General features: G+C 34.9%; 1 protein-coding gene, 3 long non-coding RNA genes and 1 pseudogene across 7 annotated transcripts in view; 1 reads left to right on the forward strand and 4 right to left on the reverse strand.

Moving 5' to 3' along the window:
- LOC147486883 (FtsJ-like methyltransferase family protein) overlaps nt 1–2,232 on the reverse strand; it is a 2,710-nt gene extending 478 nt beyond the window's left edge. The window contains exons 1-5 of the mRNA XM_086572549.1: nt 1,802–2,232; nt 1,662–1,724; nt 1,473–1,574; nt 148–406; nt 1–47 (exon numbers count right to left, since the gene is read on the reverse strand). The exon at nt 1–47 is cut by the window's left edge and continues 478 nt beyond it. Coding sequence (XP_086428675.1) covers nt 1–47; nt 148–406; nt 1,473–1,574; nt 1,662–1,724; nt 1,802–1,960 — 630 coding nt within the window. The 5' untranslated portion in view covers nt 1,961–2,232. The remainder of the gene's footprint in view (nt 48–147; nt 407–1,472; nt 1,575–1,661; nt 1,725–1,801) is intronic.
- A 14,168-nt stretch (nt 2,233–16,400) lies between these two features.
- On the forward strand, nt 16,401–25,848 carry LOC147486884 (uncharacterized). 4 transcript variants are annotated; one of them, XR_015202137.1, is made up of 3 exons: nt 16,401–20,314; nt 20,413–20,493; nt 21,157–25,848. It is a non-coding gene; the product is annotated as an uncharacterized LOC147486884 (long non-coding RNA). The 4 variants fall into 4 exon arrangements; XR_015202139.1 differs by having other exon boundaries at nt 25,262–25,848; XR_015202136.1 differs by having other exon boundaries at nt 16,401–20,493.
- Nucleotides 25,849–28,352: 2,504 nt separating this feature from the next.
- LOC147486885 (putative carboxylesterase 13) lies at nt 28,353–29,664 on the reverse strand (annotated as a pseudogene).
- Nucleotides 29,665–33,134: 3,470 nt separating this feature from the next.
- LOC147486886 (uncharacterized) lies at nt 33,135–40,595 on the reverse strand. The gene is made up of 3 exons (XR_015203164.1): nt 39,963–40,595; nt 38,720–38,810; nt 33,135–33,224 (listed from the first exon to the last, which is right to left on the reverse strand). It is a non-coding gene; the product is annotated as an uncharacterized LOC147486886 (long non-coding RNA).
- Nucleotides 40,596–56,128: 15,533 nt separating this feature from the next.
- On the reverse strand, nt 56,129–58,496 carry LOC147486887 (uncharacterized). Its single transcript, XR_015202140.1, has 2 exons — nt 58,161–58,496; nt 56,129–56,420 (listed from the first exon to the last, which is right to left on the reverse strand). It is a non-coding gene; the product is annotated as an uncharacterized LOC147486887 (long non-coding RNA).
- Between the last annotated feature and the right edge of the window lie 13,593 nt (nt 58,497–72,089).

A 72,089-nucleotide genomic window follows, 5' to 3' on the forward strand; every position in this document is an offset into this window, starting at 1 on the left:
TAACCACGAGGCCTTCCTGAAACGTGCTTTGCAGATTTGGCTGAATTCTGCAACAACACGCCCAAGAAATAAGAAAGGAATAATTAGAAAGAAAAAGAAACATCGTAATATATATATCATTGTTTCATTTGTGGAACACTTACAAACCTTGGATATCTTCGCTCTCAAGAAGCTTGATGACAAGGTTTCCTCCAGGTTGCAGAATACCTTTCTCATCTGCCCCAGAACGAGAACCATCTGATTGGTTCTCTTCATGGATGTCATCATCTGGAAGAGGTACGTCAGAGGCCCCAACAGCCAAATCAAGCGCCCGCATGCCTAGCTCAATAGATAAAGCAGCATCCTTAGTTGTGATTCCAGAAACAAGAGGACACATGTCTGACAGTATCACGGAAAATCCTTTGCCCTGCAACGAAATAATATAGGCTTGTATCAATTTTCTAAAATATACATGTGAAATGAAGGAGTAAGTATACGCCCAAACAAGATTAACCAAACTCCAGATATATCAGTATGATCTGCAATTACAGATATTTCACGGCAAAAAGGTAAAAGAAAGAAAGCATAAGAAAGTTACTTTTAAATTCGAATAACTTCTACACAAATTCATTATATCTAAAACAGACTTCAAAGCCACTTGAGAATGCAGTTTAGTCCAATAGCAAGCCTCCATAGATTAAAGTCAAAACTTATTACCACTTTGTTAGATGAGATTAAAAGTAGATAATGTGAGACTCATTATGAACTGGAATAAATTGGAGACAAACATCAATAAATCTAATTTAAATTTGTTCCATCGTAAAGTTCTGTGAAAAACAGTAAAAATATGGTCCACAGATAGCTTCAAGTGAATTTATTGCACGCATATAGTGCAAAAAAGGTATCCACAATTTCTATGTTGTAAAAGTAACAGCTTCACAATGAATATGAACAAAATTCTACTATGACAATTAAATGTGTACAATTAAGCCAACTTAACTAGTTAAGTTACTTATTAAGGATCCACTGTATACAACGCAAATCGTGATTGATTTTGATAACTAATGAGCTTTCAGAGGTTAGTGTCTGGTCATTTCCTGTTATAATGTCACACATACGTCATGCCATGGAAATCAAATACAATAATTTTTTTGTAAAAGCGTCAATAAAGTTCAGACTGAATCCTGTTCTTATAAAGTAACTAGTTTGACAGAGGATCACCCAACAGAACACAAAAAAAAACCCAAAAACCCTCGTTTTACTTCTCTTTGACCTACAAATTTTTGCTACATTTGCTTTCATAGCAAGCTAAGCCTGAACTGCAAACTATGGATTCTAGAAAGCATGGCCTCCAACAACTACTTCTACTTAACACATTTCAACATTCTAGTTATGCACACAAACTCAAGATATATACATTTGGCTGCACAACATAAAACTATCCGATCATCCAGTGCCATAACTTGGTCCTTGGGAAAATATCGATATAATACCTTAGGAGATAGTGCCATAACTTGGTCCTTGGGAAAATCCATAACATCAGCACAAAAAGTTTGCACTCTAGAGTCACAATGAACAGCTGGAACTTTCACCTTCTATTCTACAACCCAACATTACAAACAAAACCAAAGTTACTCCCCCATAAACAACACACACACAAAAACTACTCATAACTTTCTGACCTTTAAATCAATACCCACAACCATTCCACCTTTTTTAAGAGGACCCAAACTCTGACAAGCAACCTGAAACACCAAAATAAAAACAGTTAATGATAAAGAAAACAGGAAGTAGCAAATAAAGTGTTTGAACAAATGCTTACTTGAAGCCATGCACCAGGGGCACAACCAAGGTCTAAAACTGAAGCACCGGGTGTAATAAGTTGGTATTTGTTTTGCATTTGTAATAGCTTAAATGCTGATCGTGCTAAGTAACCAAGACGTTGTGCTTCTCTATAGTAAAAATCCGGTGCACAGCTCATTTTTCCGACTCACGTTTGTTTTGGTTTTTGTTTTTTATTATTAAAAGTTGCAGCTTTGTTTACGACCTGAAGTGGGCTGGGTCTTAATTTGGGTTTTAACATGTCTCAAAGAGTCTAGTCCAAGATACTCTACGTGTCCTATTTTTGCTTTTTAGATCAGCTGAACGTAGGTGACATTAGGATATTACACCCTCATTTCGCACCTTAATGTATAGATTGTAGGGTGAACTAGTATTACCCCTACTAGATGAGCCAATTAGGATTTTTCCCCCATTAGATGGGAAATTAGGGTCTCCCCCTAAATACACGCAAAAAAAATTCGGTCAACCCACTTTGACTTTTTTTTTTGTGTGTATTTAGGGAGGAGACCCTAATTTCTCATCTAGTGGGGGGAAAATCCTAATTGGCTCATCTAGGGGTAATACTAGTTAACCCTAGATTGTAAGTCTTGTAATGGGGATGCCCATGATTTAGCAAAATGGGCAAGTAACTTGTGTGACATGAATGCTCTGCCTAAATGCTGCAAAGACTATAACTGTAATCCTTTTATATGGCAGTAATGGAAATGGATGTTAGCGAGAAAAAAAAAATAGATTGTAAGTCTTTTCCAATGGGACTTTTTACTAATTGCGAAATGAGAAGACGTTATTTCAAATCACCTCCGCAAGGCCGTCACTCCATACACCGACCCAAATTTTACTTTAATTTAGGCATGAATTGCTCTTGGTGCTGCTGAGAATGAATTGAAGAAGAGATACAGAACATTTGATATCCACACCGATCCAAAAATTCGTTTCATCCAAAACAAAAGCATTGAATGAGTTTAAATAATTATCAATGCTCAAGTTTTTGAAACATCTCTCTTCCCAAATCTTCATTTTTACTAATTTTGTAATACTGTAACTCAGTCTTTTAATTGATTGAAAAATCATGTACCCAATAAAGATTTGGAACCTTGAAACTTTAATTACTCGGTGAAATTGAACAATATCAAATGAAGATAAAAAAAGATAGAGAGATTCACAAATGAAGAACAACATTAACAACCCAAACTTTTGATATTGTCATTCCTGATTTTTTTTTTGTGCTCCATTTTTGAGTTGTTTTGATATGTTTCAGTCGATTGTGTTGTGAAGGGAAGGGAAGGAGTAACGACGTTCTTGTGAAGAAGGGAAAAAGTAAATGAATTCAGAGATATGGTGGGATTCGGATAAAATGAATTCGGATATGGTTGGATGGTTGGATTCGGGTTGAAACCTGTATCATTTCCATACCATTCCCAGCCCTATGCATATCCAATTAATAAAGAGTCCTATTACTGATGGACTCCATATTGTGTTGGGCAGACCAAAAAAACAACAATTATTATAAGTGCGTCATTGGTCCCAAAAAAAAAAAAAAAAAAACAATTATTACAAATGTGTCATTGGTCCCAAAAAATTGAATTCGAAAATTCTGGCTAGCTTAGGTCGTTTATTGTGCAAACCCAACGATATACCCCACCGTTTCGACTAAGTCTCTAACGATATGGCCACATCGTTTGGACTAAGTCCCAAACGACTTGGCCACACCGTTTGGGACTTAGTCCAAACGATGTGCCTACACCAGTCAAGAGGCCAAAAAACATAACTTTATATTTTTTAGTCCAAGAGAATATTTCTAGTCGACTCGAAAAACACACATCGTCGTCATCGTCCGAGGTCGTACACATGAAAAGTGCCGATGATGGGAGTAGTGTTAGTAATGTTGTTGGTGAAGATATTGGTACTTGGGATGGTGGAGGTGGAGACTTGAGTAATGATGACTTTTTCTAACATATTTTTTTGGATGATTTCACGTTTGACGTTGATGACTTTGGGGATTTTAGGTATGATGTTGGTGAGTGTAGTTTGGTGAAGGAGAGCGAAAACGGACGTGTTACATGGATGAGGAGATTGCAGCACCTCTATACGATCTCCCTGGTCCTTCTTACTTGAATGATATTTGTGTTTTTAAGTCGGTTTTACTTTGGGATTTTTTTGCCCTGATTTTTCTGGTTTTAATTTTTTTTTTTTTTTTTTGGTACATCATATCCTTTAATATTTATAATTGTTACTGTAAAGGTATTTGAAATATTATTGACTTGTACTTATTGATTCATTCACTCTTACTGTTTTCAGTTCCATGTATAGTAGTACTATGGTTCACAGATAAAAAAAACAAAGAATTGAAGTAGTATTTATGTTTTGTGCATATCAATGTCAGGGTCCCCAAAAGTGGATATACTACACTGTGGTGAGAATGTGAGATGTCCCCCCTCCCCAAACTTGTCTTAATATCACTAAGGGGTGATATCGGTGCGTACGTTGATTTGTAAGCCACTTAAGCCCTAACAAACAGGGATGTGTTATGTGTGTGATAACATATTCGTGTTCTTAGGGCTCAAATATAATGGCAACGCAATGTTGTTAATAATCCCATTGGAGAAGACTAAAGAGGGTTTGGTGAATTGCCAATGTCTGTTACTCAAATCCTAAATGCACATGGACATGCAGAACAAAATATTTGTTTGTTTAGGACTGATATTACAATGTCTTTAATTTTACAATATGTGTGTGATCCAAAGGAATTTTTTTACTTTTCAACATTGAATTGTTCCTTAATGATTTTCTTCTCCCACGTCATATCTAAACTTGAACCAAAGTCCAAGAGCTTTCTGGGGAGAGCTGATTGGTATGTTAAGCAACAGAGACTATATAGAGAATGAAGCAAACATTCCATGTTGCCATCAACTAATTGCATAGACTCCAATTTTCTTATGCGACCCCTAATCGTCAACAATGTGTTATTTCATCCCTATAAAATCTGGTCCAGGACTAGGTGATTATTCATGCTCAAATATATAATAGGGAAATAGCTTGCACATGTATAAAAAAGACGATTCAATATCATCTGTGATAGAACTTGAGCAGGCCTGCAAATAGTTTCTCTTGTTTAAGACCCTTGATATAATTTCCTTTGTTTCTGGTTGTACTTGTTTTATATCATAGGTGGAATGGAACACTACGTCACCTTGCAATTATGGGCAATGCTAGTTATAATTAAGTTTTGATAGATGTAAAAAAAGTGTTTCTACAATACTAAATCATGGTAATCAAGTTATTATAATACTCTTTAAGCATGTTGATATACAGGAGTAATCGTTTTCGATCCACTCTTGCTTGTACGTACTTGACACGACTTTAGACTGAACAACTAATAACTAATGAGAAAGCAATGTGATTTATGAAAACAATAGAAATAAGTGCTAATATAGTAGATATAATGATGATAAAAAGGATTAGAGAGGGGAAATTCCACCACGCGATTCGATAAAATTCGATTGACTATTAGTTAGTTATCGAATCGCTTGTTTGATCCCTAGTGAACACCAAGGCGGCTCGGATCATGACTTCAATAACATGAGAATTTAGCTCCATCACAAATCTCTTTGATGGTGGCTCTAAACTCTAGATCTCCATTATGAGCTCTATCTCTAGACACTCACAACAAAAAACTATAAGTTCTTATGCAAAACAATAACTAAACTACTAACAAATCATCATCACGTGTCTTCATTAACCCCCTCTAATGGAGGTTTTAGCCTTGTATCATTGAATTAATTAAACTAAAACAATAATAAGAAGACATTAATAAGAAAGAACTTAAATTGAATTGAGGTTTGGAGGCTACAATTATAAACCCTAATTACTTAACTAAACCTAAGCTAAACTAAAGAGGGAGAGAGAGAGAGAACCCTAATTACAACTAAACTAAAGAGAGAGTAGCCAAGTTTTGTTTAGCCTTAACCCTCTTTATATAAGAAAAAGAGTTACGGTTATATTTTCGTGCATGGGCCCAAAAGGGGGACTTTGGGCTTCTAATGTAAGCCCAAAGTCCATTAGGTTAAGATGTTAAGTCTAAAGAGGTCACAGCTGCTGGCAATTACTTCAGTGCCCCTTTCATTTATTTTGACATCTTTGATTGGGGCAACGCTGAGTCTATTGGAAATCTTATTCCGAGCCGGTCGTTTTGACATAAATTAGGCCCAATTCCGAGTCCCGAGTCCAAAGATACGTCCATTTGAAGTTCTATTGACTTTTCTGTTCTTTTTCTACCCTAATTGACTTTGACATCCCAGCTTTGATTGGGCTTGAAAATACTTTTTCTTCTTGATTATTGAGATTTAAACATAGAACTCTTCTACCAATCATCTTGACTCGTTTTTCACGCAAATTGACATCTTTAAGCACATAAACAGTTTCAAGACCTGAAATACACAAAAACACATAAACATTACTAACTCTTATTTATTATAAACAAAATTGGGCTAAATGTAATACTATTAAAGATTTTAAACTACACTTTTGGGTGCTTATCAGCTAGTACAGAGAATTTTGTCCAGTAAAGAGAAGTGGAAGCACCTTAGTATAAAGATTATATCCCAGGAAATTAAGTAATTATACGTGGCATGGATCAATCGATCTTGCCATCCTCATCCCAAGTTCCCTGTCGTTGTTCAGCTACTAACCCAGTCCTCTAGAATGTCACCTTCATTGTATGGCTTCAGGAGGCCCATTGCACCCTAACCTACATCCTCCAGGCTTTTCTGATCCCCATGACACTATACTATAATACTACTATAGGTGGAGTATACTTTTAATACGACATTTCTGCCACCTTTAATTTTATAGTTGGATACCCTCGCCGAGTTGACTTGGAAACTTGGCCGAGTTTACCCGAGTTTGAACGAGTCTATTCTTGATATAACTCAGCAAGTAAATTCCCGAGTCGATTTTTGTGTTTTTGAACAATTCTCTCTCACTTGCGTCATCTTTTAATCCACTTTATTTACTCCTTCTCTCCTCTTTTAACTTTTAACCGACGTTTCTCTGCCTTCTCTTTCTTCCACATGGCACACGAACGCGGGCATGTGGTGTGCGCACACTCTATAATATATATATACTAGTTAGATTAAGATTTAAGGCCGGGTGATATATATTAAATTGGACTTACTCCAACTTACACTTATATTAATTACCTTACTCTCGAATCATGTTGAAATATAGTTCGAGTAAAGGAATCGTCTCATGCCTAACATTGAAGCACTTTTGGTTCACAAATTAGCTAGACTAATCGAGAGAAACCTTAAATGAGAGAAGGCTTTAGGTGGAAGTTTTTACACTGTACTACACTTTACTTCTTTTAATTATAAGTTACAAAAGTTACTATTAACAAATTTATTCTAAAATGACTAAAGAAGATAGAAGAGAAAGAAGTGTGGAGGATTGATTTACCGTGTGATTCAAACTACTATTAATGAAAGACATATTTCAATTGTTAGTTTTCATATTCACTTTGATTCATAGACAAATTAAAGTGAATAAATAAACTTGGATCCCTAGTAAAATTTCTAAATCTCTAAAAAGATTCTACTAGCATGAGAGATTAAATTAGCACCCTATCTCTAGATCACTTCTGCAACTTCTAGTTTGTTTTCCACTTCTAACTATTTTGTAATTGAAGTAAAAATCAAACTTGTTAAATTTTAAGAAATTGAGTTACATCTTCAGTAGTAGAGTTATCCTCACATGGGTTTACCTAACCCTCCACAAGGGATGAGTTAGCTCATGGTGAGATAACTACAACTAATGAAAATGAAAAAGAAAAAGAAGAAGAAGAGAGTGAAGGGCTATAAGGCTACAAATCACAAGTAAATTGGTAAGTTTATTTAGAGCACCACCCCTCCTATTTATACTTTCAAAGGAGTGAAATGGGTGGCCAAGATTACATCTTACATTTTAATTTCAATCCAAAGGTTACAAATTAATCTACTTTTATAATAAAATTTATTTTATCTAAGTGGAGAAAGTGGGTGAATAGTAATTCCCAATACAAGATAAATAATTATGAGTGGTTTGTGCACTTATTAAGTGGAGAAAGTGGGTGATTACATAAGTTTCCACTTAATAACATCATGATGAATAGTAATTAGATTTTTACTTTGTCTTAGTTTGGACCTATTTTAATTCCCAGTCTAGTAAATTGATATAACTTATATACCATTGTGTAAAGCTTGTTACGCTGATCGTTTTGACAGGTCACATGCCCAAAACGGAGTTCGGAATCAAAAGATATGATTTTCTGAAGTTTCGTTGACTTTTCTACAAGATTTGACTAGGGTTGATCCGGAATTGACTATTTTGACCAGGCTTCATGGGCTTGATTATAATCTTTTTCAGCTTCCAATAGGCTTCTTTTGGACTTGATAAAAAGGCTTTGTTTCCAATTAACATATTCACCTTGTTTCCATGCCAAAATGCCAGTTTTGTTTAAATTTCATCGTTTACGTGTCGAAACCTGCAAAAGCATGGAAATACAATTAATTTGCATTTATTACACACATAATTAACCAATATATAATGTCTTTATAGGGTTTATATTACAATTTTGGGTGCTTATCACACCCCAAAACGATTATTTTTACTTGTCCTCAAGCAAAGAAGAGACACTAAACAGATAAGTGGCCAAAAATGTGTAGTCTAAGCTAATTCTCGTTTCGCATAGTGCGATTACATTGACCATATGCAACAAGGCCTTAAACCACTAGAAATTCCCTAGTAGACGAGTTATAGCCTCGTGAGAGTTTTCCAGAGAAGATACTCACAAACTTCACCTATACTACAACGACTCAGTAACAAGGGCTTGTTCCCTTAGTTGATCTCAGATATCTATACATCTCATTAGCGGGGAGCAAGAACTAATTCCTATGAAACTTAAGTTAATAAATTCGTAATAATTAAAACATCTACATATGATCATGTATGCAGTGAATTTTTACAATGAACTATACAAGCAGGGCCGTTTCTGGATCCTTTGGAGAGCATCCTTAAGTAGGTTCTCGCAAGTATGATTCGAAACACAAATTCTCTCATAATTTTTATACTAAAGTTTTTCTAACTCCAGTGTGCAGTGCGCACACGTTTCCTCACATACTCAATGATATTTAGAAGAGTTGAGATCGATTGATCATAACTACTACTTATTATAACACTACTTTATTCCTAGTTGAGCTAGAGGTCTTTATTAGGTATTATAGGGATAAGGTAGTAGTGTAGAAGAAAATGGAATGAAAACTCAAAAATATGATAAGTATGAGAGAATAACACTAGAGAAATTTTTTGGTCTTTCTGCTTCTAACTTATGTTTCCATTCTCAGCCCTTTTTGGCTTGTGATTCATTTTGATTTGACTTGGAGGGTTCTAACTTTCTTTTTATTTTCTTTTTGGAAACTTATTTCTATTTTTCTTTTCTTTTCTGAAGCAAGTAACTGATTTTTGTTTAGACAAGTCTTTCTCTTCACTTTTCTGCATTCATCATATTTCTCATACTCATCAAATAGGCGGGTTTTTATTTAGGGTTAATATATGGCTAAGGAAATGTTGGTGAAAATGAAAATGGCTAAATGAAAGGTTCAATGGGGGCGACTAGCGGTAAAATTTGTACAGATATATGTATTTATGGCTATATCGATCCAAAGAAAGTCTAAATTCTCTTCTAAGATTCGGATGGTGATCAAGTAAATAAACGTGTGATTTCTCTACTCGAACTAACTACTTTTCTGTGTCATTACTCATAAATCACTCCTGTCGAGGCCTTTTAGGCTAGATTCTCACTGGATTTGAAATTAAGTAGTCTAACCGTGGGTCCCGAGAAACTTCTTGCTAAAATACAGATCAATGATACTCATTACATGAATGTTTATGAAAATATGTAAAAACTATTGCCTACGTATTAACCTAAGTTTCAAGGAACAAATTCTCATCCTAGTGCTAAGATGAGATTTCTAGACAATTTTCATCACAGAAAAGGAAACAAGACTTTATCACTAAATACCTTGAAAAGAAAAGAAAGTAATACTATAAACAAGCTAATAATACGCTAAATTTTTACAAAAAAGGTTCTAACCACCCCCAAACAGAAGGACACTTTGTCCTTAAAGTATAAGAGAGAGAAAGAAGATACCTGAGAAGCTTGAGCAAAGATTTAGTGAACAAACTGCAACAAAATGTTATTCGAGCACAATATACAATATACCAAAAGAAAACTGAAATTATCACATTAAGCAAAGAAAACAAACAACATACAAAGAAACAAACAAATATTACATAACAAAAAGGGAAGAGCACACCAAATACATATATATACAGCCCAACATGTAAATTTAGGGCGCATCCAATCTAGGATCATCATATGTTTTTGTCTGAATACTCTGACATGGCATTCACGTGAAAGTGAGTAGTTTTCAAAGTGGGTCTTTTAACATCAGATTCCCAAGATGAAGAACAAGTTGTGCAAAAATATTAGAAAAAATAGAGGAAGGTGTCACAATGAAGTTAGACCAACACGTATTTTCTACCTTGGATCTCAGAAAATAGGTTGTTTATTGTCAAATCCCTAAGACGGTGATTCAACGTGTGGGGGGTCTACACAACTTATCATATATCAACAACCAAAAAAGCTGTGGGTCTGTCCAACTAACACATTTTTCACCCCCAAACAGATTCAGACACCAATATTTATTGCCTCGAGATTTAGTAGACCGAGAACCTAAATGAGCGTGCACTTTTGTTTTTCTAAGCGAATGGGATCCATGTAGATGATGGTGAGAAAAAGGATGGTCGGAAAGAGCATTCAGAAGGTAGATATTTTTGATAAAGTGGAGACGAAAAGTATGAGAAAGTGGGTTTAGCACTAAACTCATTGAAGGAGTCAGTCTCTACTATTTCGCATTTAAAAATGAAATGCTCCCGTGGTTCGTTCTTGGGTAAAACGTTCTCACTAGAAAGATTGAAAAACTCGTGAAGTACGGGAGACGCGAGAAAGTCGAGTGCAAACGTAACGTTCTTTTTAAACGGCGGAGGATGGAAAACCTTGGTGGTAGAAAATCGGAGGGTTTTTAGAGATGGTAACATGCTGGAATGGCATTTAGCTAGTTCTTGGAGTTCCATATCAGTAGAAATTGACAGATACTCGATGCAGTTTTCAATTGGTGGATCAGAAGGATCAATTGGATAGAGGTTTAGAAATTCCTCCTCTGTCATGTCTTCATAAAAATTGTGATCCTTATTTTCTTCCACCATTGGTGTTGAAACCAATGAGGAAGGTATGACATCATTCGAACTGGTGATCATGTTGATCTCACCATCCATAGTTTGTGGCATCAATTTGAAAATATTTATTTCCACAGTGAGATTTCCAAAGGACATAGTCATGATAACCATCACGACAGTTGATGAGGGCGTTTGCAGTTGCAAGAAATGGACGCCCTAGGATGATAGGAATGGAGTTGTATGCAACTTCCATGTCCAGAATGATAAAATTAACGGGATAGTAAAAATCTTGGACCTTGACTAGGACATTTTCTACAATGCCCTTGGGATGCTTGATGGAACGATCAGCTAATTGCAACGTCATGGTTGTAGCTTTGAGTTCATGGATACCCAGTTGTTTGAAAAGGTAGTAGGGAAGTAAGTTGACACTTGCTCCCAAGTCTAACAGTGCAGTAGTTGTATACTTGTCTCCTAAGGTGCATGGAATTGTGGGACGGCCAGGGTCCTTATATTTTACTATTCTATTGAATTCGGCGATAGAAGGAAATTGTTCTGTGAGGAATGCTTGTTAAGGAACATGAATTCGCCTTTTGGTAGTGCACATGTTTTTAAGAAACTTAGCATGTCATGGCAAATGTTTGAGAGCATCGAGAAATAAAAGATTTATTGTCAAATTTTTGAAGGTTTCTCGAATTTCATTAAAATTTTCATTAGGTTTGTTCTTGGCCAATCGTGCTGGAAACGGTGCTTTTGGTCTGTATTTTTCAAACGGATTAACTTGCTCTTTGTCCTTAAGCTGGGATTGAGACTCAATGAGGTCTGTCGCTTCAGTTGTCGACTTATTGGCAGATGTAGGTACATGTTCTATGTCAGCTTCAAAAGGTTGAACTTCTGGCATACGGATTTGATTGTTAACAGTTCTGCCAGAACGAAGAGTGGTGATTGCATTCACCTCACCCTGATTTGGATTACTAGTACCTGGAGGATTGCTAACTTCAAAAGTTATGTTTGTGGGTTTCGGATTTGGAACCGCTTGTCCAGGAAACACGCCTTTTAGAGTTTTGTCTTAGGCTAACAGCTTAAGGGATTGTTGAATGGATGTCAGTATTTGAGATTGTTGTTGCATGTAAGCCAGAAAGGTCTTGCTTGTCTTATTTGTTGAAAGATGCACAGGTGGTGTTGCAGGAATGAGGTCACGATAGTTGTTGATGGGTTGTTGATCTGAGAAATTGGGATTTACAAGCATAAGGTTACGGTTGAAATTAGAGTTAGAAGAACTTGGAAACTGGGTTTGTCCTTGCTAGAATTGCTGATTATATCCTTGATGATATGAATTGAAGTTTGGAGATGGCTTAATGGGTTGATTGGTGAAACCTGGAGGTCCTTGCTGTTGTTGGTTGTTACGTCAAGAAAAATTTGGATTTCTGTCGCCACGGTGCGTTAGGAATGTTGAAGGCACAGACTTCTTCAGCCTAATATGACGTGGATTCATAGAGTAACGAACAAGAGAGTTCAGTATGGTTTAGGCTCTGCCAAAGATAACATGGGGAATTGCTGACGTTCATAACTTGTTGCGGTTTTTTATCATTCACTTGCACGGAAAGAGCATCTACCTTCTTGGTTAGGGACTCGATCAAAGTTTTTAATTCTGGATCAGGTTTGACTTCAAACATAGATGTGGCTTTTGGAGGAGTGACGTGCGATGAGTGGGAATCTATTCTTCCCCAAGAGGTACTTCTCGATGCTTGTTTTTCTAAAAATTGGAATGCTTCAGTAGCGCCTTTATCTAGGAAATACCCGCCATTCATGATGTCGAGCGTTTCTTGTTGATGTTCGAATAAACCATTAAAGAAATAACGGACGAGGACACCAGTGTCGAGTTGGTGATGAGGACATTCGAGAAGCAGATCATTGAATCTTTCCCAGGCTTCAGTAAAGGATTTCTGAAGATGCTGTCGAAAGAATTGAATCTTTTGAAGCATCTCTTTAGTTTTCTTTTGAGTGTAGAATTTTATCATGAATGATTGCACTAGTTTTTCCCATGTGTTGTAAGAATGAGGCGGTCGTAGAATTTTATCATGAATGATCCGACGAAGATGATGATATGGTTTCTCATGTTCCAAACCATGGTAAACGGGTAACAAATTGAAGACGTTTGGTGGGATTCAAAAATCCACATTAAGGTCTGCAAGTTTGATACAGGAAGAAGGTCCTTCCTTTAAAGCAGTGTAGAAGTCCGAAAGGGGCTTCTCGACTATAGTAGTTGTTGCAGCCATAACTAGAGGAGTTAATGGCAATGGATTCGCTTTTTGAGGTTTCATGTCAGAGGAGTAGCTTGTTTGAGGTGATAATTTACATAATTTCTTATCATATTTTCTTCTATGATATGTGTGTTCAAGTTCCTTATTAGTACTAAACCTTAATCTCATGCAAGCATAAAATTAGTTAAGGCATACAAGGAATGAATTTTTACTTGATTAATTCAATTACGTGAGGATGAAAATGGACGTCCAACGTAAGCTTGAGCCTCTGCTAATGATAACAGTTGAATAAGGATTACGTTGGCATAGACAAACATCTAGGTCACTTGACAGATTGAGAACCTCAATTTTTGCAAGCTTCTTAGACACTGTTTGAATATGAAATATTTTATGATTTTTATGATTTTTTTGATTTTTTTACAAATACTATAATACACATGATTATTATACGTATACAAGGTCTAAACAGGTTATATCATGCAATAAGTTACTCCTCTAGCAAGTAAGTCAAGGAGTGGTAGAAAACGGAACCTGAAATGCATCCCACAACTCCACCTTATAGATATAGAAATGATTTTGGAACTTCCTCGCAAGATATGGAAAACTAATATCCCCTCCAGGAACAGGTTTCACTGCCTCAGGTAGGCAGTGATATCATATGGATTTTGGAGGACTTGACGTTCAAACGTGGGAATCTAATTCCCCATAACAGTAGTAGGCATGACTTAAAAACAACAACCACTAGTCGCGTACCGACACTGTTAAACTGGGGGACTTGCACACGCCACCTTTTTACTCGAATCCCGCCACTGGAATCTAGTGCCAGATATGAGAACCTATGACAAAAAAAAAACAAAACAAAAGTTAAAAAATAATAGTAGACAAAAATAAATTAAAAAAATAAAGAGAAAAAAATGGAAAGGAGAAAAGAGGGGGGATTCCCCGTGATGTAGAAGAGCTCCGTTGTCGCGCTTCGATAGATGTTAGGATGGCAGCGACGCTATTTGACAAGAATTAAATTGGACGTTACTCCAACTCACACTTATATCAATTACCTTACTCTCGATTCATGTTGAAATATAGTTCGAGTAAAGGAATCGTCCCATGCTTAACATTGAAGCACTTCTGGTTCACAACTTAGCTAGACTACTCAAGAGAAACCTTAAATAAGATAAGGCTTTAGGTGGAAGTTTTTACACTACATTTTACTTCTTTTAATTATAAGTTACAAAAGTTATTAATAACAACTTTATTCTAAAATGACTAAAGAAGATAGAAGAGAGAGAAGTGTGGAGGGTTGATTTACCATGTGATTCAAACTACTATTAATTAAAAACATATTTCAATTGTTAGTTTTCATATTCACTTTGATTCATAGACAAATCAAAGTGAATAAATAAACTTTGATCCCTAGTAGAATTTTTAAACCTATAAAGAGATTCTACTAGCATGATAGATTAAATTAGCACCCTATCTGTAGAGCACTTCTTCAACCTCTAGTTTGTTTTTCACTTCTAACTATTTTGTAATTAAAGTAAAAATCAAACTTGTTAAATTTTAAACAATTGAGTTACATCTTCATTAGTAGAGTTATCCTCACATGGGTTTACCTAACCCTCCACAAGGGATGAGTTAGCTCATGGTGAGATAACTACAACTAATGAAAATGAAAAAGAAGAAGAAGAAGAGAGTGAAGGGCTACAAGGTTACAAATCACAAGGAAATTGGCAAATTTATTTAGAGTACCACCCCTCCTATTTATACTTTCAAAGGAGTGAAATGGGTGGCCAAGATTACATCTTACATTTTCAATCCAAAGGTTACAAATTAATCTACTTTTATAATGGAATTTATTTAATCTGAGTGGAGAAAATAGGTGAATAGTAATTCCCATTACATGATAAATAATTAGGAGTGGTTTGTGTGTTTATTAAGTAGAGAAAGTGGGTGATTATATAAGTTTTCGCTTAATGACATCATGATGAATAGTAATTAGATTTTTACTTTGTCTTAGTTCAGACCTATTTTAATTCCCAGTCTAGTAAATTGATAGAATCTATATACCATTGTGTAGATCTTGTTACGCTGATCGTTTTGACAAGTCACATGCCCAAAACGGAGTTCGAAGTCAAAAGATATGATTTTCTGAAGTTTCGTTGACTTTTCTACAAGATCTGACCAGGGTTGACCCAGAATTGACTATTTTGACCAGGCTTCATGGGCTTGATTATGATCTTTTTCAGCTTCCAATGAGCTTCTTTTGAACTTGATAAAAAGGCTTTGTTTCCAATTAACATATTCACCTCATTTCCATGCCAAAATGCCGATTTTATTGAAATTTCATCGTTTACGTATCAAAACCTGCAAAAACATGAAAATACAATTAATTTGCATTTATTACACACATAATTAACTAATATGTAATGTCTCTACAGAGTTTATATTACAGTTTTGGGTGCTTATCACCGGGTTAACAACTGTAAACAAAAACTACTATGGTGTAATAAGAGAATTAAGATATAAAATGGATAGAGGCTTATTGAGGAGCCTTGACCTCCGGTTAACACAGTATGTTAAAAGATATTAGATGATAACTTGTTTTTTTATTCATGACTTGCCTTTTCTTATATAGGCACTTGATTACAATATCTAACGTACTCAACCCACCCAATAAGGAAAAGAAGTTACAAAGTTCACTTCCAGAAGACTAGATATAACACCCCGTCTTTTTATGTTATTTTTCCTAGTATAATAATAATAATTATTATAATGGATAATAGATAAAATAAAATAGGATAAGTGTTTGTGAAAATAGAAGACGTGGGTTTATGGGATAAACCCTCTTTCCTATTTTGGGGGTTTTGAAAAACAGAAAAGAAAAAGATAGGGTTGAGGGCAAAAACGGGGAGTTTTACATAAAAGAGAGTTTCACAGAGAGGAAAGGGAGGAGAGAAGTTTCTTGCTGGAGATCTTGCTGACAACAGGAGGAGCAAATAAGTTCTGTATCGGTGAGTAGTTTAGTTTTTATTTCACGTCTATATAGAGATAGTTTTACTGTCCAAAAAGTTTTCCGCGCAGTATGTTTTTCTGCTTATCATTCTGTAGTTATTCTATACTAATCTGTGGTCTCGCAAATTGGTAAAAACGGTTCACTATTGCTTTGGTATTTTGTTTTGTTGGACTACTGCGGAAACTCTGTTCTGGGAGTTAATGGTGGCATGAACCAAAGCCAAAAATAGTTAGGACTGTTAATTTATATTGCAGGTGGTCCTAATATAGTTTGGTTGGGTTGAACAAATAGTTGGAGGTAGTTAGGTGTGTGTGGGTATGGAAGAATGGGGCTTTCGAAGCTTTGGAGAAAGATGTTAATGGCGTCGCCTGGTTGGATTGTTGTTTGAACTCTTGTGTTATTAAGTTGTATTTCTTGGATTGATGTTGGTTGTAGTGGGAGGGTTAAATACTAGATTGGGTGTGGCTGTTGAAGCTCCGGAGGAGCGTTAATGGTGGCGAGAAATTCTAGATCTAGTTTTGGTTGAAGGATTTCGAATTTTAAAATTGAGGTTCTTGCTTTTGTTAATGTTATAGGGGTTTTGAAGGGGAGTATTTTTGGTTAGGTGGGAAGGGCTGGCGAGTGGCTGATCCGGTGGTGGCTGATCGGTGGAGAGAGTTGATGGCGCTGGTGAGGGAGACGACCCTTGGTTGGGTTTGAGATTGGGCCGAACCACTCATAGTGTTGTTTGGGTCAAACCACGAGTCTTGTTAGATGGCCGGTGGTGGCTGGAGGTGGAGGAGAGGTGCTGTGAGGAAGGAGAAGATGAACAGTGAGTTTTGCTTGGGCTTGGGCCGAAACAGGCTAGTGGGCTTGAGTGTTTTTTTGGATATTCACTCATGGACTTAAGTACATTGGGTTTGGGAAATGCCAAGGGTTTTGGGTCTTAATTTTGGGACTTTGGAGGGATTGACTTTAGGACTGGTTGACTTAATGAGGCCATTTTGAGTAGAGGTATTGTTCCTTTACTTCTGTGTTACAGACTATGGTAATATGTTATTGTAGTTTATGTGGATGGACTTTTTAGGATTGGTTCTTTACCTGCTTGTAATGTTTTGCTTAACGGGTTGTGTACAGAAGAAAGAGTTTTAGAGGCTTTTACTATTTTTAATAAGATGGTAAGTGTTGTAGTTTATTTGAGTCTTTGGTGTTATAATAATTTGATTGATGGTTTTTCTCCTGATCAGAAGTTGTATACTTTTCTTATTTATGTTTTTTTGTAAGGAAGGGGATATGGAGATGGCAATGGATGTTTTTCGAAGGATGTTTGATATGCAGTGTGAGCCTGATACTTATGTTTACAACATGCTGCTTTACGGATGTTTCCGATGTGGTTATGTTGATTTAGGTTGTGAGTTAGGTGAAATGACAATGGAAAGGGGATTGCAACTGAATGTGGTAACTTTTAACATTATGATAAGTTATTACTGCAAAGAACGAAAAGTGGATTGTGCTTTGAAGCTTCTTCATAACATGATTAGTTGTACTGTATGTCCCAATGTGCATTGTTATACAGTCATAATCTCTTCCCTGTAGAAGGAGAATAGGTTTGATGAAGCCGATGACTTGTTTGATAAGATGTCAAGCAGCAACGTTGCTCCAGATCACGTATTGTATTTGTACCTAGAAAATAACTATCCGAAAGGCCAAGAGTTCAATGTACTTCTTCTAGTTTCGAAGGTATTAACTAAGCATGGATTGAATGTAGACCTTTCTTGGTTGTGTAGTTCTTCCACTTTTCATACGGAAAAGACATTTGAGAATGATATAGAGCTCTTGTTTAGCAGAATCTTGGGTAGCACTGAAATTTCTGCCCAATGAAGTTTTCAGTGTTTTCATAAGTGCCTTGAGTGCTGCAGGCAAGACAAACCACGCACTGAATGTTTTCAATAAGATGATCATTTATGGATGTGAGCCTTTGCTATCATCTTACAATTCTTTGATCAGGACTCTTTGCCAGGAAGCTCATGTTAAGGAAGCTGAGTTCCTCGTAGATCGTATGTGTGGTCAGGGTTTGGTTCCGAACCTTGCAACTTACTTGGTAATGATAAATGAACACTGCAAGCAAGGAGATATGTGGATGGCCTTTGAGGTCTTAGAGAAAATGGATGAGAAAGGACTCAGCCCAGTGTCGCAATCTATGATTCTATTATTGGTTCTTTATGCAAAGAGAAAAGATTGCCCGAGGGAGAATGGATATTTAGGAGGATGCTTGAGGTTGGCGCGGTCCCTGATGGAGACCTATACTCCACTTTGATCAACGACTACTCCATAAATGGAAGAGCTATTGATGCATGCCATTTGTTTCATGTGATGATTGAGCGTGGGTTTCGACCGTGTGCTCATACTTATACGGGACTGATAAACGGATTAATGAAGAAAAATATGACAGAGAAGGCATGCAAATATCTTGAAATGGTGCTGGATGATGGTCTCGTGCTGGGTACTGTATTTATTCAATTCTGATTAATCAGTCCTGCAAGAAAGGAGAAGTCAGTTTTGCATTTCGTTTGGCTGATCTAATGAAGAGAAATCACATTGAACGTGATTTGATGACGTTTGGTTCATTGGTCAGTGGTGTATGTAGCAATATCTCTCGTGCTGGTAGAAGATACCATGTTGTTGATAGAAGATCTAAGAAAGCAGGAGAGATGATTTTCCAATTGCTTAACTGCTAATTTTAATGCCAGAGGAGCACAAAAGAAGAATTTCTTGCAAATTTACTGAAGAATTTATTTATATTGCAGAGAAGTTAATGAAAGACATAACACGAAATGGGGTAGTGTTCGATTTGCATTTCTATAACGCGGTTATCAATGGTTATTGCAGGGCTCATATGCTGCGAGATGCATACTTGTATGTGGAATTGATGCAAAATGATGGGTTAAATGCCAAACATATGACATACAGGGCACATACGACATGGTCAAATTGGTCAAGCTATACAGCTATTAACAACATGAGTGAGACTGGCTGCCTTCCAGATAAAATCACACAACACTCTTATAGAAGGTCTATGCAGGAATGGGAGAGTTCTTGAGGCCTTATCCCTAGTAAGGTTTCGTATGAAAGACTACTCGGTGCTTGTTGTGATACTTAAGTGATCTTGATCTGAACCTATTTAAGGAAATGCTTCTCTAGAATTATAGACCGCGCCTTCATAATTATAATAGGCTGCTTTGCAGTCTATTGAAAGAGAATAAAATATATTTGGCTTTCCATGTGTTTGATATGATTCTCAAGAGAGGGAAACTTCCAGATGAAAGGATAAAGAGAATGTTGGTGGAAAAATGTTATGAGCAAAGAAGCTTGTCTTATTGTCAGATTACAAACATACGGGGAAGCAAATTTCGCAGCTGACTTGACAAATAATGCCCTCACTCAACTGCACTGATCAAGTTTTGTATGAGGGAAGGCCCTACTGGCTTACTAGATGGGAATCTCCCTCGGTGACTTATTATAGATTCGAGGGTTAACTAGTATTACACTCCTAACTAAATGAGCTAATTATGATTCATCCCTCCCCGCCTGTGCAAATACACTGAAAAAAAACACGGTCAATCCAATTTGACTTTTTTTGTGTGTAAGGGGGGGAGAGACCCTAATTTTCCATCTAGTGGAGGGTGAAATCCTAATTGGCTGATCTAGTGGGGGTGTAATACTAGTTAACCCTAGATTTGATTAGAGGTGGTTAGGAGTTGTACAAATCCAAACCAACTTCTACAATGTAATTTGTACATCCATTTCCCATATTAATACAATTTTGCTAACTTAGAAAAAAAATTATGAGCAAAGAGAATTTGACTTGGTTTTTGGGCCTGAGGAGAATATTCTTGTTTACGAGAATACTTAACTTTGTTACACATCTGCTGCAAGGCTTCACTAAAGCTTGATGTTCTTCTATCAAGGCCTGGTTGGTGACATCATCAAATTGTTTCAGCTCTTGCTCATATACTTTCCTGATATTTTGGTATTGAAATTCTTATATTTTCTCCTTGTTATTTTACCTAGGACCCAATCAATTCCATGCTCCGTGCTCGTTCGCAAGGGAGGATGCCATAAAGTACATCCTGTTTAACTGATAGCTATCAGGTAATTCCCGACTCATTCTAGACATACTTTGTTTAAATGATATGCCATCAATATATCTCATTGAGTGGGCTAAACTTTAAAGTTACAACTAGGGTGTTGATATCTGTGCTCCCACTTACAAAATCGACTTCAAAAGAGGTGTTTAAAGGGGTGAGGGGAGGGAGAGAGGTGCACCAAAATTCGTGCATCTCATGCACGTGGATGAATCAGGCTTAGATGTTGGTGCATTTCAGGATTCTACGGATAGTATGGAGGGGGTGACATTGGGAAAATATAGTGAAGATACAACTTTGCGCCCAGAATCGTGCATTTTATATGTATGAGCCCAGAATCGTGCATTTTATATGTATGAGAACTTGTGTTATACAGCTACAATGATCAATGATGAACTGTGCAGCCATAAAAGGAATTCATCATACTATAATCCTACATTCTGAATAATATTCTTAAGCATACATCATCGTACCATAATATCGTACCACCAGTGATATTCACCATAACGAATCTCATAATAAAAAGTGCATAATATTGTCATTGTAGCACTTACCAATGAGGCCCTATCAATGAGGCCCTATCAATTAGTATTACACAGAAGAAATCCATTATAGACACTAATACAATTTGATCCGTTTTTATAAACAAATATGGAATTTGCGATTCCAGGTAAGATCGGTTCAGGATCATGGGATCCTTTTCTATCAGATAGGAAGGGCTGTTGCACAAAATGTACTTCTAAGTAATTGTCCCATAGATCTTATATCTATCTATATGAAGAAGAAATCATGTGAGGATGGAGATTCTTATTTGTACAAATGGTACTTCAAGCTTGGAACGATCATGAAGAAATTAACAATACTTCTTTATCTTTTGAGTTGTTCTGCCGGATCGGTCGCTCAAGATCTTTGGTCTCCACCCAGACCCGATGAAAAAATGGGATCACTTCTTATAGATTCGTTGAGAATGATTCTGATCTGGTTCATGGCCTATTAGAAGTAGAAAACGTTCTAGTGGGATCCTCATGGACAGAAAAAGATTGCAGTCAGTTTGATAATGATCGAGTGACATTGCTTCTTCGGTCCGAACTAAAGAATCTCTTAGATATGATGCAAAATGGATCTTGTTCTATTGTTGATAAGAGATTTCTATATGAAAAAGATGAATCGGAGTTTGAAGAAGGGGAGGGAGAAGGAGATTTATTGGAATCAATGGGACACTGGGCCCAGTTACAGGAGGAGGGACGGTGCTGTTATTAGTTATAGGAGGGACATCGCTGATATTATGACTATAGGGATAATGCTCTACGCTAACTAGAAAACTCCCAGCCTTATGCACTAGGGGTAGCTTCAATTTCATATTGTGATCTACGATTCTTTCGGCCATAATATAAGTGCGATTACTGAAATAGATCACTCCAAAATTATCAATTAAAATTATCAATTATTTCCTTATCAAAAAAAATAGGAAACATGATCTTATTACTCCTACAAATTATGTATTTTTCTTCAATATTGGAATTAAATATCAACATAAATCATTTAACAAGACGTAAATCTGAAGCTCTCTCCTAAAAATCTTAAAATTAATTGAAAATTTCGAAGCAACAAAATAATCCAGGGATTACACCCTACCACAAAGCCCAATAATAGTTTCGCCCCAAGTCCATCCTAAATTTTAATTACAGATTTAAGGAAAATCGGCAGCAATCTTCATTAATAATTTTGATTTTAGGACAAATCTTCATTAATCATTTCGACTCAAAGACAAACCAGATTTACATATGACAATATAAAATTACAAAAAATTAGTCCCAAGACCCATTTTCATGTGAAAATCACTGTCAAAGCCAGTGTTGAAAATACAAATTGACCAGAAACTAGCAGAACACGGTGATCATGAAAAGAATAATGTTAAATATGCCTTGATTTTCATTCTCAACAATATAAATGGATTTCATATTATTATTCTAAAACTATCTATTTGCTGCATAAACCGTGTATATACAGACATGTCACATACGCATTATCTTACCCCCAATGGTACTAACAATTTAGATATAGGTAAAAGCACAAAATTTGAGTGAGAGTATGTCGTCATAAAATTGTAGGCATTGACACCGCCAAAATAAATGTGCATAATGGGACTAGAAATGAAACACACTCATTAAATTCAAAGTTGTAAAAGAATGACCATTGCATTGAATTAAGAAAGACTTGGCACCAAGACATCTCCGCCCCTGTGAATAGATTTTGATCTTTCATGTTGGAATTAAAGAAAAGAAGATCATTATTGTTGTGGCCAAGTAACCTTATTGCCAATTAAGTAATCTTTTGATCGGAACCAAAAATTAAGCAAACGAAGTTGCGTGCGCTGCCTAGCGTATGAGTGGAAAACACAAAACGGGACTCAATTAGAGAAATTGTGTGTTTGTCAAAAAATCATGAAAAAAGTCTAGAAACTATGTTCTGTACGTGTCTAGGTTCCATCTTAACATAAAATCCATTCGACATAACATCACAAAGACCTTGACTTGAAATGGGGTTTTTGCTTGGGTTTGGGGAATGGGACATATGGGATAGACTGATGATAGGCGCATTGGAGCATAGAACACACTTAGTCCAAATAAATACCTGTTTTGAAGTATTGACAGGTGGCCAGAATACCGCTAGGGATGAGATCGACCAACTGTACTATAACTTGGAAAAAGACAATAATTTATTCAAGATCTATAAGAAGGAAATAAAGAAGAAGATAAATTGAGTAGGGAAAATACACAAAGAGACCCTTAATTGTTAAGATGGTCAAAAGTTTTCGAATTAAGCTATCAAGTTTAATATTAAGGGGCTGGGACTAAGAGAGATAAAAAAAACTTGAATATTTTGTACTTATAACTTATAACTTATAGTTTATAGCTTATAAGTTCTTACTACTATAAGTGTTTGCTACAGTTTGTACCTACATAGATTAATTGTGATGTATTAGTGGGGGTGTTCATGTGTGGTACATGTCAAGAGTTGCTACCAAATACGTAGTTAAATCATTTTGTATATTGGAGGGTTTAACTAAAGCATCACATTTTGTGTTTGAATTAGATCGTAAAATTTTTAAATGTAAAATCTATCAAAATGAAGCATTTCCTGTTAGGAAACTCTCGATCTATAGGGGAAGTTTAAATCTTATTAACCTTAGAATATCTAAAAATTCCCGAGCGTATGCCCGGATCCAAAACAAGCTTTTCAAGTCAATAATGTTCTGATTGGTATATTTTCAAATGTTATCATCTTTTCAATTTGCATTATTCCCTGACCATCTTGAGCTAAGCGAGTTGATAAAGCTAGGTCTTAGAAATTTCAGATACAAGTAACATCAAATAAGGATTTTTTAATTTTTTTCTCCTGGATCAGGTAGGTGCAAAGTGCACATACACTTATGTTGGTCATGTAGTTACACCTATAACATGATCGAGTTGTAGGGAATTACTGAGAAAGCAACCCTTAGAATGTGCAGAAACATTAGCAGTGTATGTGATTTGGATCAGATACAATAAGTTGAAATAAGGTTGTAGTGGAGAATACATAAATGACTATTGAAGAATTATAACCCATGGAGAACCGCAGTTAGCAATATAGGAAGCACTCGGGACTCGGCAACAGAAACCAAGCCAAAATTCTTCTTTCTGGATGAAGCATTAGGCCATAATATGCTATTGACTAAATTTTTACTATACTATGAAGAACCTGAGTCACACCAATTAAAGAAGCATAACGACAAGATTTGTCTATCCTAGAATATGTGTGTGTGATCTAAACTAAGGTACACTAAATGTTTTTGTACTACATACTTTTGTTTTTTTTTAGATTAATTTGCTAACTAACATTAGATTTGTCGAATTGAAAGATCGTCATTTCGGTTGATTGTAAGTCATTGGTCTTGAACGAGTTGATAAAGCTAGGTGTTAGAACTTCCAGATACAAATAGCATCAAATAAGGATTTTTAAATTTTTTTCTCCTTGATTAGGTAGGTGCTAAGTGTTTACCAAAAAAAAGGTAGGTGCCAAGTGTACAAAGCCACACACACTTATGTTAATTTGAGTCCAGTTGCAAAGCACACTTATGTTGGTCATGTGTAGTTGCACCTATTACATGATCGAGCAGAAGGAAATCCTTAACAAGTGTAAAGAATGTTGGCAGTGTATGTAATTTGGACATGACACACTAAGTCAAAACAAATTTGCAGTGGAGAATACATAACCTAGTTTGGAGCACATGGAGAACGGTAGTTAGCAATATTAGGAAGCACTGAGGACTCGGTAACGGATATGTTATAATAGAAAAATGTGTTAAATTAACGAGAAATATGAGTGTGAGTGTATGGCCAGAGGAATTAATTACTACTTACTATGGAATTCAATGAGTAATAATATGCATAGGGGATGAGTTTGGTTTGAGGACGACGACTGGGTAGGAAAAAACTCAACATGGTCTTAATCTGAAGGTGTGGTACATCCAAGCTCAATGCCTAAAGTAGAGCTCAAGGTTTTCAATGTCATGTTTGAAATTTAGAAACAGAAGATATGCACTAAACCCTATGCACAAATTTGAAACAGAAGACTACTTATGGTGTGTTGATATCTAAGGAATTTTTAGTGTGATAGAAAGAAATAAAAATTGAAAAGAAATTTGGTGGATTGGCACAATATAGGTTATGGGTTATGAAGGACTTTGAGCAGCAAATAAGTAAGGTCATATATCTATCTCTTAAACGATGCAGGACTACTATGAGTCACATTATTTCAGATGGAAGGTGGGTGATACCAACCCAGCTGAAAGATTTGTTGGCAGCAGCAAGTATGTCTTACTTACCTAGAAACAATCCGTCATCGAAGGACTATAGAATTTGGAAGCCAGATCAGAAGGGAATGTTCTCGATGAGGTCAACATATGAGAAAATTAGATTTAAAAATCAAAAGGTATGGTGGGATAAATTTTTTTGGAATTCTTATGTTAACCCAAAACTCTCGGGCATTGCTTGGAAGCTTCTACATAAATGTACTACAACAAACACATACTTAAAAGGCAAAGGGATAAAAGGTGTCTCTAAATGCCTACTTGGGATGTGATAGAGAAGAAGACTTGCAACATGTTATTTGGGAATGTAGTTTTTCAAGGCAACTTTGGGACTGGTTAGCTGAGATATTTAACTTCAGTAAGGTGTTCTCTAACTTTAAAGAGACTCTGCTGATGAGCAAGAATCAAAGTCCGATCATCAAGCACTTATGGAATGCGGCTGGCATGGTTACAATGTGGGTGCACATAAATGGAATTGTTTTTGAGGAAAAGGAAAAAAGTATGTCCGGATGCAAAGCAGATATTAGGAAGCAGATTCATTACTCTTATGCTCTATCAAAGGGACACAGTTGGCACTCAGATATGGAAGTGCTTCAAAGATGGAAGTTGGCGCCAAAGTTCCCAAAAGTACCGAGAATCAAAGACTGTAAATGGAATCCCCCAGATGACGACATCATAAAGGTAAACACCGATGGGGCCTCACATGACAACCCAAGTCTAGCTGGATACAGATCAGTTTATCGGAATAGTAATAATGAAGTGTTGTTGGTGGTTTGCAAGAACATAGGGATGGCGACGAGTTATGTGGCAGAGGTTATGGGAATTATAGAAAGTATAGAAGTGGCTATTAACAAGGGTTGGCACAAGTTATGGATAGAGTCCGACTCAAAGGCGGCAGTCGTCGCTTTTGGTACTTCAAAGCTTCCGTGGGAAGTGAGACCTCGTTGGGAGACTTGTAAACATAAGTTGAGCTATGTGTTGATCTCACATACGTGGCGCGAAGTTAACTTCTCAGCTGATCAAGTTCCAACACATAGTCTGACCCTCAACCTACAAGAACAGGTTCTTTATCCAGGTAAACCAGCATGGATTTCCAAGTGGGAAATGCCATATTTTGTGTACTTCATATTTGATTAAGGTTAATTAGGAACCATTTCCTAATTAAGCCAACCTTTTGTAATTTTATTTCATGGTAATATAATTTGCTAACTTAGAAAAAAAAATCTCTTAATAAGAATTGAAGTAGCAACTTAGTTCTGAAAACGATTTCGATTTGTCAGTGTAATATAATATACATAATGGTGTGGCAACATATGCAAGGGAGTCACTTAGATCAAACGCAGGTGAAGATATTGTATATGACACTTTCAAAACTAAGACTACTGATGCTATTTTAAAGCTGCAAAGTTGTTAGCTTAATTACTCACAAGGACAACTCGAGACAGCTGGGGACCCTAAGCAAAGTTCGAATAGGAGGCTCTCTACTATTAATACTAAAGTTTGAAATATCAAATTATAAGAAAACAATTAGAGGAAAAAATTGATCACAACCTTTTTTCTTTTTCTTGCTTGAATAGTATTCTTAAGCTAACAATTAGAGTAAAAAATTGATCACAACCTTTTCCTTTTTCTTGCTTGAATAGTATTTTTAAGCTAACAAAATATTTAACAAATAATAGAACTAGATATCGAAAAGAAGAATTCTACACCACAAAAGTAAAAAGAATGAAGGATTATAAAGAAAAACTATAGAAGGCAAGGAGAGATGATGGAGGTAAGATTGTATTGTAGCTTTTAATCTTTTATATTTATTAAGAGAGGATTATGTTAACAACTTTTATTAGTTATGGATAGGCGAGGAGTTTTTTTGTTAGAGAAGGATGAGGGAAATGTGGAGAAAACGTGAGAGTATTATTGTTAGCTGACGGTTAAAAAAAATGAGAGGAAAAGTTAGGGCAATAGTGAGCTGAAAATATATTGGGGGCCCCTTGGGCTATAGGGCCCTAAGCAACCGCATATTTTGCTATATGGTTAAGCCGGCCCGGGTTACTCAACAGTAAGTTCATTATCTTGCATTATTTCTTCTAAATATTCCCTATTTTTTTTTTTTTTTTTTTTTTCGTAGGCATCAACGTTAAATTTTATAGGTTAAATTTTCTTATCGCTATAGTCCATGATAAGAAAGTTTTTCACATTGTAGGGCTTTGGTACTTTAGTTATCAGTGTGTGTAAAAGTTTTTTTTAAGGCAATTATGAGGGGCAGTGTACTAATGTTAACTGTTTTACAATGAGTTTTTATGAAGCAGTTTCAAAATTGTCATTGCAAAAGGTGTTTTATGGACGTGTATATGCTTGACTTGATGATAGCTTCATCTTTTTCTTTGATGGGGAAAGGATTCAATTTTTTTGATATATAAAATAGTAGTCAGGCCATGTGGGACTTCTCTAACATCTGTAATATATAATGTATACAATAATAAATTGCTTAGAGACTACAAAATCCAAAAATTTGAAATGAAATTGCTTTGGATTTAAAAAAAAAAAAATATCCTATCATGCAAAATAACTAAAAGAGGTCGGGCGTGCCCGGGTCCAAAATCTAGTAATTACTATTTAGTAAGACTCTGTGCATGCATGAGTTAGTTTTGTGGGGGCAATCCCATCTCGTTTTCCACGGTGGAAAATATGAAAGTGTTTGAGGAGGGTTTTTTAGTTTTAACAAATTTGAGCCCAATCTGTTTAGGTTAATGGACTACACATATATATATATTTAATAAAAGGGCTTCAAATATGTAACAATTTTGGGCTTGGATTTGAAAGTGGTGTGCTTTTAATGCTAAATTTTAATATAAGTTTACAGTCAAAAAATAGATCACTTTTTCAATTAAATAAAGTGTTTGCGATCCCAATTATATGTGTTCTATCTTATATTTTTCTAGTGGTACTTTCCGTAGTAGTATTGATAAGCCATAAACAAAAACAAAGAGGTTTATATTGGTTAATTACAAGATTAATTAATACTCAACAACTTCTTTATTCATATGAATAGATGATGATTACAATATTATAGAAGTGGAATAGCAAACATATTGCATAATAGATGATAGATTACATTACAGAAATGAAAGAAAACATAATACATAATAATAGATGATAATATTATGTTGAAGAGAGTTTATTTTTTTGCAGGGTCTTTTGCGGGTTTTGCGTTTATAAAATCAACCACCTTTTTCATCAATTCATCAGCCTTCCCACTAATAAGTTTGCTGGTATGGAACACATGGCCCTCACCAAATGATTCAAAAAGCTCCACCACTCCACCCCCCTTTACCACCCACTCAGATTTCATTAGGTTATCATAATAAAGCTTTCCCCTATGTACCAAACCATCTTTCTCAGCAACACACACCAATACCCTTTTAGGTGCCAACTTTGAAAAGTTTGGATCTTTAATCGGGTTGATAAGAGGGTCATCGAGACTCGGGTCTTTGCACCTGATTTTCGTAGTTTGAATATTAAACCATAGCTTTAACATATCATCCATTTCCGACCCTTCACCTGGAATTGGTTGAGAACCAAGGAAATAAGGATGGACTAAAAGAATCCCACTAAACTTGCCATTGAATTTAGGATCTATGCCCAATCGAACCGCCATATTATGTGTGATAGTAGCCCCTGCACTATCACCTGCCATGTATACCTTGTCGAAGTTGGCGTAGTCTCTCAACCATTCTTCTTGAGGTGGAGAGAATTCTTTAGGTTGTTGCGCAAATACCCATCAAACTGCAGTCCATGAATCTTCAGGGAATTCTGATGCTCTTCTGTAATTCACTGAAACTGCGACAACGTTAGCTTTTTCAACTAAATAATTTAGATAATTGTGGTACGTTGCACAGAAAGCAGATTCTATACAAAAACCACCCCATGGAAGTAAATGAGAAGGGGTAGTTTAAAGTATGGGTTTGCCCCTTTGGGTAGATACAATCTTGCTGATAACACACTTTCTTGGCAAAATATGTTGGAATCTTCTATGGTAACAACACTATGTTCCGATGTGATTAAAACATCTTTTGAATTAACACATGTTGGTCGAGTAAAGACATCAGGTCTGATTCTTAACCTACGTCCATCTTTGAAAGTTCGGATAAATGGGTCATATTCCCATAGTACATCAGTCGGTGTTGAAGCCATTAAAGTAGAAGATCGAATAGGAAAGTGTACATATTATATTGGTTGGTTCTTGAGAGTTGAGAGGGAGTGAGGAAAGATAAAAGGAGAATCTTGGTTTATATATAGTTTTGAAAGGTGAGTAGATAGGTTTACTCTTGAGCCATAGAATAGAATTAGTACGATACATAATTCTCTTGAACCTTAGAATGAGGGTGTTTTTGGATTTTGAGGATAATGTAATTGTCTTGAACCATATAATTGAGAGGGTATTGTTATTATTGCCTTGATGGTCTATATCAATGGTAACCACACACAATAATGAACATGTTTTTCATATATGAAAAAGTTTTCTAGATATATACTACTCTTATAACTTTGACCAATTTAGACATCACCCCCCTAGTTCTTCGTAAATTAATTACTCATACCACCCAAAAACAAGTTCCAATTCTATAATTTTATTCTCCAAGTCCAATATAATGCACTCACAAAGCATATTTGCACACACAAATAAACCTAATGAAATATTTTGTTTTGAAAAGTTGTGCGTGGAGATGATTTTCAATTCGGAAAGGTGTTTTTTTATTAATTGGACTATAAGCTAGAGAAACACTACTTCACCAAATGCAAATTAAATTTAATTTTGCCAAGTAGATAAATATATAATTAGGATTTGTCATATAAGAATTTGTTTCTATCCAGTGAATATGTAGTGAAAAGGTGTATGTAGTTGAATGTGGGTTGAAACTAAAAAACAATCCAAATCGAGGTCGTCTAAAGCTCGCTCGCCAATTCAATATATATATATATATATTCATTCTAACAGATTGTGATTCCTACTTTCATCGCTAACCTGTTTTAATTTCCTAAATTACTCATACCACCCAAAAACAAGTTCCAATTGCTATAATTTTATTCTCCAAGTCCAATATAATGAATTCACAAAGCATATCTGTACACACAAATTAAATAAACCTAATTTAAGGAAATATTTTGCTTTGAAAAGTTCTTCGTGGAGATTATTTTCAATTCGGAAAGGTTAGTTTTAATGTAGATGCACGACTCATGAGGTAACAACATTGCAAATGTTTAGAAACATCTAACGGTTAAATCGTCGGATATAAAATAAACAATGTTACTGTTCATACTTGATATATGACTTCAATTTGAATTTTCCTTTATTTTCTTTTTGTTCTTTTGATGTATACTCTTGAGCAATGATGTAAAACCTAAAGTTCTACAATATATTTGGAACCCGAAGTTCCAAGATCTCTGTTTTTTTTAGGAACCTGAAGTTGCAAGATTCAATTTTTAGGAACCCGAAGTTCCAAAATCTATTTTTTAGGAACCTGAAGTTCTAAGATCTATTAATTTTAGGAACATTAAGTTCCAAGATCTAATTTTTTAGAAACTAGAAGTTCTAAGGTCAAATTTTTAGGAACTTGGAGTTCCAAGATCTTTTTGTTTTAGGAAGCAGTAGTTCCAAGGTCTAATTTATAGGAACTTGAAGTTCCGAGATCAAATTTTTAGGAACCTGAAGTTCCAAGATCTATTGTTTTAGGAACCTAAATTTCCAAGATCCAACTTTTTTTTAGAACCTGAAGTTTAAAGATCTTAATTTTGTTTTCAAGAACTTGAAGTTTTTAATTTTAAATTAGGACATGAAGTTCATTCCAAAATCTTGAATTAAACTTATAGTTTTTAATAGAACCAGAAGTTCGCTAAGTTTTCTATGAAGAACTCGAAGTTCCTATATACTTAGAACAAGAAGTTGTTATAACCTTATAAACTCAAACGTTTAATTCTTTTACTCAAATTCTTAATTCTATATATATGACTAAATTATAACTTTTTTTATTTATTTATTGGCTAGATTATAACCTAGGGTATAAATAATTGTTTTTGAAGTATTTTCTGAGTTGAATGTAAGGGTGTCGATGGATACCCGTTTAACCGGAACTATAGAAAAAATCATGGGAACTGTAGAAAAAAAATCATGGTTCCGGTTCCTATTTTTAGGAACCGTTTAAAAATGTACTATAAAAACCGGACCATATAAAATCATAACCGAATAGTTTTTTAAACAAAAAAATCGGACCAGAACCGAACGTTATCATACTTTTAACATAAAAAATATCAAAATAAAGAATATAAAAACTCAAAACATTCATTTATATATTACTAAAATTTATTTATTAGTGTAATATGTAGTTTTTATAGTATTTATTATTATAAATAATATAAAAATATATCCTACAACTTTAAATATATGTTTTATTTAACTTATTATTGAATGACATAATTACTTATATGAATATTTAAAAAACGACTCGTTCGTGCGGTATTTTTGTGTTTTTACACATTTTTTAATAAAACCAATAAAAAAATAGTGTAAATAGTAAATATCTTAATAACCAAAATGAAGAACCGGAATCGGGAATACCCGCTAGGAACCGATGGTTATGGGTATGGTTCCACAATTTTAAGAACTGCAAAGAACCGAAAACAACCACTAACCTAAAAACATTTAGATTACAACTGACAGCAGCTCATACTTTGTTCTCTATGGTTTTTCCTTTACATGAAACAAAACATTGATTTCATAAACATTAGTCGCAGATTAATCCCAGTAAATACCCAACTTAGGTACACATTTTATAAGCAACTACATAACCTAAAATATAAACACTCCCATGCCTACAATTACCAATTCATTTTTCTTAAAATATAAATATACTCATTCCTTCACAAAGTTTATAAACAAAAATTTAAGTCCCACGACAAACAATAGGCATACTAATTCTTGTTGTGCGTTGAAAACATAAATTTTCTTATTTCTTGTCGAACAGTCGAACACATATACAAATCTGCAATTGAGAAATCCAAATAATGCCCAAGTGTGTTACAAACTAAATTCTTAACTACACAACACAAAACGTAACATATGTTACATGGACACGCCATATACTGTCCCTAGACTTCAATTGTATACATTGACATGCTTGACTATAGAAACTAATTATAAGAATCAAAATTAATTTTAATAAACTTAAACTAAACAAAGGTATAGCAGACAAACATACAATGGGTGATTAAATCGATTTCTGTAATTAATGTTAATAAATATGATTTGATTCCCTATACTAGCTAACTTTTAGAAGCAAAAACAGTAGAGTATAAAAAAAAAATAAGAAAAACTTACGGAGAAAAAGAAAAAGAAAAATGAACTTCATACCTCCAATTAACTGTTCATAGAGTCTCTTATAGTATCTCCAGACTCCAATAACTCCATACTCTTTAGCAGTTTTTCTAGCTTCATCTCTTGGTCTCTCAACCTTCTCTAACAAGAACCGACCGCTGGTCTACACTCATCTCGTCCCACAACAAACAGAAATGATAGAACATCACTCCATTGAAAGTGAATCATAGATATCTAATGGCTGAAGAGTTTTTTTAATCGAATAGAAAGTTTCAAATCCCATGACTGATCAGTCCATTTGAGATAATGTGAGACACAAATCCCAGAATTTGTGCTTAGAATCATAAATAAAAATTTATACTTACCCATATGTGATTGGTTGCAAACATAGCAACTTGATGACGTTTTGAATATCCGAACAGGCAAGGTAGCTGCCTCCTAATACTCTTCCTCCACATCTCTGACAACACAATCTTCATCCTGGATTTATCATCGATAGCTTTTGCAACTTAGTGTCCTGTTTACAAGAGATTCCCATTAAAAAATTCAACACAGTTTTGAGTAGGGGAGGGAAAATAAAAACACGAAAGTGAAAAAAGATATAATACCTCAGAATATAATATTTTTCAAAAGTTGTGTGTCTGACTCGCTTATTCTTAAATCAGTTCGGAAGGGAGGATTAGCAGGATCTTTAGCAATCTATGAATAAGATCATAGCATCATTTTAGTCACATGAATAATAACTACCAGTTCTATGGTTCATACAAAAATGAGATCCTTCCGTGAACCAAAAATCAGCTTCATCTTTTAAATTCCAAGCCAACGCTTCCAAGGGTATTTAAATAACCATGATGTTACTACTAAAAAAATGGTTTTTTATGACAGCTTTTAGCTATCATGAAATACATATCATGACACTTTCTGATTGAAAAACTAGTCGTCATTACTGGGGGTGTCATAAAAAGTCAACCAAAACCGTCATTAAAGTTATGACGGTTCATAGAAAGGCATCTTAAAAGTCCCTCCCATTATGACATATATTTGTTTTTAAAACGTCATAGTAGGTAAATTTTATTATGACACCTCATATGTAACCGACATAAATTATAATTAGAACCGTCAAGAATACTCATTAACTACTATGAAACCGTCATTTTATGGAAGAAAAATACATCAACAAATAGTTTACACTATGACAGTTCTTCTAAAACCGTTATCTACTTTTATTTTTATTTAAAAATATATATATATATTTTATTTATATTTTTTTTCCTGCCAAAAATACTGCATAATAACCTGTAATTCAATTCCTAACCTGGAAACTTATTTCACCAATAAAACAACTATAAAATTCTCAAAAATAAAACTATAACATCCACAATAACTTCAACCCTATGTATTTTCAAACCATTCGAAAATATTTATTCCTTACATCAATTTATCCAACATCATTGAAAAATGCTAGATACATTTATTTGATAGTACATTCAACCAAACTAAAAATCATTTTAATCAACTCCATCATCAACAAATTAAGTATTATCCATCGATCGATCGACGTTGTCAAACCTAAGAAACAAAGTAAAGAAACATTATTAGTAAATTTGCTACCAAAAGCTCAAGCCACTTACCAAAAGTAGGCTATTTTATATATGGCATGAGAGGAACAATGCGATGGGACCTAGTTCTCACAACGGAAGGAAAAATAAATGAAAATACCTATAATGCAAATAGACTATGGTTAAAGATATACACTACTACATTTATATATAGTACATGGTTAAAGATAAGCCTTTCCTCACTTCCATTTACACCAAAAAAATATCGAAGCGCCTAATGTCATCTGTCAAGTGTAGAAACAATGAACAACAGTGTATTTTAAGGACGATGAGCAGCCTAACCAAAAGATTTTCCTGCCAAAGGATCATGACCCAACTCCAATTAAAGTCAATCGTTAAGAACACAAAAACATAAATAAACAAATTAGGCTAAATATGTCAAAGGAGAACACGTACATCAACATAAAACTTCATTTGAGAATGAACCACTCATAATATTGTTTTCAGGTCTCTTCTAGTAGAATCCATGCATGTAAGAAGAGAGGTAGTAGATTGCAGGCGGCAAAGATATAAATCATCAATGCATGCTTTCCCATCAACTCTAGAACAATAGTTGGCTGTCTATATCCCCACACATCAACCTATAAGAAGAACACAAAACAAGATTTTAGCTCTAGAGTGTTACAGTTTCAATATACGATACAACTGTCAACTAGTTATTGTACGTTTGTAAGTATATCAAACTATGAAACAAAATGCCAAACAGGATTTATGCAATGCATAACTAAGACACATAAGTTTGCAACGTGGAATTCAAATATCTAACCATCACATAAATTCCAGTAAAGAAAATTCCATTTTACCAGATTTTGTAACACACATGTAACTTGAACTGTAAAGGGCCTTGTTCACATGCATTCTGTCACATTAAAAGATTGGTTAGTTGAAGACTAGATTTATAGTTGTTCTTGTCAGACCAACAAATTCAAAGTTTTTATTTACTGCATGCAGCACTTCTCCACCAGTCCACAACCTCCATTTGATTTGAAGATTCTTTTTGGAACCAGTATAATAGTTTACGGTGGATAGGCATTAGTTGACACTGACCTCAGAAAATTCAAATAAAATATAAATGAAAATAGAATGAGCTTACTAGAAAAGTCTAAAATAAATCCCATGACTACAAGACAGGAGGCGGGGATTATCTAGTGCAATATTTTGTCTTTGTGTTCCTGCATGCAGTGCAGATTTAGATAAGACATCAAACTACAATTCTTTGTCAATGAAGAAATATTTAGTTGCACTAAGATGAATTACCTTGAAATGTACAATAACATGGCCATAATATAATCAAATCATGCAAGTAACAACTGCCATCACTGAGCTGCACAACATGGTAAATCAAATTTACTACACATACAACATAGTGAGAAGGATTCATCACATTTACTTTTTATGTAAACCTGTGTTGGCATGAAAATGAAATTAATCCTGAAAATACAAGAAAACCATAACAAACCTTAAGATTCCTTCGGGTTCAAAAAGACCCGACAACAAGAAGGAGCACCTTGTGGAAGTGGACCATAATCCGGTGACTTGATGCTACATTCTGAAAAAGGACAAAAATGGAGGTATAACATCGACCAAGGAAAAAGAGCACAGAGTAATCAAATTATTCCATTACTGCAATCGTAACCTTTGTCCTATAATATATAGCCTTTTTATATAGATGTTGAACTCCTAATAATGTACGATCTATCATTCCAACAAACATTGCAAGCAGGTCCGGTGTCTCCCCTTACTCCATATTTCACCTTCGGATGGAAATAAAAATATATCAACTCATTAGCTCTGATTTCGGCATGAAGGACACGAAGTTCGAAATCAAGTTTAATATTAATACTAAGAGTGTTGAACCTACGGTGAAGGTCCTTGTTGCAATAGAAGTGCCTTCACTTGGAAGTTTTTTAGGATAAGTAGATAACTATGAATCTTTCGTATTTACAAATAAAATTTGAACCTATAAAGACAACATTCAGCGGCATATGACCTTATTACAACTATTGCCTACAATAACGTTCAAGTATTCAATCAAAAGGACACAAGGTAAAAGCTAGGATATTCATAGCATAATATGTTCCGATTCCACCTCCTATCGGCATCGAAATATTGTCTCGGTTCTTGTGTTGCATTCTCCCACTTTTTTGCACCAAAGATAAGGATCAATGGTGACATTTTATTACGGTGGTTTTCGTGCAGAGAAAATGATTACGCAAAGTGCAGACTTGAGCTCTTCCGGAGTTCTAACAAGATAACCTTTGCCTCCAAAAGCTTCCATTACTGATTATGATATCTTTGCACTGGTACAAAAAAGTAGAGGCGGGATCATCTTTGTAAGGCCCGATAATTTCTTGAGGGTTCCTCCGGTCACCTCCATACACACCACCATTGTTAAAAACAATCACGACCATAGACAATTGATATCGTACTAATGTCTCGACTTCCATGGCACTAAATCCAAATCGAATCGCTTCTTCAACAACAACAAAGGCGTCGGGTGATGCAAGCTAAGCAGCGATGCAATAACCAGACCAACCCCCATGGTCCCCAAGTTCCTGCATCTAGCCTTGTCCTTGGCTCTCATGCGAGCGAGACATTTCGGCTAACATCCATCGTGTTTGCACCTTCGGAAACCAAAATAGAGGCGGGGCTTCACTTGAAAGTTAGTATTCCCAATCGAGGGGACAAACAAACCATACAATAGAGCCATGTGCACAACGATAAGCACACAAGGACCACCAACCCGAGAAAGAAAAGAGATGAGAAGGAACAAAATGACAAGTGATCGGGGACCACGAAAGCTGAACCATTCAAAGTAACAATAATGAGCGGTTTTCTACACATTCTTTGCAATAATAAGAAAAATAGAAGAAGAGGACGCAAGATTACGTCATACACAACTCTAGTATCTAAGACAAGAATCTATGAAATTCAAATCGATCTTAAAATGTAAAAATAATGTTTCGTTCAATCCGCATAAACATATGCAATCCCATTTTGAACTCGAGACCACTCGTTCTTTGCCCCTTTCGATTTGAGAAGAAAGGGCTTTGATCCATTTTGATTCGGTTCCTTAGTGTGGTGAGATCTAATCCATGAAGAGTACAAAGATCGAGATTTGGGAAGAAGATAGGAAGAGAACTCGATCAAAGGTTTTCAAGAAGAAGGCGGCGGATTAAAAGGCTTTCTCTTTTTTTGTTTGGTTTGGTTTTCTTGATTAAACCAATGGTTTTCTTCAGCTAGGTATGTTTGATGTTTCAATTCGATTAAACACACCAAACATACCCGTATGTCGCCTTGACCACTCTTGACCCTTGACTATAAAATAGAAGAGTCGATTCCTCTATAACTAGGTACGAGATTGATCTACCATACCACACACACATCTTCGTATCTCTGCAAGCACACACACACATCTCAGAGCACACACACAGGTATCGAGGCACACACACATATCTCGGATTCGGATCAACGGTGAGATAACACGGTTACAGAGATGATCTTTGTACCCAGTTGTAGAGATCTCGAGTCCAAAATAGAAACACTAATTTTTTAAGGGTCATTGAATAAAATGTTAACCGACAAATTGTATTGACCCGGTTTGGAACTATGGGAGTTATCGCTTGTGCTAGACTTGTCAAATTAATCCTTGATGCCTTTCTTACTCTCATAAAAAAATATAGAACTATATTAGCTGATGGTTTTTTAGTAGTGACAATTAATTAAACACCGGTTTTGCTAGAAGGAAAAAGTTAAACAATTTTTGACTTAACGTTTGTGAGAAAGAACACATAAATTTGACACCAAATTTGATACATTGGTAAAAAAATGGCATAGATATTTATGATGGCTAGCCTATAACAGTCAACATTAACATCAAGCGTCATAAAGTGAACAGTAAGTATACAACTGCTAGTCACAAACTTGACACATTGATAAAAATCGTCAAAGATATTTATGACTGCTAGCCTATAACCGTCAACATTTGACATCAAGCGTCATAAAAGTAATGGTGAGATAGAAATAATGACGGCTTATACGGAAGCCGTCAAGGTAGAAAAAAAATAATCGTCATAAAAAGCCCTTTTTTTAGTAGTGTGTGTTCGAACTCAGGCTACTTCCAAGCCAAAGCTTATTACCATTAAGTTTCAGGAGCACAAAAATTAAATAACAAATAAAGACACTCGATTTTCTAGGGAGTCTACACTAAGTTCATGCACATAACAGGGTCCAAATATACATGTCGACACGACACTTCCTTCCTTATTTTTGCTTCTCGCTTGTATTGCTTAAAAAGTCAAATACACACTAATCCGATTGTCAACCATGCATGTTTATAAAGAGGTTGTCATGACGAGCAATAGAATCGTAAAGTAGGGAGCTGAAAACTCACCCAAAGATCCACAATGAAACTGCAAAAAGCATTGTACCCACCATCACCCATTCATTCTTTGTCACAAGACCCATCTGCTCTAGTTTCAAAGCTGCTACAGCATGGGCATTTAGAGTTTCTTCAGTTTCAAGTGGAAAAAACTTATATAGGATATATGGATTAGCTAAAAGAGAAACAGAGAAACAAATGCAGGTAAGCTTTCAGCCTTGAACAAAGTAACCCATGGACTCCCAATTTTGACCCCAAGTTCCTTGGCTAGCTTGAGGCGCAACAAGTTATTAGCTGCAGCAGATAGGAATACGCTAAACATGTAATATGCAACAAGTTATTAGCTGCAGCAGTCAAGACACCACTAGATGAAATTATTCGTACACAATATGCTAGACATGCATTAGTAGCTAATCACTGCTCACATAATCACATTACCTTAAGTTTGCATATTGAAAATAAAAACACACACACCACACACACCCAACAGAACAAGATTGACAAATATAAAACCACAACAGGGTAGGTATCTTGACTCTAGACCAGCTACTGCACTAATCTGAGATGTTTGGTCTAAAGATAAACCGTTAAACCATTTTTTCACAATTCTTTGAAAGATTAAGAGGTGGGTCAGTTAGTAAAATCTTACATTCTGTTACATCTATATATATATATAATCTTTCACAATAAAAGAGTGTCAGGACCAATGAAAGGATTTACTTTTAGTTCATTGAAACATGCATGATCCCAAACATGGCCCATATCATCCCAATTCTGAACAATCCCATTATTAAAAAGATCATGTTAATTTAGTAGTACTACCAAATGACGTTATGTTAATTTTGGAATAAATTCATTTATTTATGTATCCTAAATTCAACAACTTCACAATTCATGGTCACTTCATCACATTTTGATTAAACTAGCATTCAAATAACCAAATACATTTACTGAATAACTCGGAAGAACAAAAACTATTGAGCGCAAATAGGTTTCATGTTTTAACATGCTATGAGAATATCAATATCTAACCGTAAAACACCATCACAAGGGACACCCAAAAAATACATAAAAAAACACACTTTCACCTAAAACTTGACCAATCAAACACATAAAACCTCCAAAACAAGCAATTTCACCACTAATCAAAACCAAAAGCAAACATTTTGATCAAACTGCCCTTACAAAAATGAAACTATCTAATTCATCAAAGTAATAAACACTAACCATATCAAAAAAAAATTATTATTATTACCCCGGTGCCATTGTCGTAGACGATTACATTTTTGTTGTCTCTCCGAAATTTCTCCGATCTATAGCAAAATTTGAAGCGAAAATAAGAAACCTAAAAATTTAAGAAATTTGCACAACCCTTGACTAGAAATTGGGGTTCTAACAAAAACGAAAATTGACGAGAGAGAGAGTGTGTGTGGGTTTCCAAAACTTGAGAGAGAGAAATGAAGCTCTTGCAGATTTTGAGAGAGATTTGAAGCTCTTACTATCAAACACTCAAACCACTACCACCAAAGATTTACTGTCAGAGCCCTCGCACCAAATCCTCACTTTCTTCTTATACTAGGGTTAGTGAAAGAAAGAAATAATGGGCGGGGTAGTCAAATATTCACGAAATGTTGAGCGCGAAAAAGACAAGTGAATCACTTTCTCTCTGAAAATCATCTACGATGGTCACCGAACTGGAAAAGCACACAATGTCTAGTCTCTGATTTGGGACGAAAACTAATGTCGTTCAGTCAACCAAAGTAATCCTAAGTCAACCTAAAAAAGCAGTACGACGGGGTTCAAACAATTTAAGACGGCAATTATTGTTCCTAATTAGAGACGGGGTATATAGTTCCAAGAGTGTGTCCTAATTCTTAAATTCTGGTGTAGTGACTCTGGTGTAGTCAAAGCCTACAACTAATGCATGTGGGGCAAAAAGATAACAATGACACTTACCACGATAAGTATAAGAGGTTCCAATAATAATGACAACTTATATGACTTTTCCTTTATGTATCATTCAACAATATTTCACAACAAATTGGATTACACAATGTCCCAAGTTAACATTAAACATAACGTAATATTATAGTACCTTCAGTGGTGTCCCACGAAACGCCTCCGACGAAGATTACCAATAGAATGCTAATATTACCCCTTTAACAGTTTTCTTCACTTCACTCATCAGATGATGTCTAGCAGCAACTTCAAAAGCCCCTACTCCCTGGACAATAAAAGAAATATTTTTTTTCATGGTTCAGTAATAGTAGATAGCTAGAACAGAAACAAGAACTAAAAATTGAAGTAGAAAGAGTAAAAACGGAGTTATGGATCATCACTGACAAATAGTACACACAAAAACAGCAGAGAAGGAAATATATAGAAGAAGGAAACAAGATAAATGCTTACAGGGAACAGGTCAAAAGGGAATTAAATTATCCCAAAGATCTGAGGAAGCTTGTTAAAATAAATAAAAGCAATCAAAATGAAAAAGATTTATTTATTATTTAAAAAATGAATCCGGCTTTCAAGTGTTTTTCAATGCAAAAAAAACAGCACGAAGAAAATGTAGAAGAACAAAACATGGTTATTGCTTCCAGGGAACAAGTAAAGAAAGCTTGTTAAAGAAATAAATAAATAAAAAGTAACCAAAACTAAAAATATTTACTTTTTCATTTCAATAAATGTGTTTGCTCTAGTGTTATTCAGTGCAAAAAAACAGTAAATAATAAAATGTGCAGAAGAATAAAACATGATCATTGCTTCCGGGAACGAGTCAAAGGGTATTGAAATATCCGTAAGAACCGAGGTAAAGGAAGTTTTGTTAATTAATAATAACCAACACAAAAGCAAACATTTTTATGTGCAATTCTGCGCAATTCAGCGGTGAAATAGAATAATAAAAAATAAAAAAAACTCTTGTAGAATTTGAACAAAAAAAGTGACATTTATTTTCTCGCTTCAAAGTAAATAAAACTGAGCAAATAAGTTTAAAAAATGGTAAAAATGAAAGATTATACCTAGGCATGATACCATCGGGTTGGATTCCATGTTCGAGACAATAGAGTTCCCAACATGAGTTACCAACTTGAATCCCGGCCTGACCAATATGAATACTAATTATTTCTCTCATTTTCTGCTTTTCAAATCTACGTTCTTTTTTACAAAGAAAGAAACTAGATATGGAAAAATAAGTAGAAAATTTGTATGGATTCAAGGATTTGAAGAGAGAGAAGTAAAAATTTGAGAAGTGCGAGATCTCTTTTAGGGCAAGAGAGAAAAGAAAGTTATGTTTTATATTTAGACCGAAATAATAGAGCTGTCATTTTTTTTTGTTTCCCTCTTTCGCGAAATTTTAATTTGTAACACTTATCGAACGATTTTTAAGCGTTAGCAATTAATTTATGAAATTCACCCAAATAAACCAACGCTTTACAACATTGCCAACGTTTATTTAACGTTGGCAACTTGCTAACGGTAAATAACCGTTGCAAAGCAAAAAAGGTGCATGTTGCAAATATCCTATTATGGTGTAGTGTAATCCACCAAGTAAAAGAGGAGAACATTACTAATCAAGAGATAAACAAATAGAATACAATCACTCACAAACTTGAGCATTACAAATCCCACAAACCGATCTCGTATTTATAGAGGTCGTGGGTATCAAATTGGAATCCTATTTAAAATAGGAAACCAAAACCTTAACAGTGTGGTGTAGTGCTAGCTGTGCCTCTTTCCAATATGAATTTGGAAACCTGTATACCAACAATTCTCCATCTCGGTGAAGATTTATCCAAATCTGAGCCGATCAACCGAATAGCAAATCCCTCTTTAATGCACAAATGTCCGAAAGACCAAACAAATAACAAATGTCTCGAAGGACCAAACACGACTGTTGATAATCGTAAAAAGATAGTTTTTACTAATGAATAAAGCGATGAAACTCTAAACGCAAGTAAAACTACAAACTTCACTTATACTAGACTTATCAAAGATATTTGTTTTCTACTCTCGAATCTATTGAAGTAGAGTTGGAATAGAAGATTAGTTCCACTCCTAGTTCTTTAGCATTCAAGTTTTCTACGACTATCAATCCTACCAAAGTCAATGAGAGAATTATGAATTATACTACGATGCAAATTTAACTAACAAGATATGATAACTCAACTACGAAATGCTACGGAATACTAAAGTTTGAATCTAGAATAAGAATTAGGGGGGAATTGAATCCACCTTGAATCCAACTTAAGAAACTAACATAAATTGTTGTAATCCAATTCTTACGTTCTCACGGTAAGAATTGCTCGTTCTAATCCCTAATTATACATATCATTTCTACCAATTCATAACTAGCATGTGAGAAAGTCCACCCATTCTCATGGCGAATCAACTTCCTTCTAGAGTGGAATAGATTCTTACAACGATTCTACGCTACACAATCAAGTTTTCATCAAGACTTCACCAAACCCTTCTAATGGAGATTTAACCTTAATTCATCAAACTATCATTTCCAATTGAATTAAAACTAGACATTATATAAAGATTCTAACTTTACTAAATTCAACTAAACAATAATTGAAATCTAAATTAACAACTAAGAATTTACTAAATAACAAGAATTGAAATTAGATCTAAACAATATTAAATAACAAAATCGAATTTAACAAGAACTAACTATTTTATTTATCTAATCAATGATAGACAATGATTCAAATACTTAATCTAAAACAAGGAATGAAACTAAAACATGAAATGGAAACTAATTAATTAACTAATTCAAAACTTAAAAACTAGATCTAGAACTATAGTTTAATGTCTACTCTAATGGCTACCTTCTAACCTAAACTAAATAATCCTTAAGAGCTAAGTCTTATGTGTGGAAATGGAGGAGACCAGATCCACATTTTTGTGCATGGGCTAAGAGTCCATGTTTTGGGCCGGAAAATCGAGCCCAAAGCCCAATTTCTTCAGTCCATAGGGCCCTTTTCAGCTGGCTTCGACTTCAATAGGCTTTTAGTCCACTTTTTCTCCTCTGATTGGGTCAAGGTTTAGACTATTGGAAATCTCTTTCCGAGCCGGTCGTTTTGACATAAGGTACGCCCGATTCCGAGGTCTGAGTCCAAAGATACGATCTTTGAAAGTTCTGCTGACTTTTGTGTGCTGTTTCTGCCCGTCTTGGCCTTTAATCCTAGAACTTCTTAGCAACCAACCATTTGCTCCTTTATATCACCAAAGTGGTACATTTCTGCATATAATTGAGTTCCATGCCTGAAATAGATAAAAGTACGTAATTAGCATTAACTCTTATTTATTACTCGCATAATTGGTCTAAAAGCATTATTATTAAGGGGTTAAAACTACAGTTTTGGGCTCTTATCAAACCACCCCCAAACAACATTTTGCTTGTCCTCAAGCAAATATGAGAAATTATCATAAGTGACCAAAAATGGAGTTCTAACTAATCTCGTTTTGCCGAGTGTGATTTTTCCAGTGAAGGTACTCACAAACTTCATCTATACTACAACGACTCAGAAATAAAACTATTGTTTCCTTATCTATGTCTCAATTATCTATACATCTCACTAGCAATGAATACAGAATAATCAAGTCGAAACCTAAGCTAATATATGCATAATAATCTATCATCTACGAATAAACATATATACAATGAGTAATACTATGAGATGAACTAGTAGGTCCATTTTTGAAAACTCGGAATAGCGTCCTTAAGTAGGTCCTCACATTAATGTCAAGACAAAAACCACTCTAATTTTTCCGCTCAAGTTTTGCTACTCCCAAATGCAGTGGGCACACTTTACCTTACAATCTCAATGAAACACAAGGAAGCCGTAGTCGATCAAACACATCTGCCACTTACTATCACACTAACATATTCCTAATTGAGCTAGAGGTCTTTATTAGGTGTTGCGGTGATTAGGAGATGGTTTAAGAAGGAAGGAAATGGATATTCAAAGAGGACAAGTCTGAGATAATAGAGTCTTCATATTATGTAACTAGAGAAAACCTTATTCTTTACTTTTTATTCTACACTTTGTTTCCATCCTTAGCCATATTTTTTTTTCTTTTTTTTTGGCTTTTGACTCTTTGATTCTATTTTTAGAGTTCTAACTCTTTATTATTATTTTTTTTTATTTGGATGAAAACTTACTTTTGAAGCGACTAACGAATTCTTGATTTCAAAGGTTCTTCTCTTTTCTATTCTTCATCTCTATTCTCAAAGTTATTCAAAGAATTTGGGTAGGTTGATTTTTTATTTTGTTTTGTTTTGTAACAGGGTAAAGGATTTGTGGTTTATGAAAGGCTAAAGAAAGGCTCAGAGGGGCTTACTAGCGAAAAAAATAATTCATAGGTTGGAATTTCTGGCTATATCGATCCAAAGAGGGCCTAAATTCTTGCTTAGGATATGGTATAGTAATCAAGCAAGTGGACGTGTGATTTCTCTATCCGGATTTTATTTCTTCCTTGTGTCATTTCTCAAATGTTCACTCATATAAGGCTTTAGGCTATATTCTCACAGGATTTGTAGAATAAGTACTCTAGCTTAGATTTCAGAACTTACTACCAACAATCATAGATACTCATGTAACATATTTATAGATAGATGCAAAGATTATTACCTGCATATTAGCCTAAGTTTCTAAAAACTATTCTAATGCAAAAGCTACGTGAGACTTCTAGATTATTGCGAGCATAGAGAAAGAAAACAATACCAATATTCCTAAATGTATAACATACTTTTTATTTATATATATATTTTTTTTTAAATTTTTTGAATTTTTTTAACTAGAAAACAAGTGCATATTATACATATCTATATCCTAACAGATGCCTTAATTACACGTGTTTCTATGCCCCCCCCCCAAACAAAAAAATGCTTTGTCCTCAAAGTATTTAAATAACTAGGGTAAAGAAATACTATTGAAACGCGTGAAATTCTGGAGCATCTGCAAAATAAGGTTAAACATACTAATATAGAAAAAAAAAACTGATGCAACTCTATAAGAGTTCCACCCGTTATGGGGTTAATGAGAAATAGATTGCTTGGGACATAAGCAGACACTAACTGAAATAAAAACTAACCTTAACTCCCATTTAAGCATTTTCCTCCTCATCCTTAATGAAGAAATGAAGTTCCTTCGCATCCTGCCATGCCATGGTGATTTGCCAGGCTTCACGCCACTTATCGTCTACTATAGCTAACCTGTCAAGCGCCACTTGGTCGGATGGGGTGTAAGGCGCAACCTGATGAGGTTGTATCCTCCACCCTTGCCAAGTCATTGCACGGAATGATCGTATAATAGAATTGGTGGGTCTCACAATGTCGACCCAACCCAATCCATGAAACAGGCACAAAAAAAAGGAAAGAAACATAGCATTATACGGCAAATTAAAACAGGCATAAAAAGGCACTCATTCCTCTTGGTATGGGCTTGGGCTAAACTAGACATTAAGGTCTGGGGAATATCATAGAGTGTACGTCCCTCAGCTAAAGCAAGGAAAATATCACAAGTTTCGTCATTCACAGAAGAATAACGTCATTCCCCTCTAATGTTTAGCATAATCCAAAACATAATAGTGCCCACGTTCATAGACAGGCTACCAAGGGTGACGTTATAATCTCTTTGGTCCTCTATCCTAAACATTCCTGCCCCGTAATGCTCATGCAAATCATTATAGTTATACATGTACATATTATCTACCAAATAGGCCCATGAGTAGAATACAAATCAAAGTAAGCAAATAAGGTACGATGTCACCAAGCGTAGTGATAGAACATATATATTACTTAGCCCTATATGCACGTGAGTAAATTTAATTAATGTTTTTTTTGGTAACTGAGTAAATCTAGCTAATATTAAAAGCCTATGTTAGAAAGATTGACATATATATGGTACTGGATCGCCAGATTAATTCCCTTTTTCCTCTTTTCTGTATTATATATGTCGTCATCTCCTTAGATTTCTTCAGATATGTAAATCCACAACTGTTTTAGAGGTTGAGTTTTCTAACTAAAGCACAAAAAGAAAATAAATAAAGGAATCTCTTCATTACACAAATTATTAGTGTCTTAATTCTAACACATTCAAACTCTATAAAACAAATCACTAGTTTTCAAACCCGTACTACGAACAGGTGTCATTATATTAAATTATTCTAAAAAATATTAACAACAATTCATAGTTATGAGATATGAAAATTATATTAATCACTTGTTCAAATTTCTTGCACCACTCTCTATCAAAAGAAAACACCAAACCTTGGTAAAACCCATCGATTTATTTTTGTTGTTATGTTTAATAATAGAAGTTTAATTGAAATTTTGTGAGGATGTCCAATGTAGCGAAGATGATATTGAAAATACTTAAATAGCAAGACATTCCCAATCATAATAAAATAATTATAATAAACACTACTTAAAATGCAAAACTATACTTGTCGAGATATTATATTCTCCCTATATATAATACAACTATGTTTCGAGGTTAGTTCAATGCATTTGCATCAAATTTCCGATTTTACGTTAATTATTCTTTGAGGCTAGTTTAATGTAGTTGGATCTAGTTTCCGATTTTCTATTAATTATTCTTTGAGGTTAATTCAATGTAGTTGTATCAAGTTAGTTTCTGATTTCCGTTAATTATTCTTTTAGGTTAGTTCAGTACAGTTGCACAAAGTTTACGATTTCCCGTTAGTTATTCATTAAGGTTAATTCAATACAGTTCCATCTAGTTTTCAATGTTTCATTAATTACTCTTTGAGATTAGTTAATTGCATTTGCATCAAGGTTCCAATTTCCCATTAATTACTCTTTGAGGTTAGTTTAATACATCTTCATCCAGTTTCTGATTTCTTGTTAATTATTTTTCGAAGTTAGTTCTCATCTAGCTTCCAATTTTCGGTTATTTATGCTTTGAGGGTAGTTCGATGTAGTTACATCCAGTTTTCGATTTCTAGTTAACTATTCTTTGAGGTTATTTCAATGCATTTGCATCCAGTTTATGATTTTCCGTTAAATATTGCATCCAATTTCTGATTTCCCGGCCTGTTAGTTAATATATGATTTTAGTTTAATGCAGTTGCATCCAGTTTCCGATTTTCCATTAATTATTCTTTGAGGTTAGTTCAATGTAGTTGCATCCAATTTCTGATTTCCCGTTAATTGTTTTTTGAGGTTAGTTTAATGCATTTGCAGCAAGTTTTCGATTTTCCGTTAATTATTTTTGAAGGTTTGTTCAATGCAGTTGCATCAAATTTATGATTTCCCATTAATTATTCTTTGAAGTTAGTTCAGTGCATTTGCATCCATTTTTTGATGTTTCTATATTTGTTAATTAGTCTTTAGATTAGTTCATTGCATTTGCATCCAGTTTCCGATTTCTCATTAATAACTCTTTGAGGTTAGTTCAATACATCTACATCTAGTTTATGATTTTTGATTATTTATGCTTTGAGATTAGTTTGATGCAATTTCATCCGATTTCTGATTTCCTGTTAACTATTCTTTTAGGTTATTTCAATGCATTTGCATCTAGTTTCTAATTTTCCGTCAATTATTCTATGAGGTTAGTTCAATGCAGTTGCATTTGGTTTTTGATTTTCTGTTAATTATATTTTGAGGTTAGTTCACTGCATTTGCATCCAGTTTCTGATTTACCATTAATTATTATTTGAGGTTTGTTTGATACATTTTTGCATACCGTTTCCGATTTCCCATTAAATATTTTTCAATGATTTGCATTCAATTTCTAATTTCCCATTATTAATTATTATCTGGCGTTAGTTTAATGCAGTTGCATCCAGTTTCCGATTTCTAGTTAATTACTTTTTGAGTTTAGTTTATTGCATTAGCATAAAATTTTCGATTTCCCGTTAATTACTTTTTTAGCTCAGTTCAATGTATTTGAATCCAGTTTTTGATTTCCTTTTAATTATCCAATGTGGTGTGTAATATCAACTTTCTACTTATCCATCTGTAGTATCCTTGCAAACATAACATAAAAATAAATTATGCTTGATTTACTATATGAGATCATTAAAGATTATCCAGTTCCCGATTTCCCGTTAATTACTCTTTAAATTATATACCTGACTCACTATGTGGGATCTTCAAAGAGTATCTATGAACGGGTCCTATCATATTAATTATTCTGAAAAATATATGCAACTATATATGCATAACTATTATATACAACTATTATATTGATCACTCATCTAAATTTCTTATAACATGAAAACCCCATGTACTCTCTAAAAAAAAATAACTCACCATTGATAAAACCCTTCAACTTCATTTGTTGTTTAATAATAGAAGTTTAATTGAAGTTTTGTGAGATTGTCTAATAAGACGAAGTTCATATTGAAACTACTTGAATAACAAGGTGTTCCCAATTATACGAAAAAAAATAAGATAAACACCATTTTAAATGCAAAATTATAATTATCAAGATATTCCCACAACATATAACACAATTATATTTTGAGGTTTAGTTCAATGCATTTGCATCCAGTTTCTGATTTTCTATTATTTATTTTTTGAGGTTAGTTCAATACAGTTGCATCCAGTTTTCGATTTCTTGTTAATTATTCTTTACAGTTAGTTTAATGCATTTGCATCCAATTTTTAATTTCCTACTAATTATTCTTCGAGCTTAGTTCAATGCATTTGCATCCAATTTCCGATTTTTTGTTAATTATTTTTTGAGATTAGTTTAATACATTTGCATCCAGTTTCCGATTTCTCGTTTATTATTCGATGAGGTTGCATTTGCATCTAGTTTCTGATTTCCCGTTAATTATTACTTGAGGTTAGTTCAATGAATTTGCATCCAGTTTTCGATTTTGCGTTAATTATTTCTTGAGGTTAGTTCAGTGCATTTGCATCTAATTTATTTTTTGAAATTAGTTCAGTGTAGTTGCATCCGGTTTTCGATTTCCCATTAATTATTTTTAAAGATTAGTTTTACACATTTGCATCATGTTTCCAATTTATAGTTTTTTTTAAGGTTAGTTCAATATAGTTGCATCCAGTTTTCGATTTCCTGTTAATTTAATCTCTGAGGGTTAGTTCAATGCATTTGCATCCAGCATCCATTTTTCGATTTTCCGACAATTATTTTTTGATGTTAGTTCGATGTATTTGCATCCAAGTTTTGATTTCCCGTTAATTATTTTTTGAGATTAGTTTAATGCAGTTGTATCAATATTCCGATTGTCTATTAATTAATTTTTAAGATTAGTTTAATGCTTGCATATGCATCTAATTTCCAATTTCCCGTTAAATATTATTTGAGGTTAGTTCGATACATTTGCATTTAGTTTTCTGTTTCTCGTTAATTGTTCTTTGACGCTAGTTCCATGCAGTATTAAATATATTTTAAAATATTTGTCATTATTGGTTGTTTTTTTTTTTTTTCATTTTCTATTATATATTTTGTGATGTTATTTTTTGTATAATTTAATTTTCCACATGTAATTTGTTTTGGTTTAGTTTGGTATATAATTTATTTAAGCTTACCGTCCACTTTAACTAAATCAATAGTTATATAATTTATTTAAGTCAACGTCCGTTTTAACTGAATCTCATTATTCCGCTAAAATTGGAAATTATAAAATTCATAAATTTAATTAGAATATGTCGTAATTATTGTGGCCTGTGGTTTTTGAAATCCTTAACTATGATTAAATATCTAAATCCCACAGTGGATGACACCTCAAATTGATCCAACTTTATTTGTTAGGCCCATATATATATATAGTGCATATAATACAATTTTATTTGTTTTGGGTGTACACTATTACTTATTTTATGATTAGTTTATTTTTTTTCCTTTTTCCCCAATCACATGTGTTGTTAACAAATGCATAAATTAAATGTTCAAGTAACTCAATTCATTTTTTTCTTTCTTCTTTCATAGTTTCATTATTATTTTCTAGAAAGAAACTTTGTTATGTTAAACTTCACCTGAGATTAGTGTGGAAACTATTCTTTGTGGCGTAAGGGTTTTAGGAAAATCATTTTTGGTTGAAAATATTGTTTTTTGCAATTTAGATCTCCCCCCCGTAATTAGCTATATTGTTTAGGAAAAGTTGGAGACTTTGTAAAACTCTAGATGAGATTGTTTCTTTATTTATATCTCACATTTTCATAATTAGTAATAGAGTATTAGAGTTTACAAAAAACTGAAATTTTTGCTCCAAAAAATAGATTAATGAGGGTATAACTAATATATATATATATTTGGAATTCATTTTTTTTTCGTAATTAGTATTAGAGTTTACAAAAAGTTGGAGACTCTGTGAAGCCTTGAAAAATAGAGCCAATAGAGTATAACTATAATATATATCTAAAGACAATAAACAAAGGACAACATAAACCCAAAACATAATACCCATAACAAAACGAAAATTGTCCATTATTTTCAAGCAGAATAAAATTTAAGCGAGAAAGATTGAAATGACAGATCCGATAATCGAAATTTCCAGGTAAACTGAAATTGTTGGAAGAAAAGATTGGGTGAAATTTGTCCATTTAAACAAAAAACAATAGAAATCCAACATAGAAAAATAAGAACTTCTAGCGGATAGCAAAAAAAATTCAAAGTCAAGAGATACTGAAAGCGACTGAAGGAGATTTTGGTGAGAGCCAATAATCAGAATTGGAGGAACAGCTAGTGTAATTTCTAAATTGAAAATGTGAAATGAGAAAATAAGATGGGGGAAAGGGTATAGACGTCTTTTGAAGGCATAAATCACGGATAAAATCGTCTAACACACGCAAATAATAAGGGTAAAATGATTCAGAAAAAATATCAAGAGTCGCACTTAAAAAATATATTAAAATACTATTACAGTACTAGTACGTAGTATGGTATAGGGGGCATGGGGCAATGTCGAGATTCTAGCCCAAGCCTAAAACATTTAAAGCCTTTCAAGTTATTAGGGTAGGGGCTAGCCCGACCCTAAACATTTAAAGCCTTTCAGTTATTAGGGCCGGGCCAGCCCGGCCCTAAAGTCCCCATAGGGCCGGGTCATAAGTCTAAATTTCAAGCCCTGACCCTACCCTAAGCCCTCTTTAACAGTTTAGGGCCGGGTCGGGCTGGGCCTATATATTTTCTTCTTTTTACTGCATCCGTTTTAAAACTCATTTATATTACAAAAAAAATTCAAAGATTTGCAAACTCAAAGTCCCACCACTTTGAAATTTGAATAACAACCAATCTAGTAATAATTCTTGACAAGTCCAACAATTTAAAATGCATATCCACAATCTAATAAACTGAAGTACATAGAGACTCATATTTATATTTCAAAATTACGCTTAAAATGCACAAGACACATTTTGGAATGAGCTTTCACCGACATAAATCCGTTATTTCAGACTCAAATCTCACCAAAATTACATTTAACATTGAAGAACACAAAGACAAATAAGAGTATGGAATGAGTTTTACTTGGACGTCAACCTATTTTTCATTAGGCTAGTGCCCAGTGCTCATTATTGTTCTTGGCGACTAGGTTAGACGGGGAGTTGTGACGTGTACGTGAGTTGTGAGATAGAAACAATTAGGTTTACAAGTTTTTATTATATAAAACAAGTTATTAGAAGTACTCATACGGTAAGTAATAAATTACAAAGGACAGTGTTATTTTAATTGAAAATATGTAACAAGGAGTTGGATAGTTTTAGTTGTGTATTTTATAGTGAAATTATAACTAGGGCTTGGTTAGGGCTTAATTAGGGTCGAGCCTATGTTTCAGAATCTTAGCTCTGATCCTGCCTTAGAAGGCATTAGGGCCGGATCGGCCCTATCCTAAACTCTGTGAGGGCTTTAATTATAAGGGTTTTATAGGACTTAGAGTCGGATCGGTCAGGGCCGGGTTAGTGACGTTAGGGCTAAATTCCCACCCCTAATACGTAGGTGGGGGTAGCCGGAATTTTTAAAATAGTTAAGATGATAATGAATTTTATTTTCACGCACGCATGAGTTAAGTGCAACGTATGTTTCAGAGATGATCGTGACTTTGTTTTACCTTTAAAAAAATCATGTCCATTTGCAGCGTTCAGTCCTTGATTTCTTTCGTTGCGGCTTTAATAATTAGTACCAAGACCAAATCATGTCTTAATTACTGTGTTTCAAATTAATATCTTGACAGGCAACATGGCCCAACGAAGTACATGCATAGTATGAACAAAAAGACAAATACTGTAGAACTGTACCATCCAAATGCAATAAGCCTTAATTTGTGGAGCTTGTTTAGTATACAAGTTGATAAAAATTATAAGATAACCTCTAACTTAACGTAATTAAATAGTCTATTCCAAGTATAACAAGCACACCCTAGTGACTAGCAAAAAAATCTATTTAGACTCCCTCACGTAACATGAACTCCATATCTTACGTGATATCCAAATTATCTGACATCCAAATTATCTAACGCAAAAAAAACTAATAACTCCATAGGAACTAATAACTCCATATCTTATGCGAAAAATCTAATAACTCCATACAAACTCCATATCGTACATGACATCCAAATTATTTCTCTTTCCAATAATAAAAAAAATAAATATAGAAATAAAAAAATAACTAATAACAAATTTACCTAATTAAATAATTAACACCCGAAATAGTAACAAATAAATAACAAAAATCTTGTCTATATTTTCACAAACAAATTAAAAAAAAAAAAAAAAAAAAAAAAAAAAACACAACCAACGCCCTAAAAAAAGTTAGGTACTCAAAAAATTCACTTTCGTCATTCTCAATCCCCCTCACTATCTTTACTGTCACAAAATTTTATTTTTTTATCACTTTAGTTTACATTAATTTTGAGTGGAGAAAAAAAAATCTATATAATTATCTATCTATTGATTTAAACAAATGTTTGGATGATTATGCCAATTTTATTTTTTTTGGGAGTTAAGTTTTTTTTTTTTTTTTTTTTTTTTTTGGTTGAATTGTTTGTGGAAATATAGGCAAGTTTTTTTTATTAATTTGTTATTTTGGTTGTACTTATTTAATTAGGTATGTTATTTAGTATTAATTTATTTATATGTTTGATTTTTGAATTTTGGAAAGAGATTAGGATTTTGATGCCACATAGGAAATGGAGTCCCAAAGGAGTTATTGAGAGAGTCTGAGTAGAACTACTCAGTGACTAGACGCCAAGAAAGAAATGTTTATCCATATTTTTTTTTGTGTATTTGTTAATTAAGGTATTCTTTATTGAGCGCTTCTACTCAAAGTAGGAGTGTAAAAAAAAACCGTTGACCCATCATTCGGTAGGATACCCGGTCTTCACCCGCCACCCAAACCCGCACCGACCCAAAAACAGATCCGCCCCGCCCCGCCACCGTTTTTACGCGGTCGGGCTATAGGTGTAGGTTCTATGCTCAAACCCGACCCGCACCGTGTCAAAAGCCGTTGACCCAACCCCGTTGACCCGCATAATTTCAAAACTCTAACTCTAATATTTTTGTATTTTGTTTATATTTTCTTTTAACTTTTGTAGAAATTTGGGAGATATGAACACAAACTTATGAGTTCAACATCAATTTCAAATATTCAAGTTTGAACATTGGGCAAATATCAAAAGTTCAAATTCAACTTTCGAATTTTGGAGAAGATGAATCATTCATCCTTGTATTAATTTCGAATTATTTTAGTTTATATTTTATTATTTTGTACCATAGATCTTCGCTTTCATCTTCATTTTATCATGCTATGGAAAATAATCAATTTATAAATAAATCACGAGAAAGAAGTTTCAAATTTGCAGATATGGTTTTGGATTCAAGTTTAAGTTTTTTTTTTTTTTTTTTTTTTTTTATTGATTGATTCCATTTTTTTCTCTATATTGTGAATTGGAAATATATTACTTGCAGAATTATAAAGTTTTTTTTAGGTGAAATTGGGATAAAATGATAATTTCCACCCGACCCGGATGACCACCAAAACCCCCATATAATTTGACCCAACATCTTTGGGTGATGATTAAGACATGACACTTCAACCCGCCCCGTAAGAGACCACTGGATTTGTATCCCTTAGACCCGCCTGCCCCACCCCATTACTATTTGACCCGCGGTTGACCCGACCCGCCCCGTATTACACCCCTAACTCAGACTCCTTCTATAACTCTCTTGAGACTCTATTTCCTATGTGGCATCCAAATCCCACTTTCTCTTTCCAAAAATAAAAAAACAAACATAGAAACAAAATAATAACTAATGACTTGCCTAATTAAATAACTAAAACCATAAATAGTAATAAATAAATAAAAAAACTTACCAATATTTTTACAAACAAGAAAAAAAAAAAAAAAAAAAAAAAAAAAAAAAAAAAGAAAGAAAGAATCAATCTTTCTTAACGCAAAAAAAAAACCAACAACAACAACAACTTGAATAAGATTAATTAATTTTCTTTTCTAGTGCATCTTCATATTCAAAACATTCATCTTCCATCGTATTTCTTTATACGTTTGTTTGTTCAAGTCAATAGATAGAGAACATACAATTTTTTTTTTCTCTATTCAAAACTAATATAAACTAAAGTGATAAAAAGTAGAACTTTGTAACAAGAAAGACAGAGAGGATTGATAATGAATAAGGTGAATTTTTTGGGTGTTGGGTATTTTTTGGGCTTTGATTTTTTCTTTATTTTTTTGTTTGATGAAATATATGTAAGTTTTTTGTTATTTATTTGTTACTGTATTGAGTTTTAGCTAATTAATTGGGTAAGTTATTAGTTATTTAATTGTTTTTATTTTTGTTTTTTGATTTTTGGAGAGATAAATATAATTTGGATGCCACCTAAGATATGGAGTCCATAGAAAATGATTAAGGGAGTCTAAATAGAGGGTGATCTTGGACACACCCATAAAAGCACTCCCATATCCCATAACTAACTTAAGTTTTTGTTATACCCCAATAGCAGTCTTAATCCAATAATATCTCTCAAATTAATTTGGGATATTTCTAATAGGGGTAAAATGATTAAAAAAATAATAATAACAACATGCTTTTTGGGTATTCGTTCTTTTGAAAGAAGAAATCAATAACACTTTTTTATTTAGAAAGAATAAAAATATGAACACATTTTTTTCCAGTTACAAGTAAAGAACGTAAAGTATATAGGATTTAGTATGGAGTCCCACGATGTATATTAAATAAATGACTTGTTTTGTCTTGCGTACATCTAATAAAAAACAGGGTAATTTAGGAATCTAACTGTCTAAAATAATTTTATTTATTTATTTTAAAATTGAGATACGGGAGTGTTTTTATGGGTGTGTCCAAGATCACCCCTAAATAGATTTTTTGTTCTTTATTTTTTATTTTGCTGGGTTTAATTAAGGTATTCAGTTATAAGTTTCACTGTATTTAGACTTTAGAGGAAATTTAGTATCTATGCATAAAAACAACATATATTCACCATATATCACCGCCTTTCCGAAATTTTGAACCTTGACGACATCAATTCTGGCACATGAGCACGATCGCTTGAGCTTCAACATAAGATTTTCTATCCCAAAAAATCTTTTGGATAAACACCAAGCAGTCTCTGCCACCTCGTGCCATTGTGTCGTATTGGCAAAGAGATTACAGAAACAGGGCCAGCCCTGTATTAAACATAGGAACCTTCATAATGCTTCTCTTCCAACTCCCCCTGGTATATATTGTAGTCAGTATCTGAAGAAAAAAATTGTTTGATCTTTAATGGTCTGACCTTTCCTAAATCCTAAAGAAAGCTTGAGAAACGGAGACATGAAGAATACCACAACAACACACTCGTACCAACATTTCAATGAACATCACTGCATGTTTCACTAACAAGTTCCCACAACCATTCTACAACTAATAAAGCCCTCTAAAGAAATGTTGAAGTGTTGAACCTGAGCTAGAACCAACAGAAAGCCAGTGTTTTAGTTATATGGACCCTGGTTATACCACCATATGCAAGTAAAGACCCTACTTTGGAACTGAGAACCATCATGAAATACGTCTTAATAATGGCGATTTATCTGGCTGACATAAAAATCAAAATAAGGCCAATTCATCATAAATATACACTGGTTACAACACAATGTAGTCCCAATATACATCAACACTGCCTTCTAAACATCACTCGCGTAAGCGCAATCAAAGAGAACTTTTAGGACGTCAAGAATAATCCGGAGTATATCACTTTCACCATGGTTTTATTCCTCTCCGTCCACAGTGTCCAAATGATCGCCTTAAAGATGAACTGATAACCACATTGCCATGGGGGAGAGTGGAATATAAGATAGGAGGAGCACAAGCTTGAAAAAAGCAAGAAAGAAAGATCTCCAAAATACCAGCCGAAACCGGGTCAAAGTATACTGTTCACAAATCCTTCTACCTCAAGATAGAAGTAGATGCTCCAAATGATGATTTGCGCCCCTCTCAAGGTCAAAGTGAACCTACTGTGGGACGGTGATGATTAGCTAGCTTCTCTACTCGAGACGATTTGAAGGAATCCAGCACCGAGGTTCTCTCTCATTTGTAAATAGGCTTATACTGCCTTTAGTGTTTTGTCTAATTTGTGGGAGGTATATTCCTGGCGATCGGACATAATGGAATGCAGTTGCCATTATGGCGACATTGCGAACTTTCTAATGTTAGCACTCCACACCTTCTCATTTTATTATTTCAATAACAATCCAAATTTTCCTGGAATACATCAGCACCTACACATAATGTCGTAATATTATGTTCATAAAATTTACGGTTACGGGCCTATTAAACCTAAGCTACAGCTCACAAGGAAAAATAATGATTTTCTAAATAAGAATGAAATTTTTTGAATAAAATGAGAAAACAACAAAGCAGACTCAAACGGTGTACACTACAGGACTAGTTCAAAAAACCTGCCTGTTGAACATTTAGTAAGTAAAGAAGAAAAATACAGTACAACTATTTAGTTCTAGAGAAAAACATAGAGACAGTAAAAATTCTTATCAACCTTGCTAAATTAACCAGTCCAATCTCAAGGCTGGTTTCATAAAGTTCTAGAGAAATGCAGAACAAGATCCTGGAAATTCCCTTTAAATAAATGTAAGGAACACTTTTAGTTTCTCATAATGAGAAAATCTGCAAGATATGAACCTACTAGAGTACAAATATATTCATGAAACTCATAAAATTTGAGTTCAAGAATATACAAGGGGGATGCTTATAAACATCCTACGGACATGGACTTTCGTTTTGATATTCACTCACACTAGGAAGAGCATGAAATAGAAGACTAACGAAAAACGAGCTATGCACTTTGTTTCTCTCCCATGTCACTATTTTATTAATTTTTCTCACAATACAATAATGCAAATGATAATTGCCTATCTACAGGACAACAAAATTTAAAATTTGGGCAAAACACAAGTAGAACTGATCAGTATGATTATTACTTACCTCATGAAGAAAAAGGCAATTGTGTAGATGGCTAGATGCTCCAGAACAAGATTCGCACCAAAGGATGTATCAGGCATTTAGGCCTGATTAATTGCCTTCCTAAGAGGAGCATTCCAACAAGGAAGGTGTCTCAACAATCACTTGATATGTAAATCATGAGATCTTCAACCAGACTTGCAAGTTTCAGTTGATTATTCTTGAGATCGCCTGTTACAAAAAGGATAAGATGTAAGCTATCTTCATGTTAACCATGTCTAAGGTCAATGAACACTTTGGATGTTTAACCTGCTATTTCAGGAGTCAGATTATTCAATCAACTGTTGTGGTCTTGCCATCACTACACAATTGCCATTATACATGCTGTATGAGGTTGTATCTTCGTACCACCATATCAATGATGAAGAGGAACTTTTATCATTGTAAGAAATGTGTTGTGAATATATGACTGCGGAAACAACGTTACCCACAACAAACGGATCAATCCAACACAAGGATCGATCCTTCTCAATAGACAAGACTTCAACACCCTCCAAGCAATATCCCAACACTTCTCAATATCAAATAACAAGTATATAAAGTAAGACAAATTAATATAAAAGAAGAACAAACCACAAGACGAGATATATCGTGGTTTGGCAATTTGCCTACTTCCACACTGCGAGTTTCAAGCTTTACTAGATGTCCGGAGTAACAGATTACAAATCTCTCAATTTACTCACAAAGAATAAATACTCAACTCACAAAGAATTGCTCTCTTATAATCTCTCTCTTTCTTGGTTTTGGAAAAGTTAGGTTTTCCAAAAAACTGATTTTGTTTTTATACCAAAAAACCAAAATCGCTGGATTCTTGAATGCCCACAAAGCCCACAAAAGGGACTCGAGAGCGCTGGGTCCTTCTGGCCTTGGAGCGCTCGAGCGCGTGAAGCGAGAGAAAAAACTTGTTTTTCTCTACATTCTCCACCTCGGTGAGGTTTTAACACATAAAACCAAGCCGAACACATCCAAAGAAGATCACATCCGGAGGAACACCTCCGGCCAAAGGAAGACTCGCGAATAAGCCGCCGAAGGGCTATGCCCACGGGGCTCTTTCAAACATGTAGGATTTGGAGCAAGTCCAAACGGTGTTGGAACTTAACTCCGTAACAACTTTCACAAGATATCGCCAGGATTGTCATGGGTGTCTACTTTCTCAAGTGCTACATCACCATCCTCAACGACATCCCGTATAAAGTGATAATGGACATCAATATGCTTGGTCCGACCATGATGAACTTGGTTCTTCGCCAAATGAATAGCACTCGACTATCACAATACACAAAGAACACCGTTTCGCTTCAATACCCAAATCATCTAGAAGACCTCGAAGCCATAGTGCCTCTTTCATCGCCTCGCCCACTACCATATACTCTGCCTCGGTAGTAGATAGAGCAATCAGAGCTGTAGCATAGACCTCCAACTAACCGTGCACCATGCATCATAAACACATAACCGTAGTCGTCGATCGTCGTCTATCTAGATCACCTGCATAATCAGAATCCACAAACCCACTGACATAACAAGTGCCTCCACCATAAGCTAATCCCACATCCAAGGTACCCTTCAAGTACCTTAGTACCCATTTCACTGCCTCCCAATGCTGCTTCCCAGGATTTGCCATATACCTGCTGACAACACTAACTGCCTGTGAAATGTCTGGGCGTGTGCACACCATAGCATACATCAAACTGCCCACGGCACTTGCATAAGGAACATTTGCCATATGCTTTTATTCCTCCACCGAACTAGGAGAGAACTTAGCTGAAAGCCTAAAATGCCCAGCTAAAGGTGTAGAAACCGACTTTGCATTCTCCATACCAAATCGAGAAATTACTTTCTGAATGTATTTCTTCTGAGATACAACTATCCATCGATTCTTCCTATCTCTGTCAATCTCTATGCCCAATATCTTCTTGGCTCCACCTAAGTCTTTCATCTCAAACTCAGAGCTAAGTTGAGATTTCAACTTGTCTATCTCCACCATGCTTTTGGAAGCAATAAGCATGTCATCCACATAAAGCAGGAGATAGATGAAGTCATTACCACGAAGCCTTCTAAAGTAGACACAGCAGTCATACTTACTTCGGGTGTACTTATGTTGCATCATGAACGTGTCAAAGCGCTTGTACCATTGCCTGGGTGATTGCTTTTAACCCGCATATTGACCGATTCAATTTGCATACATAATCTTCTTTTCAAGAACGACAAACCCTTCGGGTTGTCTCATATAGATCTCTTCTTCCAAGTCCCCATGCAAGAAAGCAGTTTTCACATCAAGTTGCTCTAACTCCAAGTTGAAGTAAACAACTAAACTCAATAAACACACGAATGGGACGTATGTTTGACCACCGGGAAAATACCTCATTGTAGTCGACTCATTCCTTCTGTGAAAAACCCTTTGCTACCACTCTTGCCTTGTACCCGAGATTGTCGGACTCGGGAAGGACCTCTTTCTTTCGAACACCCATTTTTGCCGATAGTCCTTTTGCCCTTTGGCAATAAAACTAGGTCCCATGTGTGATTTTTATCAAGAGATTCCATTTCGCTTTGCATAGCTACCAACCAATCTCAGAATGAGCATCTCTAATGGCTTCCTTGAAGCTATCGGCTCATCATCTTCAATATTCAGTGCATATGCCACTAAATCCACGACCATAGTGTTTCATCGGCTTTTTCGTGCCCATACTTGTGCACTTCTTTAACTTGTCTCGTGGACTAGGGTCAGCCACTACAAGTTCGCGGATGCTCTTGCTTCTTCTTCCTATTCTGTTGTGTGGTTCCATGATTTGGTACCTCATCATGATCTAACCGGTCATCTGGCCGCATCGGACAACTCAAACTCAAGAGCTTGAACTTCTATGGACTCACCATTCTCGCCCGCCTACTTCCGACTTCTTCAAAGATAACACGGAAGTCTCATCAAAGGTAACATCTCTGGCGACCCAGAACTTGTGGTCTTCTAGACACCACAATCTATATCCCTTTACCCCATTTTGCGGCCTAAGAATATGGCCTTCTTAGCTCTAGGATCTAGCTTCTTCGTCCCTCACATGGTAGTAAGTTTGTCGATCCAAACACTCATAAAATACTATAATCGGTGGGTTACCCGACCACACCTCATAAGGTGTCCCGCAATCTATAGTTGGTAATCGGTGACCTATTGTATAGGTAACACGCCATGGACTTTGATTCGCCAATACTCTTTTGCCTAGACCGGCATTAGACAATAAACATTTTGCTCTTTCAAGCAAAGTTCTATTCATCCTCTCTGCCATTCCATTCTGCTGTGGCGTGCCCTTGACTGTCTAGTGTCTGGCAATTCCCTGTTGCGCACAGAACTCTTGGAAAGGTCCATAGGTATACTCAGTACCATTGTCAGACCGTAATGTCTTTACCTTCCTATCTGTGCGATTCTCAACCCTTGCCTTCCACTTCTTAAATGTCTCAAACACTTCATCTTTCGATTTCATCATATACACCCACACATAGCGAGTATGATCATCAATGAATGAGACATAATAGCGGTTACCTCCCTTGGAAGCCACCCGGAGGTCCCCAAACATCCGTATGTACATAGTCAAGGATGCTGTTGTCGTGTGCTTGCTTGACTTGAACTTGACTCTGATCGCTTCCCATAGGACGCAATGCTCACAGAACCCCATACTTGGCTTCTTCAAGTTCTTCAAGAACCCTCGCTTGCACAACTCAGACAAACCCTTTTCACTCATATGCCCTAAACGCATATGCCATATCTTAGTGCACTCAGAATCATTACTACATGCACCCACTACTACATCGCCTATCACCGTACTACCTATCAGAGTATACAAGGTTCCATATTTTTGACCCTTCATAACAACTAAAGAGCCATTAACAATATGTAGGACTCCACCTTCGCCCACAAACTTGTGGCCTTTGGAGTCCAAGGTACCAAGAGAAATAAGACTTTTCTTTAGCTCAGGAACATGTCTCACATCGGTTAAAGTCCTCACTACACCATCATACATCTTGACCCGTATAGTTCCAATTTCTACCGTCTTACAAGCAACGTCATTACCCATTAAAACGGAACCACCATCAATGCTCTCATAAGAAGTAAACTACTTTCTATTTGGGCACATATGATAGGAACATCCAGAATCAAGAATCCACCTTTCGGTCATATAGTCTTGTGTGGACACACGAGACGGTGAACTCATCCTCTTTGAGCCTGAAGCATAATTTGCCTCAATTTTGCCTTACCTTTCTTGACCACCATCTCTTGTTCTCTTTCTTCGGGTGAGGACAATTACTTGCGTAATGTCCCTTTTCATTGCAATTGTAGCACTGTACATGTTTTAAAGGCTTCTTTGACTTGGACCTAGAATTCTCATTACTTGAATAATTATGTTCATATGAATTTCCTCTTGCCACTAGCCCCTGACCTGCATCAATGCTATTCTCTACACGTGTCTTCTTCATCAACTCATAAGAAAGAAGTGCACTCTGAACTTCGTCAAGATCGACGACTTCTCTGTTCATGAATGTAGTCATTAGATGCTTATAGCTTTCTGGCAAGGAGAATATTAAACATGCCGCTTGATCCTCATCATCCATCTTCATACCAACATTCAAATAATCCGCTAGACGTCGACGGAACTCACTAACGTGCTCTTGCATCGTTGAACCATCGACCATCATGTACCGATAAAGACGCTTCTTAAGGTACATCTTGTTTGTCATGCTCTTGGTCATATACATAGACTCTAGTTTGAGCCAAATACCGGCAGCGGTATTTTCTCCCATCACACTATACATGACCTCATTAGCAAGACATAACCGGATTGATGAACAAGCCTGAAGATCGAACTCTTCCCAATCATCATTACTCATACTCGCCGCCTTAGATTTAATCCCCTTTAAAGCCTTGTGCAAACCTTGTTGGATGAGGATGTCCTTTACTTGGACTTGCCAAATCCCAAAGTTATTCTTCCCATTAAACTTCTCTACTTCAAACCTTGCGTTTGACATCTTGGGAGCCATCTTTCAAGTTACACACAATAACCCAAAAAATTTCACCTCGGAATTTAATCGAACACTTTGTCTACACAAATTTCGAGCACTAAACTCAAAATCCTAGGTCGTATACCTAAGCTCGATACCAATTGTTGTGAATATATGACTGCGGAAACAACGTTACCCACAACAAACGGATCAATCCAACACAAGGATCGATCCTTCTCAATAGACAAGACTTCAACACCCTCCAAGCAATATCCCAACACTTCTCAATATCAAATAACAAGTATATAAAGTAAGACAAATTAATATAAAAGAAGAACAAACCACAAGACGAGATATATCGTGGTTCGGCAATTTGCTTACTTCCACACTGCGAGTTCCAAGCTTTACTAGATGTCCGGAGTAACAGATTACAAGTCTCTCAATTTACTCACAAAGAATAAATACTCAACTCACAAAGAATTGCTCTCTTATAATCTCTCTCTTTCTTGGTTTTGGAAAAGTTAGGTTTTCCAAAAAACTGATTTTGTTTTTATACCAAAAAACCAAAATCGCTGATTCTTAATAGTGAAGCCCACAAAAGGACTGGAGCGCTGGGCGCGCCTTCTTCTCCGGGTGGCGTAAAACACTGGACCATGAGTGCTGGTCGCCCTTACTCTCGAAAGCCCGGCGCTCACGAGCGATGAAAACGAGAGAAAAAACTCGTTTTTCTCTACAAAATGCTTATTATACTTATTATTATTTATTATAAGTTTAAGAATGCAGCCATAAAAAGCATACATCATCGTACCACCATATCGTTTGAGTGTACGCTCAAACGGCTTGGCCATATCATTTGAGACAGAGCTCTCTATTTTTTCCATGAAATAGTCTGATCATGTCGTTTGGTATCACATGCAAGTGGTATGGCTAGGTCGTTTAGGGCTTCTATGGGGCGACATGGGGGAGTCGTTTGGACTAAATAATTGAGAAGTTCTAAACCAAGGAAATTCCTGATTAACCAATGATTAGCCCGATTAACTAATAAAAATTGATTACATAAACATCAATTATACTTTTCTTATACATAAACACTGAATATTTTTCTTATAATACAAATCATTAATCAACCATAAATGTACAATAATTTATTTAAACAATGATCTACAAAATTGAATTAGTAATAATAATCAATTATCAACACATCCCAATTGAATTAGCAAAATTGAAATCCGATTTAAAAAATTGGGTTAGGAACAACACAATTAGTTGCACCAACACAATTATATGCACTATGCACTATTTATCTGTTATGGCATAGTATCTATATAATAACTAAGTTAAAACATATAATCAAACATGCCAAAATCTAAAAAAATGTAATCAAACATGCTAAAATCTAAAATAAGAATTTGTTTTATATCTAAACTTGTTATTTTTTTTTTTTTTTTTAATTGTGAATCATAAACTAGTTTGGGGTTTGGGGTTTGGGGTTTGGGGTTTAAGGTTTAGGGTTCAGGGTTTACAAATTTTGTACCAACATATTTTACTCAATTATTCAAAATAATAATTTGTTTTATATCTAAACTTATTATTTTTCATTTTTTTTTTCAATTGTGAATCATAAACTAGTTTAGGGTTCAGGGTTTACAAATTTCGTACCAACATATTTCACTCAATTATTCAAAATAAAATTTTATTTTATATCTAAACTTGTTATTTTTTATTTTTTTTTTTCAAATTGTGAATCATAAACTAGTTTGGGGGTTTGGGGTTTGGGGGTTAGGGTTTAAGGTTCAAGATTTACAAATTTCGTACCAATATATTTCATTTAATTATTCGAAATAATAATTTGTTTTATATTTAAACTTGTTAGTTTCCATTTTCTTTTTCAAATTGTGAATCATAAACTAGTTTGGGGTTTGGGGTTTAGGGTTCAGAGTTTACAAATTTAATACCGACATAAAAAAATTTTAATTTCAAACATATTTCACTCAATTATTTCAAATCTAAAATAATAATTTTTTTATATCTAAACTTGTTATTTTCTAAAAAAAGAATCAATTGTGAATAATAAACTAGTTTAAGGTTTATGGTTTACAAACATATTTCACTCAATTATTTGAAATATATCAAAATTTCAAATATATCTACATAGAATACTCAAGTTTCTTATTTACTCCATACTTTTTTTTTCATACTCAATCAAATACTCAAGTTTCTCATTTACTCCTTACTATTTTCATTTAAAATCCTAAATGGAACACGAAGATGAAGAAGAAGCATTTGAAGTAATGCTTGAGGTGCAACAACAAATTAGAGAAGGAGAAAATAGAAGAAATATTGAAGGTGAAGAACAACCAATAGAAAGTGAAGAAGTGGCAAAAAATGTTAAAGGTGAAGGTAAAGGTGAAGAAGTTGAAGAAATAGAAGATGTGACTAGTCGAGCAAATGAGATGCCGAGAAATCATCGACGACAAAGATAACCAAACCTAAATAATGAGGTAACACTTGATTAGAATGAATACAAAACACTTGATTGATTGAATGAATGAATGAATCTACAAGAGAGCATTGATTAGAATGAATACAAAACACTTGATTGATTAAATGAATGCAAAACACCCGAATGAATGAATCAACAACATTTAGAACCCGAGCCCAAACGACACCTCTGGGTTGTTTGGGGACTCTAGCAACCAACATGGTTGGGTCGTATGAGACAGAGTTCTCTGTTTTTTCATGAAATAATCTGAGCTGGTCGTTTTACCTTTGAACCAAACGATCTGAACTGGTCGTTTGACCTTTGAACCAAACAGTCTGAGATGGTCGTTTGAAACAGAGTTCGCTATTTTTTCAAGAAACGATATGAGCTAGTCGTTTGGGAATTCAAAGGAACGATGTGGCTGGGTCGTTTGAGCATTCAAGGGGACGACATGACTGGGTCGTTTAGACAAAAAAAAAAAAAATCATTTTGTTTTTACAACACTTTCATATCCAAAAAACAAACAAATTCCACTTTCAAAACATCAAATTCATATACCAAACATCAAATTCAGCTACACTTTTAAATTCATTTAAAACATCAAATTCCACTTCAAACCATCAAATTCATATACAACAAATTCAATTCGAATATATCAAATTCTACTTCAAAACATCAAATTAGATTCCAACACATCAAATTCATTTCCACATCAAATTCAAATCGAATACATCAAATTCCACTTCAAAATACATCAAATTCAAAAATACATAAATTACATCAAAATTAGAAGCCGCATTCAAAAATCAATTATGATAACTGTACCGCCCACCACTGTACTTGCACCTAGTCAAGTTGTACGCCTCCTCGAACGAGGACCTTGCTTCTTCGAAAATATTATTCTCTCTTTAGCAATTGACTCGTTTCATTGATGACATTGTTATGTCGAAATAAGAATGCAAAATAATTATTAATTACCGTTTTAAAAGACCGTAACCAAAACACAATTAGAAAATTACAATACTCACAATCGGTGAATAAGTGGAAAGTGACTGCAAAGAGAAATGGATAGGAAGCCGCTCGGGATTTACCAATCGAATGTGAGAATACCTCACATACTACTCCATATAGTTTGGATGACACTCCCATGGATAAGTACAGATGGGTCCTCGACTGTTAGGTTGGATCACGTGATTCTGCCACGACTCCCAATATACAAGCCCAACAGTTGTCAATATCTATTTCACTTCATACCCGCGTCCGGCTACAGTCCTGGTCGTGTAATTTGGTGTTGGAGGAGCTGCGGGTATAAATTGCACATGACCCAACTTATGCATGACCCTTGCAACGACATAAATCTCCATAACATCAAAAAAGCATATCACTCCTTAAAAAAAAGGCAATGTCATCGACTGGGCGTATAGCTCTGACATTATCGTATGAACGCCAATCAATCTTAAACAAAATAAAATGTGTCATTAATCACATACTCAAATAATCAGTTACTAAAAAAAAATGAAACAAATTGAAATACTTACATTGAACACCGTCATATCATCAATTATCGCTCGATAATACTGCAATGCATGACATGGGTTCTCATAGTGCACAACGCTAACTATGTGTCTAAGAACACGCAACCTAGCCAACTTATACTCCAAGTTTGGGATTGGCCTGAATAACGGGAAGTACTCATAGATCCACTCCTAGATATATACACACACAGTTAACATACTAATAGAATAATATAATTAACATTAAAAAGAATCTGCAAAATATTTAAGTTTTACCTGTAGAAGAGTCAGGAAGCCCGAAACACCTTCCACCTTCATACACATGGCAGTCATAAGTGCTCTATACAGAAAGGCCAAAATTGCTGCACCCCAAACATACTCGTCGATCTCACTGAATTTCAGCAACAACCTCAAATAATAAACAAGCACTCCAGTCCCAGACTTGTCGGTGAAAATGGTACATCCAAAGAAAAACAGTAGATAAGCTCTTACATCCCGCTGTACCTCCACCAAAGTCGACACCTTCTCCTTTACATTCTCATCTTTATCTTTATCGCAAACCTTCCCAGCAAACTAGCTCTGCATGAATTCCAGCCTTACCTTTGAAATGAACAAGCTCACGTCCATCTCTGCTTTAATCACAGGTAGCGAGACACCCAAAGCACAGTGTAGGAGACTCTCCGATTGTTCACGAGTCAACTCCATATTCCCTTGCACTGCTCTGCCTCTAATTGCAACGCCTAGGATTTGGGAGACATCATCCAAAGTCATAATCATCTCCCCAAATGGCATATGGAAGGTGTTGGTCTCTGGATGCCACCTCTCCACAAATGCAGAGACCAACGCCAGATCTTGATGTTTGTAACACCCAAATACCAGATCATAAAACTCAGTCCTCTTAAGCTCATTTTCAAATCTGGGAGATCTTTTGGACTCATTCTTGAGATCCTATTGGCTTAACTTGGATAGATGCATAACACACTTCAACACTGGGCTTCGCCTGAAACAACAAAGACTCAATGAGGAGAAGCAAAAGATTTTGTAATGACAAAGGAAAATCAAGATACTAAGTCTATAATAATACCTTATTTTCCCAAACATCATGAGCTCTGAATAGTCATACAAAAGCTCTGACTCAGTAGGGCCACCACCATATACACCTCGTGTGTACTCCAAATCATTTTTGCATTTTCTCACATAGTCTACCACTGGAAGTGCTTTGACTTTGATCGGTGCTTCAACTTCTATCAATTCTTCCAAATCATCATCCTCCTCATCATCATTGCCATCCTCTTCATCACCCTCCTCATCACCAGACTCTTCCCCATCATCTCTATCCTCACATGAGTCATCCCCATCATTTTTAACTACACTATTCCCACGATCCATTGCTATATTTATTTTTACATCTAAATTTTTATCTACATCATCTAAATCTTTGTCTACATTAATATCACTCTCACTCTCAGTTTCACTATCACTCTCAGTATCTACATTACTCAGAACAACCTCATGTGGTCCCCTCTATGCACTTAGGCCGAGGTGCTCGCTCCCCTTTTTCACTTTTTCTCTCTTTCTACATCACCTACATTAGTATGATCATCATCTGCTTTTTCTATCGCCTCTACAGATAGAAGTCGTTATTTTCGACCCCCTATCTCTCTTCTTCTTAGGCTCAGGCGCGTCACCGTGACCGGAAGAGGAACCGTCGCCACCAAACAACTTCTGTACACCCTTGAATGTAGTTTTCGCTACATTCTTGACATTCTTTGATCGAGGACCCATTGCCCTATAAACAAAAATAAAACAAGTATAAGTTTAATCAAATCGGATAATTCGTATTACAAGTTTTTTCAAAATATGACGTGTCCATGTAACCTAGCTTCAAACACTTGATAAGAGCCCAAAATTGTAGTTTTAACTCCTTAATAATATTGTATTTAGACCAATTATGTTTATAATAAATAAGAGTTAATACTGTTTATGTACTTTTGTATATTTTAGGTTTTTGAGTCAACTATGTGAAAAAATATGTCACTTTTACAAGAGAAAAGAACAAAAATTGGTTGCTAAGAAGTTTTATGGTTAATGCCCAAGTTTCAAGGAGAAAAAGCATTTTTAAAGCTCAGTCAAAGCTGAAAAGTCAAAGTCAATGCGGGTAGAAATAGAGCATAAAAGTCAACAAAAATTTCGTAGGCCATATCTTTGGACTCAAACCTCGAAATGGGGTCTATTATATGTCAAAACGACCGGCTTGAAAAGAGCTTTCTAATGGTCTAAGCTTTGATCCAATCAAAGGAGTAAAAGTGAATGAAAAAGTTGTTGCAGTAATTTTCATCAAATAAACCCTTTTTGGACTTAAGTAATTAGGCTTTTGGCTTGATTTAGGACTTAAGTAATTTTCATCAATTTAAGTTATTTTAATACAAGTATTCATTTAATTATGTCTTCTTCTTATTATTATTTATTCCATGATAGTCTAATGAACCATAACTAAACCTCCATTAGAGAGGTTTAATTGAAGCTTTGATGAAAACTTGATGTGTTAGTATAGAATAGTTGTATTAAATAGTTTCAAATCTAGGGTTTTCTATTTAGCAATAAGTAAAATAAACCTAGACTAGAGGGTAGTTCATTCACCATGAGAATGGGTTTCAACTTTCTTTCATGCTAATTATTAGTTGGCTAGAGATACCATGAATAATTAGGGATAAAAAGACATAACCTTTATGTTAAACCTTTTGTGAAAACATAAAGATTAGGGTTGCAACAAACTCTATATTAGCATGTTAGGAATTAATCAAGGTGGATTTCAAATCTCTCTAATTCTTTCTTCATATTCACATCTTAATATTTATTTGCCCTAGTTTAATTTAGAATATATTCAATATTAGTTTTCACAATATTAGTTATATTTATAATCATTAATCTCATACTGTTTAATTGTTAATCATTAGTAGAATTAGTATTATCTAAGCAATTAAGAGTGGAACGAATTTCTACTCTAGTTTTATTACATGATAATTGAGAATAGAACTTTGATACAAAAAGACATGCAAATTATAGTAAACTTATTCCTAATATAATTAGCTAAGTAGGAGTAAAAGTTTAATTTTCATTCAATCAAATGGCGCCACTGCCATCTTAGTTGTCTTTAAAATTAAATTCCCTTAGTTTTTTTCAATTCTACAAACAACCTAATTCACCCACCCATCCTATTGTTTGAAAGTGTTTCTGTTTCTAACTGTGTTTTCTATTTTCAGAAAATAGGATTTTACTCCTGGCCTCATGGGAAGTCTATTGGAAATTTTTGAAGCTATACACTCGAAGCGCACACGCACTCTGTTTACCCTATATCTGAGCGCACATGCGCCCTGCCTTCCAGTAAGTTTGTCTCGTGTTTTATTCCACTCTTAAGGCCCAGCCCATTAAGAAATCGCGTGGAAGCCTGTTTCTAAAAATATTGATAGAGCGCGCACGCACCCTTGTTACCTTATAATTGAGCGCGCTCGCGCCCCTCTGAAGAAATCCCGATTTACACAGGTTAGTTACATGTCATCTTTTCATTGGAAATAATTGTTGATTCAGTGTTCCAAGCTTCTACAAGACACTGCGGGGCAATCGTCTTTAATCCAAACACAAGTCACCCCTCACGGGGCAATCACCTTGGTAAATCCCAAGGAGGATAGTACCTTTCAAGTCAATGGCCAATGTTTAAAACATTTTCATGAGTTAAGGTCTACAGATATGGAGAATGTCCTTTTACAGGACCCTGTCTATAAGGACTGACCTTTGATGTTTGGTGTACTTTCTTTCAGTTCCATATATATTGGTAAGTGCACCATTAAGGTAATTAAGCCCTCCCTTTGGAGTGTGTGGTTGTAAGTACTAGATCCTAAGTCCACATGTAACGTAATTCATGTTTTCCACTATTGCATGTTTTCTCATTTTTGAGTCGTGTTTCTCTATGGAGTGAATTACGTCCTTATTGCTTTATTGTTTCTTTTAGATAAAACCTTATTCATAAAAAGTTTTAAAAAAAAAAAATTAAACCTTATAAACATTACTCTAGTAAGTCTCGGGAATCTGACTTTAAAAAACCCACATTTTAAAACAAATTTTCTAAACCTTGTTTTCAAAAATTTGTTTGGAGGTGGGGTGTTTGGTATTTCCATTCTTGATCGCTCAACTTTCCATTCTTATTGTTTGTCGTTTAGTCGTACTTTGATTCGGTTTAACACTATCTATGAATTTAGATTTCTTTCGATCACATAACTTATGCCATTTACACATTTTGAGGTGTTTTCCATCTCCTTATGTGCCAACCACGGTTAGATTTAAGTTTTTTTTTTATAGATCATTGGATTACATTTTCTCTGCTGATCATTTTTCATAGCTCATTTGCCAAAATTAGACCGTTAACGAATCGAAAATTTTAGTTTTAAGTTATACGAGGCATAGGACAGGATGTGTATTACGGATTTGTTTTGGCCTTGGCCCGAAAATTAAAACCCTATGAGTTCACGTGCCACGCACGTGACTCTCTATTTTTAAAACCCTACGCGTTTTTCCTCTTCTCTTCCTCGCCTCCACTCAAGAACACCGCCTGAACCAAAGAAAAAAACGAGCGTGCACGCCCTCGTATTCAGGCCAGATTGAGCGTGCCCTTACCTCCACACACCTACCCTTCCAGTTTCAACCAAATTATTTTCTCACTCTCCCACACCTTAACCATCACCATAATTTCCAATTCCATATATCAATAGCTTATAGAACCCCAAAAATCCTTCCAAAACAAGTTTTTTCTAGTGCACAGTTTGCACCTTCTTCGATACCGAAATGCGTATTAGGAAGTGGGAAGGGTTGTGGTATTCTGCTAATGATTTTTATCACACTGATTTGGTACTTGTATTT

This window comes from Coptis chinensis, chromosome 7, assembly GCF_015680905.1.
Source record: "Coptis chinensis isolate HL-2020 chromosome 7, ASM1568090v1, whole genome shotgun sequence".
NCBI lineage: Eukaryota > Viridiplantae > Streptophyta > Magnoliopsida > Ranunculales > Ranunculaceae > Coptis > Coptis chinensis.